The sequence below is a fragment of the Squalius cephalus genome, assembly GCF_949319135.1.
Source record: "Squalius cephalus genome assembly, chromosome: 2".
NCBI lineage: Eukaryota > Metazoa > Chordata > Actinopteri > Cypriniformes > Leuciscidae > Squalius > Squalius cephalus.
In genome coordinates, this window is record NC_137123.1 from 31,190,614 (window position 1) to 31,262,702 (window position 72,089).

Below are 72,089 nucleotides of genomic sequence, written 5' to 3' on the forward strand. Positions count from 1 at the left end.
ATCTGTGCTGCGACGGATCACAGGTGATGAATAGTTTTAAAGGCGCAATTTTTTAAGCTATATAAAAAAAAGGACACTGTAAATTTTAGTTATTTTTAATTGCTTTTACTTTGTACACATTGTAACGTTAGCCTAATCTGATTATGCTGGGATAGCCGATTCCAAGGGTGACGTTTACCTCCTGACATCTGTCCTGTAGTTTTATTCATTTTAGACGTATTGTTTATTATTGTCATGGACGAAGTCGATAACTGGAAGCCATGTTAATCTTGGAATAATACGGCCACCGTAGGAGTGAAAACGCCCTCGGAATTGAGAGGAACAGAAACTAATATTCACTGGGTAGTCATATACAATTTCACCGCTAGATGGGGGTAAAAATCACACAGTGTAGCTTTAAAAATACACTTATTTTGATGTTATATAACATACATGTAAAGTACTGTACTTACAATAAATGTAGTTATTCGAAATCACATACATTTTTTGTTATTGTATATTGCATTACAATATAATAAATTATTTTATTATATTATAAATATACCAAATTGTAACTTTATTATTACAAAAATATAAATATAAACATGTTTGCATACATAATATTCAAGTTTAAAATTACATTACAATTTAGTTTACCATAAGTGCTTGTCAGTACATTCAAAAAATTCATAAAAAGTAATTATGAAATTACAAATAAACATGTACTTAAATCCTACTAAAGTTTGTAGAAAAAGCACTCTTAATTTCAACTAATTGCATTTAATATAAATTTAAACTATACATATGTTCATTAAATTGCAATTAACATGCAATTTGTTTGCACTTAAGTATCATTTAAAGTATGTTATTTCCATAATAATTATGCTATACTTCTTTTTCACAAGGGCATACCATAACGATTGGGAAATTGCTGTGTAAGGATTAACTTTTCACAATTTTTCTGTGACACCAAAGTAATTAGTGACATATAATTTATGGCTCAGGTAATTAATAAAAAAAGCATTAGCAGAGATGCGCCAACCTTCCAACTGCCTTTGAGATGCTCAGGAATGCTAATGTTAATACTGAATGCATACTCATTTTTGATGACAACCAGAAATGTCACACCGATAAAAGCTCAGTACACTCCATATTGTGAATCACAGAATAAAATATTTATAAATCTGCAAAAACGTACTGTTCGAGCAATCCAATTATCAGTGGTGAATTGAAGTGAAGGGCTTGCCGCTTGGATGTTGTGATGCTGTGTGCATCAACAAAACAAAATAAATGAACAAAGCTCTGTGACTGCTGTTGATTAGAAGTCATGCCCAAAGGGAAAAGTCACAGATGGCATTCTGTATGTTTTATAGGCGCTCACTCTGTCAGCCAACGCTAGGAATACCGAGAGAGAGAGAGAGAGAGAGAGAGAGAGAGAGAGAGAGAGAGAGAGAGAGAGAGAGAGAGAGAGAGAGAGAGAGAGAGAGAGAGAGAGAGAGAGAGAGAGAGAGAGAGAGAGAGAGAGAGAGAGAGAGAGAGAGAAATTAAAGACATCTCTAGCAGGCATGATTCGAAATAACCCCCCTTTCATCACTGATAGTGAGCAGGATTTATGAGTGTACAGATTGTTTCCCTCTGTTGTTGATGGAGTGGAGGCAATCAGGGACAGAGGCCGTTGTTAGAAACACACTAAAGACATAAAGTGCAAGGCAGTGCTGCCCATTCTGCGGAGATAACATTGACCATTTTATTGTCTGTATGAAAGTTGCCATTTTTCCCTCCAATTGAACACCTCTATATGAAAGCCTCACTTTACTTTACTGTGTGTGTCCTTCTCTCTCTCCCTGTTTCGTTCGCTCTAATTCATACTGCCTGTGTGTGGGAAGGCACTTCTGCTCCTTGTATTACACTACTGATAAGAACAGGACAACTGGATTCAGCCCTGTTTTGACTGTCTCACTGCTGGGAGAAACTCAATTATCAGAACGTTACAGCAGTTTGCCCTTTGGGCCTTCTGCTTACGCAGTCTCATTCACATGTACACACACATAAACCTTACTTTCTTGCAGACACAGACTGCAGTAAGGGGTGTGATGGACACTAATGGTGAAACAGCATGTCAAGTAAAGTGTTTGACTGGTTAAAGACAGATTGTCAGACAGAGAGAGAGAACAAAAATCGTGGGTTCTTTTCAGCAACTGTGAAGCATTTGAAACTGTTTTTGTCCAAGCAAAAACAGATTTAGAATTTTGTCCCCGCAGTTTTCTTCCTGCCTTCTTGAGGGGCTTATTTTGTTAATAATGAATATTGGTCTGTTTTTTTTTTTACCACAATAACAATGTACTGTACATACTGGAAGAGTATACTGTACACACTGTACATGATTGGCCACAAGAAAAAAAAATACAGTGTATCATCAAAGATTTTAAGGAATATCACTGTTAGCATAATATCCCCAACTTTGTTAACACTCATGTTCTGTTGGGTGTTGAAGACCATTAATAATCTATTTTAATAGCTTGAAAAAAAAGTACTAAACATTCTTTTCTATAATATTTCCTAATCTTATGAGAACTACACTGCTTATGAGTACTAATACACTTCAACTTCCCCATTAAGTCAAAGTCTTTTAAACATAAGACAACATAAATCATAAGACATTTTTACAGTAAGTGATTTGAAACTTTCTTGAAAATGGTTTTAAAACCATATGCAAACAGCATAAAAGCAAAGAGTGGAGAAATTGGCACATGTGCTTTAAAGTAATGATAAATATTTTTCCATTTTTTTATCGTGGACACTCTCATTTAATCATTACCATGATCAATCCCCTCCCCAAACTTCAACCATCTTTCAATGTCAGTTATTACTCTACAGAAACAACAGTTCAACATGTTTTCCCCCTTAGGAAGTAGACTCCTTTGAAAACTTCCCAAACACCAGCAGGATTATTCAATTTAATAAAGAAAAGCCTCCAGTTCAGCCACATCAACAGTCTCCAAAGAGAATCTCCCCCATGACTGGCTTGGTGTTGGTCCTCAGAACGCAGAATTGCAGGCCATCACTCCAGGCTGGTAGTGCCGATAAGCATTGTGACCTGATGGGAAACGCAGTTCTCCAGGCTTTATCAATTTCAAACAGAGGACTTCATGCTCCATAACTTTTCAGCCCTACAGATAAGCGGTAGCTTTCTCACAACATTATGAAAGAACATTGAGGCTCTTAGTTACATAGATAGTTACATGGTACACATCTATCTAACATAACCTGTCACGAATGGGTAGTGGTAATGATTGCATGAAGATGAGCAATAACACAAACAGTCTTTAATAAATCCAATTAGGAAACACACAGGACAATTATAAGGATAAATAATTTAACACAACGACATTCAAACTAAGACACAGAATATATATATATATATATATATATACATATATATATATATATATAGGCTTGCAACATGAGGTATGGCATTTTGACAGGCATTAAGAAAACCTGAAAATTCTCTAAGTCAATAGCATCCTTTGATTGAATTTTTGGCCAATTTGCAAGCTTCTGGCAAAAAGCATGTTGAATCACAAGTGGTTGACCATACCTTTAATCTAATTTACTCCAGGCATCCTTATTAGCTCGTCATCACTCCTGTAGAAGGTACTATCCAAGGTTTTGCGTGCTGATCCACCCACATACCTTTTTAAATAAAGTTTGTCAGCAGCAGATATACTCTTTCGATCAATCAATAACATGAAGGAAGCCTTCCACTCAACATACTGAATGGGATCACCATTAAACACAAAGGGCTCTGGAGCTGGCAATCTGTTCAAATGTATGCTGTCTTGTAGGGCTTGAACAAGAAAAGGCAGTTCATTTTGAGATGGAGATATATCATTAGCAGGTTGGCTAGAAAAGCTTGGAGGCAAGCAATGTTGTTCTCTGTTAACATGGTTTGTTGAAGGATTGTCAACATCCTGCAGTGCTATCCGATTATAGGCCTCGAACCTTGCCTGTGCTACTTTTAAATCCTTTTCCGCCTGTAACTGCTCTAGTTCACGTTTTTGAGCATCTAGGTCTCTTTCTTGTTTTTCTTGCAAGTCTTGAACTTTCTGTTTATTTTCTTCCATTAGCATTTTGTACTCCACTTCCTTTGCTGCCAATTCTGCAGCTGCTTTAGCATGTTTTGATGCTACACATGAAGATGCACTTGACTGAGCACTAGACTTATAGCCAATTTAAGAAATAGTGGAGCCATAGAACGAGCATTGCTAGATTCAAGTAAATCCTTTAAGCAATTTTTACTTGTTCTACATCAGTTTTATCAATGCCTGATATTCTTTCATAAGCAACTCATTATATCTGTTGTCACTGCCTCACAAGCATCAATACGACGTCTCAGTTCAGTAGATGGCGTGACATAATTTCTAACTTCAACATAGATACGCATAACTTTCTCCTTTTCCTCTTCCAGGGTGTCAAGAGTTGCTAGCTGACTCTCAGTAGTATCAGACTTGAGTTGATCTCTAGCCTTGCGTGCCAACATTTTCCATTGTTCGTACATGGAAACAAGCTTTCTTTCTTCTGAATTTCATCTTTTTGAAATGCAAGCATTTTTTTTCTGTAGGATTTTGTGGACGAACAGAACGTCGAGGACCTTGAGATTCTGCTAAATCTTCTCGAAGTTTACTTTAAAGGCACAATATGTTACTTTTTTGCTTTAAAAATAGCAAAAATCACTATATATATGTTATATATTTTTTTTAGTTGTGTACTTACATTATCCCGACTGTTTCCAACAACTTTCAAACCAGGAGAAATTTGTAATTTAATTCGAAGGCACGTCCCGTTTCTTTATTTCCGTTTTGTCGCCGTCAATGGCGTCATATCCGCGTTCTCCCTGGTTTCCGCTCGTTCTGCCATAGCAACCAGAGCTATGAACCAGAGCCCTCTTATAGTAACCAAAGCGACAGACGCAGACAACTGTGTAGTTCGCAATGTCTATTTGCACGCTGTTGTTGTTTCGTTCAAACATTATGGACCATGGCAAGCAGACTTTGGATAAAAAAGGAGAACTAAAACGAGAATCAATATCAGCGCGGTGTTTTCGAGATGCCTAGAGCTCCCATAGACAGTATGTAAACGAGAGCTCCACGTCCGAGACTTCGACTGCTTCTACATGTACTTTATTAAACAGGTGAGCACATTTACATAAAACTAATCAATGTTATATATAGTTCAACAATGATAAAATGTTAGAATATGATCTGTATGTTATTCTAATGTTGATCTAGCTTTCTGCTAGTCTCATACAGACAAACTAACACATAGGCCTATATTTCAACACATTTAAATGCAGTTTAGTGTGGTAGTGTAATGTTAGACCAAGTGAAAGAGCACTGCGTTACCTCACAAGTTTAATTTGTCTAATAAAATGACCTGTGAGTTGTAATTCTGCACTTGTAGTTCTGCACGTGTAGTTCAGTAGAATGAAATGTCCATATTCCTTTTATATCCGCGGGACTCGCGTCGCATGTGGAGCTGATAGCTGCCTCTTAGCAATCCCGAACTGCTTCATATCACAGTCATGATAAAAACATCGATGTATTCAGTCATCCATAAACATTATTAGATCGGTCGGCTTGACGTTGACGACAAGATCCATAATTCTTAGCAAATGTTGCGTCAAACTACGCCTTTGTTATTGTAAAGAGGTTAGCGACCCCTAGCGGTGAAAAATTCCATACTGTACGTTTAAGTTCACTCAAAGTTTGTTCTTTAGCCTCAATTGTCTCTATCTTCTGTTGTCTCTTTAAACTCTCTGTTGATGTTTGATACTCTTTATTAAGGGTTTCAATATCATGTTGGAGACTATTAATCAGCCCTACTGTTACGGGGCGAACAAGACATGAGGCGTGCGGATCCATGTGCAAGCTTTTATTTATGAACATAGTAAACAGGCAGGGTCAGACAACGGCAAACAGGTATAGTTCGGGCAAGACACAAGAGAGATCCTAGGGCATGCGTGGGTCTACGATTAGCGAACAATATCCAACAGGGCCAGGCAGAGAGATAATCTAGGTACACAAGCAAAGATCCAAATGAGGGGCAAACAGAGTCCGAAGGGCAAGGCAGAGGGTTAATCCTGGAAACACGGGCAGATGTCAAAACACAAGAAAACAGGCAAGGCAAGGCATAATCAACTCGGCTCCGTAGAGTAGCTATCGCTAGGATAAGCGCTAAACAATACTCGGCGATCACAGAGAGGAAGTCCAAGGCTTATAAAGAGTGTGTGATAGTGATTGTGATTGTGAGATAGTTCACAGCTGTGAGCGTGATTAATGTAATCAGCTGTGTGTCGTCCGTGCAATGGATGATAGGAAGTGTAGTCCAGTGTGCTGTGTGGTGTGAGAGTCAATATGGAGCAGGGACCTCTGGTGGCTATCGGGCAGAAGGCCACAGACCGGATTCGTGACAGAGCCCCCCCACAAGGAGCGGCTTCCAGACGCTCCAATACAATCCAGGAGGGTGGTGGAGCGGAGGCGGACCCGGGGGCGGGCTGGAGGGCCAGGCCCGTGGAGCGGAAGAGGGCCTGGAGATTGCGACAGGACGGCAGGCCATTACGGATCAGGCTGTGCAGGCGACCAGGGCGGATCAGGCTGTGCAGGCGACCAGGGCGGATCAGGCTGTGCAGGCGACCAGGGCGGGTCAGGCTGTGCAGGCGACCAGGGCGGGTCAGGCTGTGCAGGCGACCAGGGCGGATCAGGCTGTGCAGGAGGCCAGGAAGGAGACAACCCTTCGGGGGCGGCCAAGGAGGAGACGACCCTTCGGGCGGCCATGTAGGAGACGACCCTTCAGGCGGCCACGGCGGAGATGACCCCTCGGGCGGCCACGGCACAGGAACAGACACCGGCTCAGGAACTGGAACAGACACCGGCTCAGGAACTGGAACAGACACCGGCTCAGAAACTGGAACTGGAAAAGACACCGGCTCAGGAACTGGAAAAGACACCGGCTCAGGAACTGGAAAAGACACCGGCTCAGGAACTGGAACAGACACCGGCTCAGGAACTGGAACAGACACCGGCTCAGGAACTGGAACAGACACCGGCTCAGGAACTGGAACTGGAAAAGACACCGGCTCAGGAACTGGAAAAGACACCGGCTCAGGAACTGGAAAAGACACCGGCTCAGGAACTGGAACAGACACCGGCTCAGGAACTGGAACAGACACCGGCTCAGGAACTGGAACAGACACCGGCTCAGGAACTGGAACTGGAAAAGACACCGGCTCAGGAACTGGAAAAGACACCGGCTCAGGAACTGGAAAAGACACCGGCTCAGGAACTGGAACAGACACCGGCTCAGGAACTCGAACAGACACCACCGGCTCAGGAACTCGAACAGACACCACCGGCTCAGGAACTGGAACAGACACCACCGGCTCGGCAGCGGCCATCTTGTCCGAAGACACAGGCTCGACAGACGTGACGTGAACAGGCTCGGCGGTGGCCATCTTGTCGGGAGACACTGGCTCGGCGGCGGCCATCTTGTCGGGAGACACTAGGTGTTTCTCAATGTCAAGGATACTTCCTTGGCAGGGGACTGGTCCTTCCAAGTCACTTCCTTCAGAGGCTAGGCGAGGCTCCTCTTCAGCATTCTACTGTCTATGGTTTTTCAACGGCTCTGGAACAGGCTAGCAAGTGCACGTCAGTGCGTCATTACGTCAGTGAAAATGAAAAACAGAGCGTTGCTATGGACGCAGTTCTGTTCACTCAGGCAAAATATAATCGTTTTTAAATCAATAAACTCCTTTTTAATCATATTGATTATTTGACTGTCAAATGTGTTTAAACAGTGCAGGTCAATTTGATCCATAACATAATGGATGTAATTATTTTTTTAAAACAAATGTTTGGTAACGTAAATATATTTACATTTGAAAGCATATTGACCCGTTAACGCTCCGACTCCGTTAGTCCGTTAACGTCCAACATTTAGAATTTTTTGAACAAGATAGCAAAGCTGCGCGCATAGGATTGTGGGTGATTTGAGAGCGTGAAGAGCGCGAAGGCTACACATATGCATCCTTTCCTGTATATGGGATATTTTTGGAACGAAGGACTCAGTCCTTGGTGAAAATTCCGAGGATCCTCGACATTGGAACAGTCCTTCGACGGATGTCGATGACGTAGCATCCTCGAAATTCTGGCTTCCGAGGATCCTTCCTTGACATTGAGAAACGCCTACTGGCTCGGCGGGCATGACGCTCTCAGTCTCAGGCTCAGGCTCGGCGGGCATGACGCTCTCAGACCCAGGCTCGACTGGACTGCCGTGAAGTGCAGGCTCGGCTGGACTGGCGTGAAGTGCAGGCTCGGCTGGACTGGCGTGAAGCTCTGGCTCGGCTGGACTGGCGTGAAGCTCTGGATCGGCAAACGTGACGTGAACAGTCTCTGGATCGGCAGACGTGACGTGAACAGTCTCTGGATCGGCAGACGTGACGTGAACAGTCTCTGGATCGGCAGAAGCGACGTGAACGGTCTCTGGATCGGCAGGACTGACGTGAAGCTCTGGCTCGGCAAACACGGGCAGATGTCAAAACACAAGAAAACAGGCAAGGCATAAACAACTCGGCTCCGTAGAGTAGCTATCGCTAGGATAAGCGCTAAACAATACTCGGCAATCACAGAGAGGAAGTCCAAGGCTTATAAAGAGTGTGTGATAGTGATTGTGATTGTGAGATAGTTCACAGCTGTGAGCGTGATTAATGTAATAAGCTGTGTGTCGTCCGTGCAATGGATGATAGGAAGTGTAGTCCAGTGTGCTGTGTGGTGTGAGAGTCAATATGATGGAGCAGGAACCTCTGGTGGCTATCGGGCAGAAGGCCACAGACCGGATTCGTGACACCTACATTCCAACATTATCAAAAGAACAATTTAACTTTTTTATTAATTACCAGTCATTTTAAAATGACCAGATTAACACACACTAAGATATAAAATGTCCAGCACAGTTAAAAAGTCATTTAAATTCCCAAACAGTAATCATATAGCCTCAAACATTAATATCAAGTGTTTTTAGGACCAAATGGTTGAGCACATTTTGAGTCACAATATTTTATTGTACCTAACTTAACTCAAGCTGATTGAGACATCTCTACCATCTGGCTGAGGTATGTTATGCCAAAAAAATCCACTAGATGTCACAGTGTCAATCAAATTTATTTGTATAGCGCTTTTCACAATACACATTGTTTCAAAGCAGCTTTACAGAAAGTGCATTTCATAAATGTACATAGAAAAATAAAGCTAGCGTCCCGAGATAACAACAGAACAACAGAAAAGCACTTGTCACAACACTTCCTCTAATATGGATTTCAGAAACAAAAAAATGACTCCTGCCATGTGAACTGTATTTGGTGAAATTTTGCAAGGTGAGCATATATTTATTTATTTATTTAAACTGTAAGAGCCCTAACTTTACAAAATTGTTACTTGGTGCCATGAGAGAACGTCTCGGGTTATGACTCTAACCCTTGTTCCCTGAGAAGGGAACGAGACACTGCGTCGTTGAAAACGACTCTTTGGGGACGCTCCCTTAGCGTGCGCCTCTGAAGTATGAATGAAACTATTCCAATCCTGATTGGTGTTGCGTCATGACGTAACATGTGACGGCATAACCGGATGCATAAAAGTGACGCTGGCACAAACACACATTAGCCTAGCAATGAAGCAAGCCGCTCTCAGGCATTGAGGGGCGTGGCAGGACGACGCAGTGTCTCGTTCCCTTCTCAGGGAACAAGGGTTATAGTCATAACCCGAGACGTTCCCTTTCGAGGGAACTCGCAGGCCCGTCGCGACAAGGCAAGCAAACCAAGCAATTGCTTGGGGCCCCGAGCTGGCCTGGGGCCCCAAGACAACGACTGGTTAAGAATAAAATGCAACGACAAACTGTGTGAGCGCCCCTTTGATAGTCAATGCAGTAAAGTGCAACGACACTGTTATCGGGATCCCCCTCAAGGGGGCCCCTCTCAGTAGTCGCTGACGGCAGCCAGCCAACCACGTGATCTCTGCTGCCGGCAAAATACAAAACCTCCTCGGCAGTCATCATGAAGCGGAATTATGCAAGTAAAACAAGATAGTGGTAATTGATAAATTACACTGGATAAAATAGCTCTACTTGTCTTGTACAAATGGTGTAATTTTGCAGCACGTAGGCTAGCAAAAATATCTTTATGTTAGCTACCTGCCTGACGGCAAATGCTGCTTGTAACGAACAGTTAGTGCAACTTTTTTTTCGAACGGACGGAATATGGTTACATACTATAATATGTTTTTTTTTAACGGGATAAGGAAGACGCAGATCTGTTCCAGAATCACTGTTTATCGTATTTAATGGCATGACATTGCTATAGCTTTGTAATAGGTTTTGATGAATGTGGCATAGCATGCTATACTAACTATTCCACCGTGATAATCTATTTACCAAATGGGGGTTAGGAAAACCACACAATAAATTCTGTGCATCAAACATTAGCTTGGGATGTTTTTAAGCATTGGTAGTTGTGAAAGCAGCTGCATCCCTTCCCTTCTAATATCAAAATATGGAAATGTTAACAGATCTTTTCGTTAACACTTTATAATAACCATCATTAAAAGATGGTAAATTGTTAGTAATTTAATCTTTAGTTAATTGTCATTTAACTGTTAGCAAACAGTCTTTTTACTTAATAAATACTTTGCAACCCATCTATAAACATTATTTAACCAGAAAGAGGCAGAGGAACATGATTTTTTCATAGCTTATCTTAATGTGCTAGTGTCGGGATATACGGTAGTGACAGTTTATGCAAATATGACATTATTTTTTATAAGTTACCAATGGATCTTGAACAGTTACTTAAAGGTTACTGCAAATGTTCAGTTGTTGAAAATGTTCAAATTTTATGCACAGTATATGCAACAGCAGTATTTGCACTGTAAACATTTTTTATTTATATAAAGTGTGGGTGAACTATATGGCTATGCTGTGGTTCCTGTAGGCTTTGCGTGCGGGCGTGCGGGGTGTGTGTGTGTGTGTGTGTGTGTGTGTGTGTGTGTTTGGGGGGGCCTCCATGTCCATTTTGCTTGGGGCCCCCAAATTCCTTCAAACGGCCCTGGGAACTCGCACTGCGTCGTTGAAAATGACTCTTTGGGGAACGAATGCCCACTAGGCCACGCACCGAGAAAAGGCCTGCCCTAGAGTGAAACTGATCTCAGGCACCCAGCTAGGACGAGAGTGCATGTGCGCCAGGCGTACTAGGGAGGTGCAGACTATAAAACCTGATAAAAGTGTGTGGGGTAGCCCAACCGGCTGCCTCACAGATCTCCTGGAGGGGCACTCCCGACAGGAGGGCTGTAGAGGACACCATGCCTCTAGTAGAATGAGCCCTTACGGCCAAAGGTGAAGGCAAATTGCGCACCTTGTAGGCCTACTTATGGTTTGTTTAGCCGGGAGCCCCTCATTAGGTGACCCGAAACACACTACAGTAAGTCCGACCTCCTCCAAGAAGAGGACCTCTCAAGGTAATACTCGGAACTCTGACTGGCAGAGCAAGGAACCTCTTCTCTTCTGCCGACACATGTGGTGGAGGATGAAATGCTTGCAGGACCATGGACCTAGCCATGTTAAATTGCACTTAAGGCACAAAGCTGGGTCTCGGATGCAGGATGGCCTTAACTCCGCCGGGGGCAAACGCCAAGCAAGCTGGTACTAATGCCAGGGCTTGGAGATCTCCCAGTCTCTTTATAAGAAGTAGCTAAGAGAAAGGCTATCTTGAACGTGAGGTCCTAGGCAAAGCCGACTGAAGGGATTCGAAGGGAGCCAGGGATAGGCCTTCGAGAACCACCGCCAGATACCAGGAAGGAACCCTGGACCTGACTGTCAGTCTCATCCTCTATGTACCAAGGAGAAATAGAATGACCAGTTGGTGCCTCCCCAAAAGGCCCAATATTCAGTGGTGCATGGAACGCCGCAATGGCATCCATGTGCACCATACATGTGGACGGGGAGAGATTCGCAGAGAACGATCTTGAAGAAACTCAGAACTGAAGCCACTGGGCAGTTAACTGAGCCTAACTCATGTTCTCTATACCAAGCGGAAAAACATTTCCACTTAAGGTCATATAATCTCCTAGTAGACGGAACCCTAGAGATAAGTATGGTTCCGTGCACCCCAATTGACAGAACAGCATCTAGGTACTGAGCCCCCTCAGAGGCCAGACCCATAATTTCCACAGCTCTGGGCGAGGATGGAATATACTGCCCTCCGCCTAAGACAACAGATCCCTCCTCAGAGGAATCTGCCATGGCGGAGCTATCAGGAGTGAAAATAAGTCCGAAAACCATACTCGGGCCGGCCAAAACGGGGCTACCAGAAGAAGACTGATGCCCTCCTGACGGACCCTCTCCAGGACTCCCGGGAGCAGAGTGATCGGGGGGAAAGCGTACAGGCGAAGCCTCGGCCAGGCCTGTACCATGGCATCCAACCCCAGCGGGGCTGGATGAGTGAGGGAGAACCAAAGTGGACAGTGGGACGTCCCTCGAGACGCAAACAGCTCCACTTCCACTGGTCCAAACCTCTGCCATATCAGCTCCACCACCTCTGGATGGAGTCTCCATTCCCCGGGCCTCAGCCCCTGCCTCGACAGGATGTCTGCTCCCTGATTCTGAACCCCCGGGACATATATTGCTCTTATAGATAATATTTTCCCTTGGGACCATAACATAATCTGATGCGCCAATCTGGATAGAGGGCGCGATCTGAGTCCCCCTTGTCGGTTCAGATACGCTACCACTGATGTATTGTCCGAACGTATCAAGACGTGGTAACCTTTGATGTCTGGGAGGAAACTCCTCAGAGCCCTGAACACAGCCAACATTTCTAGGCAATTTATATGCCAAGAATGATGATGGTGCTGCCACAGACCCCTGGCAAAGCGGCCGATAACCGCGCCCCAGCCAGTGAGGGAAGCGTCTGTTGAAATGGTTTTCCAGCGACATGACGCCCCTAATACTGGCCCTTGGGACAAGAACCAAGATTTCTTCCATATTAATAAGGAACGAAGGCATCTGCGCGTAACCTTTATTATACGGAACGGATTCCCCTTGGGGGAAAAACCCCTTGGCTTTGAGCCACCACTGAAGAGGCCTCATGTGAAGAAGGCCCAAAGGAATTATGTTGGATGCCGCTGCCATGAGGCCCAGCAGTCTTTGAAATTGCTTTACAGTGATGGCCTGGCCTAGCTTTATCCCTGACACCATGGTCAGGATGGATTTCGATACGTGCCTACGTGCCTGCATCGTAACCGAATTCCATACTATGCCCAGAAAATTAGTTTTCTGAGCTGGCTCTAACACACTTTTCCTAGTGTTGAGTCTCAACCCCAATTCCTGAATGTGGCCAAGAACGACATCTCGATGCCGAATTGCCATTTCTCGAGACTGGGCCAATATGAGCCAGTCATCGATATAATTCAGAATACGGATGCCCTGAAGCCTCAGTGGAGCCAGAGCTGCATCCATACACTTAGTGAATGTGCGGGGAGAGAGTGCTAGGCCGAACGGAAGAACCCGATATTGGTACGCTTTGCCCCCCGAAAGCGAACCTCAGGAACCTCCTGTGACATGGAAGGATGGAGACATGAAAATAGGCGTCTTTTAGATCTATCGTGACAAACCAATCCTCGGATCTGATTTGATTCACGATGATGGGAATAGTGAGCATCTTGAACCTGAATCTCCTCAGAGAACGATTCAACTGCCTCAAATCTAAAATCGGCCTCAACCCGCCATCCTTCTTTGGAACTATAAAGTACCGGCTGTAAAAACCCGGACTCCCTGTCTGGTAGGGGGACAATTTCTATGGCCCCTATGACCAGTAGAGTCTGTACCTCTTGTTCCATAACCCGAGCCTGTTCTGGAACCACTGCAGTCGGTACCACCCCAGCAAACTTGGGAGGTCGGTGACCGAACTGCAGTCTGTACCCATATTTTATAATATTCAGGACCCATATAGATATATTCGGAAGGCGTTGCTATTCTTCTACAAAATCTACTAAGGGAACCAGCCCCTCGAGACTGACCTCGGGTGATTTCCGAGCACTATTCTCGACCTCCTGAAGCGGAGGACCGACAGGAAAAAGTCGAGAAAGATTTTGTGACCATAGTCGGTGCCATGTTGCAAGCTTTTGGGGCGAACGCCACGGTGTGCGTTCGCTGGAAAGCGATGTGGCCTGAAACGCACTTTATGGCAGGATACAGACATCGATTTCCTGAGGGCTCCCCCAGAGGGGAGGCTCTTTCGATTTCGTTCTCGACACCCTGAAGCAGAGGACCGGCAGGGAATAATCGAAAACAGTTTCCAATATGCGGACAGGAACACTGCCTGGCCGCAAGCCTTTTTGGGCGGGCACTACAGCGTGCATTCGCTGAAAACCGATGCGTCCCGAAGCGCAATTGACGCTGGATACAAACATCGATTTCCTGAGGGCTCCGCGGAGGAGCGATTCTCGCTCATCCCTCCATGGGGGGGACAGCCATCTTCGTCTCGTTTTCGATACCCTGATGCGGAGGACCGGCAGAAAAAAAAAAAAACGAAAACGCTTTTCGACGTTCGCTGCTCATCATTTTAATTCCTCAGAATTAAATGCAGCCAAAAACACTGGATAAGTGAAACACGGTCTAGATGGTAGGCTGAATTAAAATATCTAACTTCTTAAAGTCAGATAATATATTCCATCATTTTAATTCATAGAATTAAATGCAGCCATAATCACCAGACAATACTGTTTTAATATTTATTTATACGGTCTCGTAATCTACACGCTGCCTCGGCAAACGCGAGATTCGAGCCGTTATAATATTTGGCTTTCATCCCTCGAGAAGAAAGTCATCAGGTGCGAGGTTGAAACATCCAAAAGCGCACGGAATTTAGCACACGCGCCCGAGATATTTCTCAATGAACACTGCCAGCACCCTCAGGAGCTGATTGTGAATGCCTCGCACCCAAACAGTATTATTTCACAGATCGCGTGTGTCCCTTTTATTGCAGACTCGTAATCTACGCGCTGCCTCGGCAAACGCGAGATTCGAGTCGTTCACAATATATTTGGCTTTCATCTCTTCGAAAAGAAAGTCAACGGGCGCGAGGCTGAAACACCCGAAATGCACGGCTGTGTGCGTCGAGATATTTCTTAAAAACCACAGCCAGCACCCTCAGGAGCTGACAGTGCATGCCTCGCACCCACACAGAATCTTTATTGCAGAGTAGCCGTCATCTACGCGCTGCCTCGACAAACGCGAGATCCGAGCTACTATAGATTCTGTATTGCAATGTAGTGGGACAACTTTTTATTTTTGGGTTACAACAACACCGGCGAGTGTGACTCATGTTCCTCGTTCCCGATGCTGAGCACATCCACTTCCTCAGAAGCAGATAGCTCGAGCATCGGGCACTCGTCACGGGCAGAAGAAGCCACATCGCGGGCTTCTGCGTCGTGAGCGAGCGTTATAGAATCTGCGGATGATGAACATGAAAGTGCCTCGGCAGTCTCGTTCTCATCCGCGAGATCCTTCTGCGATCCCCACGATCTAAGCCGCCGCGCCGCCTCAACGGACGCGGGACCCGAACCGCGGGGATCGCGAGTCAAGTGGGAGCACAGCACTCTACTTTCAGTGTTCACAGGCAGCCCCCTCGAGAACTGCCTGTGCGTGCTGCGCTCCTAACAGTGTACACACAACTGATGCGTGTCCCCACCTGTGAGAAATATAGGGCAGGGGTGCACACACTCAGTGTATCTTTCACTCGCCATAATATAGAGGATTTCACTGACAAACAACATCAAATAAGACAGACAGTTTCACAGAGAGCGCTTGCTGAAGAGCGAAAGCTAATGTGTGTTTGTGCCAGCGTCACTTTTATGCATCCCGTTATGCCGTCACATGTTACGTCATGACGCAACACCAATCAGGATTGGAATAGTTTCATTCATACTTCAGAGGCGCACGCTAAGGGAGCGTCCCCAAAGAGTCGTTTTCAACGACGCAGTGCGAGTTCCCTCGAAAGGGAACTTTAGTATGTTTTTAATTTGTCAAAAACATTCTCAACCAAACGGTTGATTTGGCACTTTATGGTAAAAGTAGAAAAGCTAAGCTAATGTTTTCAGATCATCCATTTCTGCAGTCAGAATGGGCTATTTGCTGAGAAACATAAACTTCTGATCATTCATAGCTATGAATGTGACACAGCTATTGTTATTTCTTCATGAATCTAATGAGAGTATTTCTTAAGTATTTTTTGTTTTGCCACTTTTGGAGATATATATATATATATATATATATATATATATATATATATATATACATACTTAAGAAATACTCTCAGTAGATTCATGAAGAAATAACAATAGCTGTGTCACACACACACACACACACACACATATATATATATTTTTTTTAATATAATGAATTTATAGAATTAATGTGTGGAAATCCTAATTATCAGAGGCAATTACTAATTAAATGACAAATGCTGGTTTACTAACATTATTAAAATTGTAAGAGATTGTATTTTTATTTTTTATTTTTTTATTGTTTTACAATTACTAGATGGAAGTCAACCGTTTCTATGGTAGCCTACAAGAATGCACACTCCTCAGGCCCTTGTACCAGAAAACGTCTCGGTTACGTATGCAACCCTCGTTCCCTGAAGGAGGGAACGGAGACATAAGCTGTGTCCCAATGTGAAGGCTGCATCCTTCGAAGGACGCACCATGTAGCCTTCGTTGGATTTCCTAATTGTGCAACCAGGTGTTCCCGATCACCACTCCTAGTTCCAAGCAACGGTGCGAGAGGACAGCTGCCATCCTGATAATTCATTTTATATAATTGATTGAACAGCTATGGAGCCAGAATTGGCTATTGTCATTTTTATGTTTTATATTTTACTGGAGGACATGGTGAGGATGTTTCAGCCCCAGCGCTGCCAGGTCATGTATTTTCGGTTTAGCCCTGTTTGAATATAAAACCCAATTGAATATAAAGTCCAGTATTTCTCCCGCTCATCATCGGCAGCTGTCATTGTTGCCAGGCGACAAGAACAATCCTCCGTAGGCTAGACCAGTCCGAGCACTTCAGATGCGCTCTATGATATGGGACGCAGCTGTAGTTAGCAACAATTTGTCAATAATAGCCGCTTTCCGACCAAGTAGTTACAGGAACTTAGTTCTAGGAACTGTCCACTTCTAAACAGTTCTAAGAACTACTCTCCCCCAAACTCGGGTTTGCTGTTTGCGTTCGCACTGGCCAAGTGGCCATAGGAACTGGTAGGAGGGGTAAGGGAGTGACGCAAGCACGGTGACTTTTATTTTGACGGCGCGACGGACCTTTATTTTGGCGGCACTGAGAACGCCAGAGCAAACAATGCTCGCATTCTCTGTGTTTATTAGTTAGCGATCTGTCTAACAGTACTGTTTAATATCTTATTAGATAGAACTGTTATAGAAAGTAGACAGTATATGAAAAAAAAGGTTATTAGCCTATGCCGTGTGGTTGATGTTGCTAGCTGGGCAGATAAACACGTTACGTTAATCATGTTTGACTTGGTCCCCTCAGAGTTGCGTTGGATTTTCTCTTCATTATAAAGGTTTAGAGACCCATCTATCACTGTTTTCCATGTTTGTATAGTTAGTTTATGGAGTAAATATATAGGCTATAATCTGTGTGTTTACATTCTAACTTTTAAAAATGGCGGGTGCTGGTGTTCCGCGTGCATTCGGTCATCAGCGTACACTAACGTCACGGGTAGTTCCTATAGTGCTGGTTTAGACCCTACTCTGAAGTAGGACCTAAATTAGTTCCTCCAAATGGAGTTCCTAGAACTAAAATCGTAGTTCCTGCAGTGCGAACACGCCGACATCCGGGTACTTTAGCCAATAGTTCTAGGAACTGTGAAAAGGTTCCTCCGGTCGGAAAGCCGCTATAGATAGGTTTCCGATGACGTCACATTTCTCCCGCAACTCCTTACGACGCCATCTTGTGTGTCAAGTGTTTGTGTTACGGACTACAGTCTATGGTTACGGAGCATGATAATATACTGAAGCAATGGGTCACACCTGTGTTGTGTGGGGCTGTACGAATCGTGCTGATCCCGACACGACGAAGAGACAATATTTCGATATTCCAAAAGTGATTTATCACCAAGGAACAGAGACGGAAAGGCTTTCGTACAAGAGACGTAACGTATGGCTGGCGAGAATCAACAGAGAGGGCTTCGATCCTGACCCAAAAAAAAGACACTATAAAGTCTGCTCCGATCATTTTATCTCAGGTAAATTGATAAACAGCTGAGTTCCTTTAATTCTACGTTGTTTTATTTTCATGATTATCATGCACATGACGATGATTGTGTTAGCCTAGCCTGTACATTTCATTTGATTTGCTTTTTTTTTTTTGCATTCTTTGCAAAACCATTTCCCTTTTGGTATTTTCTTAATATTTGCACATGCAAAATGTAACCACTTGTATGGACAATTCTCTGAGTCACAACCAATAACATCATCATCACCCTCCCTGTAAAGAGACTGACAAACACATATAATTATGCCATTTGAAGTTTGAGTCTCATTTGAATTTGATTTTGACACTTTTGGTTTGGAATACATTTTTCCTATCAGTTCACCCAAAATGGCATATTTGAAAAGCAGTGAAGCACGTGCCACCATTTCAGCACAAAAGTTTTCTTCGAAACATATTCTCTCTGTGAAAAAGTCCTTTTCAGTCCAAACCACAAAGTCACAGCATTCTGTATTTGTTACCAACAACTGACACTGCACTTGATAATAGTATTCGTGGCATCTTTTTAGACGAAGTTGCCCATCTATTTTTTCTAGACAGTCTATTTCATCACTTATGGATTTGTCCCTCCGGCAGTATGGGCATTTAATTTCAACCACAATTTCACCACAACAATGACAGGAAGCTACTGCATCTGGAGATGCACCAAGAAACAGATACTTGGGATTTATAACCAAGCCACTGTCTCTGATCTCAAAGTTTTCATGTAATTCCTCCATCTCTTTCTTGTATTGTTCTCTGGCAGTTTTCTCGTGTTGGCAGCCCCATTGCGTAGCAGAATTTGAAAAACTCTTCGTCATTGGGTAGCATATGTCTTTTACTAGACTTAACGATGGTTTGTCAAGTGAAGTCCTACAAGCTGCTTTGATTTTTGAAGCTGTAATTCTACCTGCTCTGAGACGGAACCATTGTTTACAATTTGCTTTTGTTCTTGTATCTAATTCACAGTTTTTCACTTCCTCCTCCGTTACACTCAACTCATCAAATACAGTTTCACACTTGGCTTTCAGCTCTTCTTCCTCAGCGTTGATGTAATTTTCATCAAACAGTTCTGAAAGTACCAAGGGGTACTTCTTGTCCAGTGATGCTGGCCGATATTCTTGTGCATAATTTGGCAGTAAGGACAAAATCACAGGTTTCTTTCCTTTTGATCTAAGTTTTTGCAAATCCCTATAAAAAATACTTAGTTCCTCTGAAGTCGGAGCTGTCACATCCGGGAGTTTTCTCTGCTTTAATGGGGCAGGGGTGTCTCCAGTTATCAATGCAGAGTCCAGCTTCCTTTTCTGTGTCTTTGCCGAGGTAAAATCGATTGCCTGAATAGTTTTATATCCAACCTGAAAAATATGAAATGAAGCAGAAATTAATTAATTATTACAAACGTTAACCTTAATTATACATGCACATTGATAATGATATTAATATCTTAGCTTATATTTTCTAGTCTAGTATATGTAGCTACCATTATCAGCAGTTTTAAAGGGATGGAAATAAAAAATAAATAAAAAACTGCTTAAACTTTCTATTTTCATTTTGATGCTTACATTGAACAGTAAAAATTTAAAGCACTGACTGGGAGCCTGATTTTATCAATTTAGTTTGATTTGTTTTTGCCAAAAGGAAGAGGCTACACCTTGTTGTTGTTTTTTTACCCAGATGGTGTTGTCTTGACACTGAGTCTAAAATGTACCGTATAATAAGGGCTGTGCAGATATCCGCCTGGCTACAGCGATGTGAACCGTCAATGCAGGGCTCCAGACTAACTTTGGGGAGTCAAAAACACGACGCTGGTGTGCACATCCCAAACACCCAGATTAGGGTTCAGGTGCAGGACAACTAAGTGATATAAACAAAAATAAAGAAGTGTGAAGTCCGCACACTGATGTTAACTGCTTCCAAATGGATTTTATTAGACAAGGCAACGTTTCGACCCTCAGGTCTTCATCAGGCACAATATTAATGTGAAGTAAAAACAACCTTAAATAGACACAGGTGATCACCCTAATTGGGTACACACACACAGAAACATGTAACAAGTACAGATCATGTGACAAGTACAGATCAAGTGACAAGTACAAATCATATAAAAAAAATAAATAAAAAAATAAAAAATTATATATATATATATATATATAATAATAATAATAATAATAATAATAAATGATTAAGTCTATTCACTAAAGGGATAGTATCAAAAAATAAATAAATAAAATCATTAAATCTATTCACAAAGGGAATAGTAAAAAAAAAAAAAAAAAAAAAAACCCTAAGTGATTAAGTCTATTCACTAAAGGGATAGTGTCAAAAAATTAAATAAATAAATGATTAAGTCTAATCACTAAAGGAATTGTGGAAAGAAAAAAAAAAAAAAAAAAAAAAAGGGAAATTAATATCAACAGATAAGATAAGTCACTATAAAAAAGGCTTAATATCAAAATCCTCATTCAACCCTGAAGGTGACAAAGTATTTAAGGTGTAGATCCAAAAACATTCCCTTTGTAATAATTTCCTCTCATAATCTCCTCCTCTTGAGGGTTTTATGACCTTTTCTATACCAATATATTGCAAAACGCTGACGTTATGACCTACTTGTCTAAAATGAGACGCTATAGGACTACGCATATCTCCAGTCCTAATATTGCTACGATGTTCACTAATGCGGGTACGCAATTGTCTGGACGTTTTACCCACGTATGCAAGACCACAAGGACAACGGATTAAATAGATCACATGAGTAGAAGCACAGGTAATAGTACCCCGTATCGGAATATTACGACCAGTGCGTGGATGACTAAAAGATTTACATTTATGAGTAAAAGCACACTGGGCGCAATTACCACACCTGTAATTACCTGGAGGAAGAGTAGGAATGCATTGTTTTATACGTGAAGGATATTCAGATTTTACAAGCAAATCACGAAGATTGTTTTGACGTTTAAAAACTAGTTTCGGACCATTTTTAAAGACACCTGATAATTTAGGATCACTTGAAATAATATGCCAATGATTATTTAAGACTCTGCGAAACTCTGCACCTAATGCGGAATACTTCGTAGTACAAATGGGAGCATTAAAAAATTGCGTTTTATTATCATGCTTTGTTCGTAAACACTGCATTTGAGATGTCTCGTCGAATTTCTTTTTGGCATTTTCAATCCATTCTTTTCGGTAACCACGATTCAAAAATCTTTTTGTTAAATCAGTAGATTGTTGAGTGTAAGATTCATCTGTGCTGCAAACTCTACGCACACGCTTAAATTGACTGATAGGTAAACTCCTAATTAAAGGTCTAGGATGGAAACTATCACCTCTTAAAATAGTATTACAATCCGTTGGTTTTCGATACAGATCGGTATGGAGTTTCCCGTCACATATGTACACACGAACATCAAGAAAACTAATGCTTACTGGATCGCATTCCATAGTGAAATTCACATGCTCAGTCCTTGAGTTAAGATAATTCAAAAACATCAACATCTCTGCAGGTGTAGCCTTCGTGATCATAAAAATGTCATCAATATACCGCTTGTAAAGCAAAATCTTAGGCAAAAAAGAATTTGACTCGTTTAAAATGAAGTCATTTTCAAAAACTCCCATATACAAGCAAGCATAATTAGGTGCCATTTTACTACCCATCGCAGTACCTTTCACTTGTAAATAAAAATCATCTTGAAAACGAAAAAAATTGTTAGTCAAGACAATATTAGTTAAATCCAATAAACATGCTGTGCTGGGTTTTTCATCCACAGATCTTTGTGTTAAGAATTGTTCTAGAGCAAGTAAACCATCAGTGTGAGGAATGTTGGTATATAAAATCTGAACATCAAAAGTAGCAAGAAGCACATCATCAACAGAAAAGTCAACACCATATAATGATTCAATAAAATCCATAGAATCTCTTACATAAGATGACAACCTAGGTACAAATGATTTGATATAAAAATCCACATAAGAAGAAATGTTCTCAGTGAGACTACCAATACCACTCACAATAGGACGACCTTTCAAGGGGGTATCTAGTCCTTTGTGAACCTTAGGCAAGGTATATAAAATGGGTGATCCATTCGCTGACTGTTGGGCTGAGTACGGCCTAAAAAAGTAGATCAATTTCGCCGTCGTCCAACAGGATCAGAGTCAGAATCACATGAGGTTGAAGAGGCCCAAGTTCTGTTATCACCAGGTAGTTGGCGCCTACGAAATCCCACAGTAGCAGCTACTCTGATCCTGTTGGACGACGGCGAAATGGATCTACTTTTTTAGGCCGTACTCAGCCCAACAGTCAGCGAATGGATCGAAGGTTAAACAGATCAAGAAGAGATGCAGAAGGGGCAAGCGAAAAAGGCTTTTCTCTACCTCCACGGATGACAAGGAGCAACCAGGGGATACGTTAATGAACTTCTCAGATAAGTTACTTTCAAAACCTTGTATTACTGCTCTGAGTAAGGGGCTTTCCTTTATTCCTACTACTGAAACCAATGATTTTGATACTATGATTGACTTTCACAAATTCTTCAGAACCCTGAGACTTCGGGAGTTCTTTGGTACAAATGAACAATCGTTCCCATCTAATGATGTTCCGCCTGTTACCACACAGGGCAGTGTTACTCTTGAACAGTCCATGGCTCGTTTTCCTTTCAAAAGAAAATCTACCTTTATTCCATCTAAGAATAGAAATTCGTCCTTGGATACCTATTGTAGGCTTGTGGAATTTGATGTAAAAAACTTACTTAAGAACAAAAGGCAATATAAAGTCTACAATAACTTGTCGAAAATGGAGAGGGATGCTTTATTTGATCTTAGCAAAGACAATACTGTGATAGTGCGTCCTGCAGATAAGGGTGGAGCGATTGTACTTCAACGAGCTTCAGATTATGAAAAAGAAATTCGCAGACAATTGAATGATCATGTTTTTTATGAAGCCTTACCTGCTGACCCTACTAATAAAATGAAAGCATGTATTCATTCCAAGTTATTGTCACATTTTGAAAACGGTGAGTTCAGTAAAAATGAATATGATTTTCTCAAAGTAGATTTTCCAATTACACCCATTTTATATACCTTGCCTAAGGTTCACAAAGGACTAGATACCCCCTTGAAAGGTCGTCCTATTGTGAGTGGTATTGGTAGTCTCACTGAGAACATTTCTTCTTATGTGGATTTTTATATCAAATCATTTGTACCTAGGTTGTCATCTTATGTAAGAGATTCTATGGATTTTATTGAATCATTATATGGTGTTGACTTTTCTGTTGATGATGTGCTTCTTGCTACTTTTGATGTTCAGAGTTTATATACCAACATTCCTCACACTGATGGTTTACTTGCTCTAGAACAATTCTTAACACAAAGATCTGTGGATGAAAAACCCAGCACAGCATGTTTATTGGATTTAACTAATATTGTCTTGACTAACAATTTTTTTTCGTTTTCAAGATGATTTTTATTTACAAGTGAAAGGTACTGCGATGGGTAGTAAAATGGCACCTAATTATGCTTGCTTGTATATGGGAGTTTTTGAAAATGACTTCATTTTAAATGAGTCAAATTCTTTTTTGCCTAAGATTTTGCTTTACAAGCGGTATATTGATGACATTTTTATGATCACGAAGGCTACACCTGCAGAGATGTTGATGTTTTTGAATTATCTTAACTCAAGGACTGAGCATGTGAATTTCACTATGGAATGCGATCCAGTAAGCATTAGTTTTCTTGATGTTCGTGTGTACATATGTGACGGGAAACTCCATACCGATCTGTATCGAAAACCAACGGATCGTAATACTATTTTAAGAGGTGATAGTTTCCATCCTAGACCTTTAATTAGGAGTTTACCTATCAGTCAATTTAAGCGTGTGCGTAGAGTTTGCAGCACAGATGAATCTTACACTCAACAATCTACTGATTTAACAAAAAGATTTTTGAATCGTGGTTACCGAAAAGAATGGATTGAAAATGCCAAAAAGAAATTCGACGAGACATCTCAAATGCAGTGTTTACGAACAAAGCATGATAATAAAACGCAATTTTTTAATGCTCCCATTTGTACTACGAAGTATTCCGCATTAGGTGCAGAGTTTCGCAGAGTCTTAAATAATCATTGGCATATTATTTCAAGTGATCCTAAATTATCAGGTGTCTTTAAAAATGGTCCGAAACTAGTTTTTAAACGTCAAAACAATCTTCGTGATTTGCTTGTAAAATCTGAATATCCTTCACGTATAAAACAATGCATTCCTACTCTTCCTCCAGGTAATTACAGGTGTGGTAATTGCGCCCAGTGTGCTTTTACTCATAAATGTAAATCTTTTAGTCATCCACGCACTGGTCGTAATATTCCGATACGGGGTACTATTACCTGTGCTTCTACTCATGTGATCTATTTAATCCGTTGTCCTTGTGGTCTTGCATACGTGGGTAAAACGTCCAGACAATTGCGTACCCGCATTAGTGAACATCGTAGCAATATTAGGACTGGAGATATGCGTAGTCCTATAGCGTCTCATTTTAGACAAGTAGGTCATAACGTCAGCGTTTTGCAATATATTGGTATAGAAAAGGTCATAAAACCCTCAAGAGGAGGAGATTATGAGAGGAAATTATTACAAAGGGAATGTTTTTGGATCTACACCTTAAATACTTTGTCACCTTCAGGGTTGAATGAGGATTTTGATATTAAGCCTTTTTTATAGTGACTTATCTTATCTGTTGATATTAATTTCCCTTTTTTTTTTTTTTTTTTTTTTCTTTCCACAATTCCTTTAGTGATTAGACTTAATCATTTATTTATTTAATTTTTTGACACTATCCCTTTAGTGAATAGACTTAATCACTTAGGGTTTTTTTTTTTTTTTTTTTTTTTTTTTTTTACTATTCCCTTTGTGAATAGATTTAATGATTTTATTTATTTATTTTTTGATACTATCCCTTTAGTGAATAGACTTAATCATTTATTATTATTATATATATATATATATATATATATATATATATATATATAATTTTTTTTTTTATGATTTGTACTTGTCACATGATCTGTACTTGTCACATGATCTGTACTTGTTACATGTTTCTGTGTGTGTGTACCCAATTAGGGTGATCACCTGTGTCTATTTAAGGTTGTTTTTACTTCACATTAATATTGTGCCTGATGAAGACCTGAGGGTCGAAACGTTGCCTTGTCTAATAAAATCCATTTGGAAGCAGTTAACATCAGTGTGCGGACTTCACACTTCTTTACTCCAGACTAACTTTTCCACGAGGGAGAGAGAGCAAGACAGCGCTTAGTTTGGAGAGGGTGAAGTCTTGTTTAAGTTACACTTTCGCCTGGCTCCGAAGAGAGATCGAGTGCGCGCGCGCGACCGGCTTCTCTCTCTCTCTCGCTCTGCTCGTTCTTTCAGTTAAACATTTTGTTTGTTTAGAAATTGTAATTTGATTGAACGAATAACACGGATTTAAAACACATACAAAATAAAATTACCTTTTTGATAGCTGATGGAAGTAGCCAATAGGATTTCTCCTGTGTAACTGTTTTGCTGTTTCTCAGCTTCACTGTTGCTTCAATGGCAAATAAAAGGGCCGAAACATGGGAACACACCTCACCCAATCCAGCCATGCATGTACAATGTCCACAAATCACGCTGCCACTCTTCTCCGCTATCAACCAGGGCACCAGAAAAGGGTCTGTGGTACGTTGAGAATGGCGCACTCGGGCGGTCAAAACACACCTTTCTCCGATGGCAGCATGCTTTATATCTTGTACCCATCCACTTATAAAATAATTGTATGCTTCCAGAGACTTTCTTCCTCTTAACTCGTCAAAAGTGTACGCACTAACGGTGTGGATGAGATACTTCGCAATGTCCATTTCCTGAATATCGGGGTACGCCGCAGGATTACATGACCAGTCCTCTTTCGACATTGTGTAAGGATCCTTTCCATCGATAAAACTCAATTTGTCATCATATCTTGCCTTGCAAACATCGTCTAATGTGTCCCTGTAAATAACCTTCACCTTGTCGCCAGGTTTGGAGGAATTTGTCATTGTTGTCTCAATACAAAAGAGTCAAAAATACTTCGGTAAATGAAAAGGCGGTAAACATGAACATGACAGCTTTGACACACAACATGGCGGCGCGCCGCAGAGGATAATGGGTAATTCGCGAAACGGAAACCCATCTATTGTGACAATAGGCCTACATTTTGTTACTTTAATTTTTGGAAATGCATACTTCGTTAAGTATTCACGTACAAATGTGAAGTAACCTACTGAAGTACTTTTTTCCCTGACATCACAATATGATTTTACATTAAACTACACAAAAGTATATAATGCAACAACCTTGAAAATATACAGAAGTAAAATGCAACATACGCAGTAATGCAGTAGTAGCCTATAAATGCAAAACCATCATTAAAAACCCTGACAAGGAGTTTTTTCCCCCTGCAGAATACATACCTTTAGTTTTACTCTTGATACTTTAAGTAGCCTACATGTAGAGTAGAGTATGCAAGATAATTTTGCTTAACTAAGGTTTTAGTAGTTTTTCCCCAATGCAGTATCAGTAGTTATTAAAAGTACTTTTTTCAGAAAGCCGTCGATTGAATCAGCCCTGCAAACCTGTTGGTAGACAACTTAGTGGATAGTGGAAATATGCACTTAAGGCGAGACACTACAGGTGAATAGGGTAAAATGTTAAAATAATAGATCACCATGAAGATAACGTCAGTGAACTATGGAGTGCCGCAAGGATCTGTGTTAGGCCCTCTGCTATTCTCAATATATATGCTGCCACTTGGTAATATTATAAGAAAACATGGAATTAGTTTCCACTGTTATGCTGATGACACTCAATTATTTCATCACGACCAGATGAAAACGCTAAATTATCTAAATTGACAGAGTGTGTTAAAGATATAAAATACTGGATGATGTGTAATTTTCTGCTATTAAATTCAGATAAAACGGAGGTATTACTTATTGGTCCAAAAAACTGCCCACAAAACCTCTTACAATACAACTTTAATTTAGAAGGATGTCTTGTTACTTTATCCACTACAGTAAAATACCTGGGTGTTATACTAGACCACAACTTGTCTTTCGAAAATCATATTTCATATGTTACAAGAACAGCCTTTTTCCACCTTAGAAACATTGCTAAGCTACGTAACATGCTATCTGTTTCTGATGCAGAAAAGTTAGTTCATGCATTCATGACCTCAAGACTAGATTACTGTAATGTTTTATTAGCTGGTTGTCCTGCTTCCTCAATAAACAAGCTACAGTTAGTCCAAAATGCAGCTGCTAGAGTTCTTACTAGGTCAAGAAAATATGATCATATAACACCAATTCTATCGTCTCTACACTGGTTACCTATTAAGTTCCGTATCAATTACAAAGTATTGCTACTGACCTATAAAGTCCTAAATGGTTTAGCTCCTGTGTATTTAATGGATCTTCTATCGCCCTACAATCCATCGCGCTCTTTAAGATCACTAAATTCGAGGCTTCTGGTCATTCCTAGGATATCTAAGTCCACTAAAGGAGGGAGGGTGTTTTCACATTTAGCTCCTAAACTCTGGAATGGCCTTCCTGATATTGTTCGAGGCGCAGACTCGCTGTCCCAGTTTAAAACTAGATTAAAGACACATCTCTTTAGCCAAGCATTCACATAATGATTACCTTTTATACTACAGTTAAATCGGATCAAATGCATTAATATTATGAACAGCAGCTATGCTAATTATTTCCCATCTGCTTTTCTGTTGTTATCTCGGGACGTTAGTCCCGAGGTAAATAGAGTTCGTCAGCTCCAGTTTGTATCCAGCCTCTCATGGAGACTTCAGATGCCCAAACACCCGTGAAGAGACGACTCGACACCTGTGAAGAGACGACTCGACGCCAGCAATGTTATGCCCTAAATTAATACATGATTAACTAACTTTATTTTTCTATGTACATTTCTGAAATGCACTTTCTGTAAAGCTGCTTTGAAACAATGTGTATTGTGAAAAGCGCTATACAAATAAATTTGAATTGAATTGAATTGAATGAAACTTCCTCAGTTGATTACTTACACAAGTATATAAAAAAGTATTACAAGTTTTAGAAATTTGTATGTGTAATTATGCAAATTAGGCATTATCTCATTAAATATGCACGATTTTGCATATATTTTTGGTAGATAGATCTGAACATCTGAACTCAGAGGGATTTCACACTCTAAAAACTCCTGGGTTATTTCTTCAACCCATTTTCTGGGTTATTTGTGTTGGGTTAAAATTATGGGTTATTTTTTCAGAGAGTAACCATTTTCTGGGTTATAGGGCTAATATGTTGACCCAATTCATGGGTTGTTTGGGTTTCTGGGTTATTTTTCAAAGAGTAACCCATGTTCTGGGTTGGCTTTCTCTCTCTCTCTCGCCCGCCCGCCCGCAGTTGTTCTGGAATTTTCTCACAACAGTCGTTTGAAATAACCATTGCTTCGCCCTCGATCCGTTTTGGCCTGTGCTTCATCGGTGCAACTTCATCTATATTCAAGGTAAGAGAGTATTTTCAGTGTTGATGTAATGTAAACTTTTCTGTGTCCATGTCCCTGTTGCTAATAGCACCATTTGCTAAAAAAATAAATAAAAATAAAAATACGTTGCTACGTTGAGACTAGCGTTAGCCGTGGTAATTCTGTGGTTGGCATGTAGCCGCGGCTATCACGACAACATCTAGGACAACTCGAGGTAACGTTATCGCACACCGGACGCGATTTTGAACACGGTCCTGAGCCGTTGCTGGGTGCCACGGACAGACGCCGGATGGCGCCGCCGGTGTGTAACGTTATGTGTTCGAATTTTAAAGACGCGGCGCTGCGCTGCGCTTCTCGTCCGGTGTGCGAGCCCCTTGAGAGAGTGCACGTCCGGTGAGCGATACCTCGAGTTGTCCTAGACGTGACGCGCCGCTTCTCGTCCGGTGTGCGAGCCCCATAGCAGCGGCTACAGAGCGACGAGGCAACACAATAGTTGAGTTATGTTTACCAACTGCGCCGTGCTTATCATATTATACACTGCTCTACTGACTGAAGTAACGTTAGTGAGAGTTAAATTTAAGCGGGTCAAGTCTTCAAATTGTTGCCAACCTCTTTATTGCTATGTTTTCTCCAGGTCATTTTGAAATGGACAGTTTTGTCGCTGATAAGCTAACTGAGTGGCAGCTGTCTGAGCTGACAGAGAATTTTAGAGGTGAGCATTTTACTCTAATTGTCCTTATATCATCTCTCTATACCTACATTTTTTTAATAAGACTTAAATCTGTCAGTGCAAGATTTTGTGAAAGCCACTGCATTCCCTTAAAAGTGATTATTTTTTAGCTTGATAATGAAAGAGTGTCTGGTGAGTGGTTCACAATAGAGATCGCTAAGACATGTGACCAAAATGGGCGGCAACCTCTTCAGAACGCAAAGAATTATGGGTATGTTTGGCCCGGCTGGCATAGCAGGCTATGAAAATAATGAAAAATTAACGTGAAAAACAGAATAATCCTACAAAATGCAGCGGGCTAAAGAAAACATTGTCGGACCATACCGCCTAAAACTAAATCCTAATGCAAAAACGAGATATGACGAGAAAATAAAGGGAATCAAAGGACTGGATCCTTACGAGCAGAGCGACTGGTCAACGGACGTCAAACTGTTGCCCAACTTCCAGCACCCATATATATACAACTATATGATATTAAGTGTTAGTGCATACACACACGAAGTTTTCAGTAACTTCAAGTCGCTGCAGCAAGCCCAGGTCTTTTTTACAGATGGATGGGTCCAGGACCTGGAGATCGTAAAAGTGGGACAGAAAACTGTCGTCCGTTCAAAGGTATGCTAATGTTTTAAGCACCACACTCCTCGCTCTCTCTCATCTATCTGCATGCAGTCAGAATTCAACAAACCAACGTGTCTATGTGTGTGTGTGTGTGTGTGTGTGTGTGTGTGTGTGTGTGGGAGAGGCACGGGCGCGATCGAACAGTGGAAACATAAAAACATACTCTGTCATTTTGTTCAATTGTGCAAAGTGTTTACTTATATCTGTGTACACTCGCAATAAAACACAACATTGTGCTTTTGTGAAACTGTAAACTCTTGTCAAACTGTAACCTACAACTGTCACCCAAGACCCAAAATCTCTCTCTCTCTCTCTCTCACACACACACACACACACACACACACACACACACACACACACACAGTTTAAAAGCAAGTTTAAAAGCAAAACATATTATCCACCCTCATTTAAAAACAGTCTGTCAATGCCATCTTTTGGACATTCATCATATTGCATTGGTTTTAATTTCTTGTCCTCAAACAGAGCTCTAATCGGTTTATTATTAAGTTACACTTAGATTAAAAAAGAAAATCAAATGTATTTTAATGGTAGTATTATTTTATACAGAAATACATTATTTATAATTAAGATGAGAACAAAGTTACTGTTAGTTAAAATTTTAAGGAAAACAAATATATTGATCTGAAATATAGCAAACTAATTTTAAATTCATTCAGGTACAATTACCAAACAAATCTCAAAGTCTTTATTAATTTAATTAATAAACTAATTATATAAAACTATTGTCAGTATTGTTTTGTATTTCTCTACAAGCTATTAATAATGCTTTTTTTTGTCTTAGGTGAATCACTCCATGCGACTCAGCCAGAAGCCCCTACAGCCATGGGTCATACTTACAGCATGTGGGGAAGTGGAGAGCGCTCACTGCACTTGTATGGCTGGCGTGGCAGAGAAGTGCGCACATGTGGCAGCCCTCCTCTACAAGATCGATACAGCTGTGCGTCTGCGGGGAAATGTGACTCCAACAGATGTTGAAGCATACTGGGTGATGCCCTCCAATATAACCAAAGTGCAGGGAGTGCCTGGCCATACTATTGATTTTACAACAAGCTCAGCCCGAAAAAAGACACTTGATCGGTCAGTCTGTGGAGACACCAGCACAGCACCCAAGATCCGGACCCGCTCAGGTGGCACATGTTTACCGCAGAAGACACTTGCTGATTTAAAACCACTCACAGACCTCATGCATGCACACAGGTCCGGACTGTGCTCTGTGATGGAGGAATTCTGCCACCTCTATGCTGACCCCATTCAGCCATGTGTCCTGCCCAAGTCACTGCTGCGTCTTCGTGAACCAAGAATGGATGGCTGTGACTTGTCAGTCCTGCTTCAACACTGTGAGGGCCTGACACACCTTGTGGCAGTGACAGCCACAGAGGCAGCTGCACTGGAAAAGAACACTAGACAGCAGCACAAGTCTGACATATGGCACAGCACACGGGCTGGAAGGATAACCGCCTCCATCATGCACGCTGTTGTCTCCACCTCCATAACCAGACCAGCAAAGTCAACTGTGGAGAAGGTGTGCTATCCACAGAAACCTTCATTGAGACAGACTGACAATGGCCCAGAGGCCATTAAATGGGGGAGAGAAAAAGAGGATACGGCAAGGGTCTCCTACATCACACAGACGGAGCTGCGGCACAGGGACATGAAAGTGGAACACTGTGGATTCATAATCAACCCTTCTTTCCCTGAAATAGGTGCGACTCCTGATGCACTTGTGCATTGTGCATGTTGCGGGAAAGGATGTGTGGAGATTAAATGCCCTTTTAAGCACCAGGACCATACCATTCTGCAGGCATGTACTGACAAGGAGTTTTGTCTGCAGTTCACAGAAGGAAGGATGGAGTTGAAGCAGACCCACAAGTACTACAAACAGGTACAAACACAAATCTTCTTCAGGATCATGTGACACTGAAGACTGGAGTAATGATGCTGAACATTCAGCTTTGATCACAGGAATAAATTACACTTTACTGTATATTCACATAGAAAACAGCCGTTTTAAATTGGAATAATATTTCACAATATTACTGTTTTTGTTTGCATTTTTAATCAAATAAATGTAGCCTTGGTGAGCAGAAGATACTTCTTTTAAAACATTAAAAATCTTATTGATCCCAAACTTATGAACGGTAGTGTATATTGTATTCTTTTACTATTTACCTGGGTATAAAGGTGCTGCATTATCCAACTCAGCCTCAGGACAAGGGTTGTCAGTGCCTAGCGATGAGGGTTGCTGTTGTTGTGGCCTCGTCGTCGCTCTTCTCCTAAACCGCTTGAACCGGTCTGTGTTCGTAGCTTTGACCTCAGTATGGCCGAGGTACAGAGAAGGGGCCCAGTCAGGATCACACTCCAACATTTCATAGGCAGGTTTGCCTGCAAACACATTCACCAAATAAATTGCTAGTATGTAGCCTAGATGTACATCATTTAAAACTGATTAACTGATTTATTAACTTAAGCTAATTTTCTAGCCATTACATGCTAGTTAACATTGGCCTAACGTCAAATCTAATTGGTCTGGTTACTGCTAAGTCAAACAAAACACGCTGGTTATTTGCCCACAACATAATATTTACAGAGAATAATTGTAACTTACCTTTGTGAAAATGCTTTGAACACACCATCATGTGTGGTGGAGTGTTATCGAAGGTAATCTTGGGTCTCCTTACTGCTGCTATCCATGCCATTTGTCGCCTTTTTGTCACCTCTGAAACATGGCTTGTACTATTATTTTTCCACGCTGGAAAACGATAAAAGGATATTCCGTTCTTAAGCTTTAAGCCACTTCTATCGTGAGAACGACTATTGCAGTATATAACACAGCAGGTAGACGGCAGATTGAACTCTTCCCTCTAGTCTATGCAATCAAGTCTGGCGCCAAATGTTTGTGCCGCGGATTCCCAAAATGCTTTGCGTTCCCCACTGAGAATACGTCATGATGACGACACATTAGCGATCCCTATTGTCTCAACTTATTAACAATACTCATGTTGTCTTGTTTTCTGTCTTTCAGATGAAGACATAGATGAGGAGGCATTTCTTCTCTTTGATGAGGACACTATCAAAAATAAAAAATCTTGTCCCCAAAGTTGACCCCAGGCTTAAATTCCTGAGGCTCTTCTGAGAATTGTTGTTTATTTTTCTATTTTTTATTTCTAATATTGTTATTACAGTGTGACCTAAAATAAATAGGAAAATAAACATGTCCAAGTGTGTGTTTTTTTATATAGATTTTAATTTAATGCAATAAAAATGTAAAAGTGCTTTAAGTGTGTAATATAATGTAAAACAAAGTTTTATTTTCTGAAATAAGGCATACTGGGATAGTGACCCAAGTTAGGTTATTTATGACCCAACTCCTGGGTTAAAAAAGGATCAACTAATTTTTGGGTTATTTCTACCCAGATGTTGGGTTTTTTAAACCCATCATTTCGGTCAGGTATTTAACCCAGAATTTGGGTCAAAAAGCATAACCCAATTTTCTGAGTTGAAATAACCCATAAATTAGTTGGTCCCTTTTTAACCCAGGAGTTGGGTCAAAAATAACCCATTATGGGTTATTTTTGACCCAGGAGTTTTTAGAGTGCAGCATATATGCTTTCATTACCTAGGGAATCAAAATATACTGTCCATAGCCATAAAAAATATATTTTCGCCATATTTGTTTTTTATTAAAATGTCACATAAATCAGGCCAGGAATGATTTATTAACAAATCCCTCTGAAAATATCTTCAGAATAAAAAAAAGAAAAAAAAAAAAGGTATAGAATAATTTGTTTCATGTAGAAATTATGACTGTCATTACAAAAATAAACAATGTCCAGAACAATTCATTCTCTTTTATTTACACATTTAAAGTTGCATTAAATAATGTACAGAATGTTTCTTTCCTTTTAAAAAATAAAAGTGAAAAAAGTTAAACAAGAATATGTAGAAAATATATATATATTTTTCAATCGTTCTCTCAAGAGAAAACAGCCTGTCCATCCACTCCCTACTCTCCTGTGCTCTCCTCGCCTCTGCCTCCCTCTCTAGTTGCATGTCTTCTCTGTTCAAGTCCAAAAACTCATCCTCTGTCTGGCCGCCTTCGTGCTCGTGCTGGTGTTGCTGCTAGTGCTGGTGCTCCTGCTGCTACTGCTGCTGGTGCTGCTGCCCCTGGCTCTTCCTCACCATGGGCACCCACTACTAAACTCGGCCCTGGTGTGTCCTCAGGGATTGAGGTAATGAGGACAGGGGGTTGGTGCAATGCCTCTGTCCCAACACCTCATCCATGAGGACAAACCAGGGCAAGTTTCAGCAGTGGATTTCCCACTCACACCCTCACCTGTCCCAGGACACTTGCAATCCTAAGGGCAGAGCAAATGAACCATGGCTTGTTAACAACAACAGCACAATACATTTCAGGAAAGATGCGTGTATTCATTTTCATATATATATATATATATATAATTTATTTTTTATTTATTTTTTTGCCTGTATGGGAGTTACCTTCCCCAGACCCATTTTCTCCTGAATTGCTCTAAAAAAGCAGAAAGGGGTACTTAACACAGGGGTGCAATCTTAAGTGCATTGTTAAGACTGCAAAATATGACACATCAAGACATGCATACAAAAAGGGGGGGTGAATTGCTGTCTCATGCATACTGAGTTTTTTACACTGTTAAAGAGTTGGATTCCCATGCTAAACATGGACAAAGTTTCAAAAGTTAAGTTGTACGTTTGAAGGAGTATTTTTGTTCCAAAAATTGTCCTTCCGGTTTGTCACAAGTTTCGGGAAGTTTTTTTTCGAGTATGGCTCTCTCTCACGTAAGAGAGGGCGGAATTTCCTTATATGGGTCCAAAGGGCACTTCCCTCGGAAAGACGCACGCGCGCACGCACTCATAGACTAGAGCAAGAGAGTGAAAGCAGTTCGCCATCAAAGCGCCCTGCCCGGCTTTTGGGAAGTCAATGTCACCAAAGAAGTGTGTTTTTGGTTGCCAGGGCAAGACAACCCTGCACAGATTCCCAAAGAACCCAGCGTTAAGGAACCCGTGGATGGAGTTTGTTTTTCCTGAGCATAAACGGAGGTGTAGACTGTTTGTTCCCTGCATTTCGACGATGATTGTTTTATAAACAAAGCCCAGATCGTCTAATGCTTAAGGATCGAGCAGTCGCAATAAAGGTTCGCGGTCGTGCGTTGGAACCGGACGGTGAGTAACTGTTGAACAAATAATGTCTCTGTGTGTTGTCACTAGCTCGGCGCGTTAGCACAGCTAAGCTTCGCCCACACGGCCCGCCCCCAGCCGCTCGGTTTTTTCCGGAAAGACTCGGTACACCCTATCTTTCTTTGATTAATATAATAAAACAAAAGACTTTTTGGAGATATGAAGGATGCAATATTACTCTATAGGTACTCAAGATTAACAGGAGATTGAGTGAAAATGAGCATTTCACCCCCCCTTTAAGAAATCATATTTCTGTATACTCAAATTTGGTTAAAACCACATAGCTTGCATGACATCACTACAGCACATAAAAGTGAAACCCCATTGCCTTATCTATGCTTTTCTTCTTGTTTTGGGCTTCATTGGGTGAGTGATGTTTCTTGTAATACACAAGTGAGATAGACTAGTACAAATATTACAAATACGTCATTAAACTAATAACGTTATTACCACAAGTTTTGCCTCAAACTACCTGATAAATGAAGCCACGCAATGGTGACGAAGGAGTTAAGATGAAGTTTATAAGAAACTTTAACTCTGGTTTCACTAGCTATTTGAGTAAATGAAAACATAATACTTACATTTAAATGTGAATTTGCTGTCCACCACCGAACTCTAGTCTCGGCCGCCTTTAAAAAAATAAAAATAAAAATGCTGTCGTCACCGGCGCACAATGACTTATGGGGTAAAATAGGCCGCTAAGGATCCTTTTATGTATCCTTCCTTTCACGGGGAAACGAAGGGTGCATTTGGCGTCGCTTTTGAATCAGGGTAGCCTTCGTCGCGGCGCAATCGGCCTTCAAATACAACCTTCCAAGGATGCAGCCTTTGAATTGGGATGTCCTTTGTCGCGCCACTGTGATGCAATCGGCCTTCAAATACGGCCTTTGGAGGATGCAGCCTTCACATTGGGACACAGCTTATATTCGATCATTTCGGGGAACCAGATCCTGTTGGGCCAATAAAGGGCAACTAGCAAGACCTGCTCCTCTTTCTCCCTGACTTCGTACAGTGTCTGTGCGAGAAGGCTCACTGGGGGAAACGCATACTTGCGGAGTCCCCGGGGCCAGCTGTGTGCCTGTGCATCCTTGCCGAGGGTGCCCTTGGTCAGGGAGTAAAACAACTGGCAATGAGACGAGTCCGGAGAGGCAAACAGATCTATCTGTGCAGCCCCGAAGTGGTCCCAGAGTCTCCACTCTCCCGGCGCCACAGGCTGTCATGAGAGTTCATCGGCGGCACGATTGAGCAGGCTGGGGATAAGTGGCACGAAGCGACCTCAGATGCTTCTGACTCCATAGGAGGAGATGGCCGGGCGAGTTGCGACATGCGATTGGAGCGTAGACCACCTTGATGGGCAAAAAAATAAAAAAATAAATCCTGTTGCTCTACCACACTTGACGCCATGTTTCTAGTAACAAAACCAAAAATAAAAAAATAAATAAAAAAAAAGTACAAGAATTCATACACATACTGTGAAATTATGTGTATGAATTCTTGTAATTTTTTTTTTTTTTTTTTTTTTATCTTTAAAGGTGCTGTATGTAACTTTTCTACTAAAATTAATCCTTTTTTTATTGTGTGAAGGGGTTGTAATCTCAAATTAAAATAATCCACTTTGCGGGTTTTGCTATTACCTCGTAAAGCAAGTATTCTTATTTTTATGTGAAGGTGCCAGTGACGTGACCTGCACGCGTGCTCCCGAGCCTCTCGCCTCGTCTAGCCTACTGACTTTGCACTCAACAGCGACGACACTGCAACTTATGACATGGACTTATGACTTATGCAACTTATGACATGTCTGATAAAAACGACCTGCTCCCAGCACAACACAGACTCCAACACAAACTCCACATATTAATAAAAAACAACAAAAAAAGTTTTTTCTGCTGAAGCTCGTAAAGTGAATCGGATGAACTTCGGGTGAAAAAACACGGCTCAACATCGGCAGGGCATTTGAATCATGGAGAAACCTTATCTACAAACCTAGAATGTACATTTCCTGAAGAAAATGTGAAGTGGTGCTTGCAGTGGCAAAATTCGGCATGGTTGCTAGGGTTCCATACTTATCATGGTACGAGCATGGAGCATTAGTTCAACGTCAAGCTGATAAAAGTAGCCTATTATTGTAACGTTGCAGTGGGAGTTTACCTTAGTTTCCAGCATGTTGTGTGATGCTTTCTCCCAGGGCCGGAGTGGGGCCACTTTTCAGCCCAGGAGTTTCAGGCCCAAGACCGGTCCACTTTTTCCATGGTGGAATTCCAAATTAGCACTTTTTCCAAATTGGATAAATGAAGCAACAGTTCAGCTCTTAGGCTACTATTGTGTAGTTTGTATTAATACCATGGTTCATCAAATAATGTAAAGGTTAAATAATATTTCACTTAGACTTTATAAGAAGCAATTGCGACTTTATTTCACACAATTCTGACTTTATATCTTGCGATTCTGACTTTATAACACGCAATTGCGACTTTATTTCACGCAATTGCAACTTTATATCTCGCAATTCTGAGAAATAAAGTCAGAATTGCGAGATGTAAAATCGCAATTGTGAGATAAAAAGTCGTAATTATCTTTTAAAATGTTTTATTCTGTGGCGGAAACAAGCTTCCAACACCTTCTGGCCTCTTCCTCCCATCCATCCTCCCTGACGCGTACCGTAAGAGATGAGTCCGAGCTGCGTCAATGGCAGAGGAGAAAGACAGCGTATTTTAAAAATACGACTGTTATTGTGTCACGAAATGTAGTTTTAAGAGTTTCTCATTCGAGAATGTAGTTGTTTGAAGCTCAAATATGTTGTTTATTTATTATAAAAAACACAAACAACGATAAATGTTTAATTTCACAATCTATAGCTTCGGTTAAATACTAGTATATTAAACATATAAGTTAAAATACATTAATGACTCGTTATAACGTAGTACAAACTTCTTCTATAATAAAGTGATTTTGTATTATTTGTAACCAGGCACTAAGCGATTACCCATAAAACGTGCTTTGAACCAATCGGATTGCTTGCGTCCTAAGCTCGGACTCATCTCTTCAACCTGACTCGATTGTTCACCACACCGGCCCAGCTCTCGGTAGGCGGTGCCGCGGTAGCCTACCTGAGAAAACGTTTTGGAAAAGACGGGCTATGGACCCAACCAACTCTATAGCAGGGGAGGGAAGAACTCCCTCACATGGTACAACCCAGAGGCTGCGCGCTGCGGTGTCAGAATGCGGAACGTGTGTAAACCATAGACTGTAAAAAAATATGGACGTAGTGTCCGTGACGTCACCCGTAGGTTTCTGAAGAGCATTTTTGAAGCCTAAAGTGGGCGGAGTCAGTCGTCGCCATCTTGGCCTCACGTCACCTTGCGTCACTCTCGGATAACAGAAAATGGGCAAAGAGGCGGGGCGTGCGTGGAGCTGATGAGCCTGGCTATCTGAAACCACGCTCGCTGATCGAGTTAGCTCAGGCTTGGGAGGTAATGCTATATACTACTGACAGTACCAAGTCTGCGACTGCACAGGGCCTCGCGCTAAAGTGACAGTTGATGATGTAAAGCCAATTAAAAGTTCCTGTTTTTGCCCTTCGAAATATTATTAAAAGACATGGCTACAAGTGAGACTGTGTATCGTGATTCTGTACTATTCTGCTAGTTGAAAATGTATTATGCAGTAACTATTACTCTGAGAGAGTGTGTGTGACAGTGATTTATGTGCATAACGTTACATGTCAGTCACTCTTTTTTTATAGTCTGGTCCGTCAGCGGCATCGCTCGTCAAGTTCGTAGAGAGCTTATTCAGTCCATTTTAAATTCTGATTTTGGCCGCCTCTCAAACGAGTTAAACCATAGATATATTGCCTATGAAGTTCAAGTAAATGCGCTAGAAATCCGCGCTCATTCAAGGATGTGCATTTATAGCATGGACGGAGAAAGCGCCGACACCTGCAGGATTTCACCTGACGGTACATAAACATATTATAATCAATCTGTTCCGTGAGAGCAGAACGAACGAGCCTTTATATCTATAGACGTTTTTAAATCTGAAAACTCCAAAAACCAACGAAATAGTCAGACATCCATTAGTGCACGTTCACAGAGGAAAACAACTGAAATACAGCGCTGGTTGTTCTCTCGAACGATACTCGACGACAACGACGGAATCCTAAGCCGTGGGCTAAGTAATGGGTGTATTAAATTGTATGAAATAATCCCGAAAAAAGCACAAACACTGCAGAAATGGCAAGTTCAGCAGCTAACATTTGCTGCGGTGAAGTGAGTAAGTTAGTGACGCGGCTAACAGCAGCAGACAACCGGCTAGCATTGACATCAGCGGGAATCCACCTGTCACTCAAAAGTGGACACACCCTTAATTATGCAGAACTTTAAATATTAATCAACTAAACGGATGAGTTATAAAAAAATTCACCCCCCTGTAGCGACAATGAGAAGGAACCAACCACCAACTAATCTTCTTCCAGAAAATTAATTCAAACTTTCCACTTCCTGCCGAACAAAGAGGAAGATTTGGTCAGGACTTCGTATCCTCATCAATCTTGTCATGGGGTCCAGGCGTCAACCAGTCGGGCTATTTAAAACTGACCCCCAGCACTAACGAAATAACTGGTCAATGCTAGCTTTGTTGCCGAAATACTGACTGGTTAAGAGAAAGACAGAGACCAAGGTCCCACACAGAGTCCTCACATACCAGGGTCAAATCACCAAACCCAGAGCCATAAGTCACCCATCCCGGCGCCAGAGAGTCTGCAAAAGACCCTTCTAATGGCCAAAACTAACGTAATAACTTGTCAATGTGAGGTTTTTTTTAAAAGACGGATCGGTTCAGAGATGTTGCTGAACCCCACAAACATTCCTGACCCCTCCCCCGTTAAGACCTCTGAATGACAAACCAGAGTTCTCTTCTCTTAAAACCACGAGAACTGAGATTTTTACATATCAAAATCCATAAAACTCATCCCAGAACAATTCTTGACTGACCTAGGATCAAACATCATTGCAATTACAGAATTCTATGGTTTTTTTTTTACGTGTGCTGTTTCACCTGTGTGTTTTAATATGCTTTGATCCCATATAATTCATGTAATTGTTAGAACTATTAGGTGTGTGAATGAAAGTGTGTCGTGCATCCTGTCAGCATGATTGTATGCTCGTGATTCAAAAGATGGCTTGAATGAAATCTGTGTAAAATGTTTCGTATTCTTATAATAGTAATAATGTCTAAACTGTGGCCTCTGTCCTCTCTGCTAGAGCTTGGAGAGTAAGGAGATCCCAGATAACGCATGATTTACGATGAGACAAATAAAGCCAGTGTCTAATTGGTCCGATCTCTTCAGGAGGTGGGACAAACTTTTGAGTTTAAAATCTTAGACCCGAAACAAAGCTCTCTCTCTATCTCTGTGCTCTCGCTCTCTGGGTTCACCCTCAAGAAACGCTCTGCTATCACTCTCAAGAGAGATGGGCAAAAAAAGATGAAGATCTCTCTCAAGACTAGCAACCTTGTAAATGCGCAGACGAAAGAACCCAAATCAAGATCAGAAGAACATGGGTTACGCAGCTTTATTCAAGCCATCATCTACTCTCGTCTCAATTTCTTTCTTTTCTAAGTTTTTCCTTTCTTTTCCGTTGTGAGTCTCGGTTTTAAGTTAAATTTTGCTGCAAAGTTTCGGTCCCGATTCGACGGCAAAACCAGCTTCAGACAAAGACTTGCATCCATCCGCTAGCAGCGCCAGCACACCACGTGACTGGCCGCCGCAGACCTAGGCACAAGGAGACCAGCCAACGAACCCGGGGAAACACCCTTTTACGCAACAAAGGGAATTCCCAAAAAGGAACGCAAAAGACAAGCAAGTACCTCCAGACTAAAAGCTGAACTGGTGTATTGATATAAATTTAATAACCTGTCTAAGAAACGATAGAAGGGTTAATTAATGTTTGATGGTTCGTTCCAGGTCATGTCTTATAAGTGCATATAGAATCTTGAGATTTCATCATCTCACTCATCATCTCACTCTTTCCTCACTCTATCCCTTTCTGCAACGCGTATGAATGTGTGTGTGTGTGTGTGTGCGTGTGTTTGTGTTAGATATTAGTTTTATGTGTTAGTATATAATCAATAAAGTATTGTTTGTATTTGAAAAGAGGAGTATTACTTGTGTTATGTGCTTAGGAATTTATTATCTTGAACTTCGATCTAAGTTACCTATGCTTTTACCCTTGATTATTTCTTAATTTATTGTTAGCTGGGGATTATTCTTTCTTGGCCAGGAAGATATTATATTTCCTAGAGTTAATAATTGTTTATGCTTTCTGTTCATTGGATGAACTCATAAAATGATCATACTATTGATTCTGCTACAGTAAATTCTGAAAATAATTAAAATATTAATTATTGATCATAATCCGTTATGAATAATAATTAATTATTCTTATACGGGCGTATAAACGCTACACCCCTCACAGTTGTTATGAAGGGCAAAATTAGCTGTATAGACCAAAGCCACAGAGAGAACCAGGCTGTAAACATGTTTTTTTCTGCCGTAAAGTTGGTAATTTTAACATGGGGGAGATACAGATTTGACTCACTTCTGCAGCCAGCCTCAAGCGGCCAGCCAATGAATTGCAGTTTAACTCACTTCCGTGTTGGTTTTATGAGAGAGACGGGGAGGTTGCCGCTTGGTGTAAACCTAAAGCCCTGTTCACACTACAAGCGACTTTGTCGCTGCATGTCGCCAGTGGCTGGCGGTGAGGTCGTTAGTGGGCGTTCCCACTACTGGTTGCCTAGTAATGTTGTGAGTGACATTCACGGATGTTACTCCATGTTGTAGACAACAAATCTGTTATCTTGCCTCTACAAGCTAACATTTTGGAAGGAAAAGTCTAAATATAAATGGTACATTAAATGCATAATATTAAAGATGAATGAGAAACAGCGAGTGCCATGTGCTATCGCGGCTATTGAACTGCAGCAAATGGGCAAATACTGGTCTTTCTGAGTTCACGAAACAAAACCATTCAGGCTCGGAGTTAGCACGGCGAGTACCACTGTATGTACACGGAGACATATCATACATTATTGGACAGTTTCTGACTGCTAAAATAAACTTCTCATTCATCTTGCCTCGGTCGGACGCAGCACTGAAGAGTGACGGATCACGTGTGCTTCACTGACTTTACTCCTATTGGTTGTCGCTCCCGAAAGTCGCTCTTTATTTGCATAAAGTTAAAAATTTCTCAACTTTGTCGCGTCGCCAGACACGCCCCATCCAGTCGCCAACGGTCGCGACCGCGCATGTCACCGGAAGTCACCCGCTCCCCATTGAAAATGAATGGTATGGCGTCGCTTGGTCGCGTGTAGTGTGAACGCAGCTTAATATAACTAACGTGACAAATGTGAAAAAAAAAAAAAATCCTCGACCGGCCCAAAAGTGAAGCGGCCAACCGGGAATTCTCCCGATTCTCCCGATTACCCACCCCGGGCCTGCTTTCTCCGGTGTGTTGCGTCTCGGTCTGGCCGGTACCCACAGTGCTCGCTCATAAATTCGAGCACGCGCAAGAGCACGCGCTTGTAAACTTATTGGTTGCAATCTGAAACACCACCGCTAGAGGTCGCTGAAAACTACATACAGCATTAGCATCATGCTTTTACTTATTTTCACAATACAACTTTTAACACACTTTAAAATAATTGTACTTTAGTATATTTTCTAAAAATATATTTGAGAAAAATAAACTTGAAGTGAAAATTCAGTTTATTTTTTTGAAGTGTATTTATTTGCACTTTATTAATAATTAAAAACAAGCAAACTATTTAATAGAAAACGTAGTGTTGTTTTTAATTTTACCCAGTTTCAAGTTTGCATGGCGTGTGACATTTGGAACCTCATTATATTGTTATTCTAGGTAAGATTTGTATTACATTTACGTTGTTTGTCTGTGCCAGTCGTATTTTTGACAGTGTAACAGCACGTCTTTTTCAGTTCAGCTACATTCAATTTGACCAATCAGAGTCAAGCTTTTGAAGTCAAAGTCAAAGCAGACTCGAAGAGTTGAAGATACTGCCCTCAGAAGTTACTGGTAAGTTTTAGTTGCTGTTTGCATAAATAAATAGCTCACTGTTTAGTTTTTTCCTAGTTGGATAGGTCTGCTATGCATTTGCTAATGACTTACACGTGGAATACTGACGTTAACCACTGTAACATGATGCTGACACTGATTTCTAGCAACTTCCGCACTGAAAAGTTTGGAAAAAAAAACAAAACAACATGTTATAAAGTTACTTTGTCTTGAGATGACTAGCCAATTATGGTAGTGTGTGTTGATTGGTGTTTATATTTGTTCAAGCTTAACAACCTTCTTGCCTTTTTTATTACTTTCTAATATATCTATCTATAAATTACAGAAACGTCTGTATGTCTGTGTGTCTGTCTGTCTGTCTGTGTGTGTGTGTTTGTTATTCGCATATCTCTCCAACCGTTAGTCCGATGGATTTCAAACTTGACGTGTCTCACTACGGGCACGAGTAAGTGCAGTGCCAAGTTTGACGTTGTTTGGATTAGAAATGCAAAATATATTATTAAATATATATTGGTAAAAGTGGCACACACTTGCTTTTGCTGCTCTAGCCGCTGGCCACTCCCCCTCTCACACTGCACACTGAGTGAGCACAGCCCAGGACCAGAGACAGAGAGGGTCGAAGAAAGCAGCCGAGCTTAAGTAGTGTTTTCTCGGAGTTCACTGTGTAGCCTGCTCCCTGAATTGTGTAGTTCAATTTTCCAAATTTATTGTACAGTATGTCATTATGTCAGTATCAGTATTTACTTTCTACCATGCACAAATAAAAATGTCACTGAACTTCTGCTGTGTAATGAGCACTCAAACACACTGAACCAACAATTACTAAATCACTGCTCCCTGAATTGACACACTTATTCATTTGTGGATGTTAACTGAATCTGTAAGACAGCTACACTGTTTACTTCTGAATATTATATTTTATTCTGGTGCGCTTAACGTTATCGCTACTGTGTAATAGTAGCCTATGCTATTCACCAACTAAACATATCCTATTCAATGCGTTCACAGTCTCTTTCATGGACATCATTTGTAGTAGCCTATTCACAAACTGTTTGCTCAAGCATAGCGTTTTCTCGGAGTTCACTGTGTGCTTTCTACCATGCACAAATAAAAATGTCACTGAACTTTTGCTGTGTATTTGTAACAATGAGCACTCAAATACACCAAACAAACAATTACTAAAAACACACACAAAAAAATTATTTTGCACGGGCATTTTGCACTAGTATTTCTAATTACAAAGTACAAAGATTACATTAAAAGGGATGCTTATAAGAGAGCATTCATCTGAAACTGCTGAGTCTGTGAAGGGTTTTGATTATATTATCCACTAAGTACATTGTACTCAGTGTACTGTCATTCTTAAAAAGAATACAAATCATTCATCATAATTTGCCTGCTTATGTGTGTATATATAATCTCTTGTTGTGTGTGTGTGTGTGTGTGTGTGTGTGTGTATATATATATATATACAGTGAGGAAAATAAGTATTTGAACACCCTGCTATTTTGCAAGTTCTCCCACTTAGAAATCATGGAGGGGTCTGAAATTGTCATCGTAGGTGCATGTTCACTGTGGGAGACATAATCTAAAAAAAAAAAATCCAGAAATCACAATGTATGATTTTTTAACTATTTATTTGTATGATACAGCTGCAAATAAGTATTTGAACACCTGAGAAAATCAATGTTAATATTTGGTACAGTAGCCTTTGTTTGCAATTACAGAGGTCAAATGTTTCCTGTAGTTTTTCACCAGGTTTGCACACACTGCAGGAGGGATTTTGGCCCACTCCTCCACACAGATCTTCTCTAGATCAGTCAGGTTTCTGGGCTGTTGCTGAGAAACACGGAGTTTGAGCTCCCTCCAAAGATTCTGTATTGGGTTTAGGTCTGGAGACTGGCTAGGCCACGCCAGAACCTTGATATGCTTCTTACAGAGCCACTCCTTGGTTATCCTGGCTGTGTGCTTCGGGTCATTGTCATGTTGGAAGACCCAGCCTCGACCCATCTTCAATGCTCTAACTGAGGGAAGGAGGTTGTTCCCCAAAATCTCGCAATACATGGCCCCGGTCATCCTCTCCTTAATACAGTGCAGTCGCCCTGTCCCATGTGCAGAAAAACACCCCCAAAGCATGATGCTACCACCCCCAGGCTTCACAGTAGGGATGGTGTTCTTGGGATGGTACTCATCATTCTTCTTCCTCCAAACACGTTTAGTGGAATTATGACCAAAAAGTTCTATTTTGGTCTCATCTGACCACATGACTTTCTCCCATGACTCCTCTGGATCATCCAAATGGTCATTGGCAAACTTAAGACGGGCCTTGACATGTGCTGGTTTAAGCAGGGGAACCTTCCGTGCCATGCATGATTTCAAACCATGACGTCTTAGTGTATTACCAACAGTAACCTTGGAAACGGTGGTCACAGCTCTTTTCAGGTCATTGACCAGCTCCTCCCGTGTAGTTCTGGGCTGATTTCTCACCTTTCTTAGGATCATTGAGACCCCACGAGGTGAGATCTTGCATGGAGTCCCAGTCCGAGGGAGATTGACAGTCATGTTTAGCTTCTTCCATTTTCTAATGATTGCTCCAACAGTGGACCTTTTTTCACCAAGCTGCTTGGCAATTTCCCCGTAGCCCTTTCCAGCCTTGTGGAGGTGTACAATTTTGTCTCTAGTGTCTTTGGACAGCTCTTTGGTCTTGGCCATGTTAGTAGTTGGATTCTTACTGATTGTATGGGGTGGACAGGTGTCTTTATGCAGCTAACGACCTCAAACAGGTGCATCTAATTTAGGATAATAAATGGAGTGGAGGTGGACAATTTAAAGGCAGACTAACAGGTCTTTGAGGGTCAGAATTCTAGCTGATAGACAGGTGTTCAAATACTTATTTGCAGCTGTATCATACAAATAAATAGTTAAAAAATCATATATTGTGATTTCTGGATTTTATTTTTTTAGATTATGTCTCTCACAGTGGACATGCACCTACGATGACAATTTCAGACCCCTCCATGATTTCCAAGTGGGAGAACTTGCAAAATAGCAGGGTGTTCAAATACTTATTTTCCTCACTATATACAGGTGCTGGTCATAAAATTAGAATATCATCAAAAAGTTGATTTATTTCAGTAATTCCGTTAAAAAAGTGAAACTTGTATATTATATAGACTCATTACATGCAAAGTGAGATATCTCAAGCCTTTATTTGTTATAATTTTGATTATTATGGCTTACAGCTTGTGAAAACCACAAAATCAAAATCTCAGAAAATTAGAATATTACATGAAATCACACAGTAATTACACAGTAATCCCATGGTCACTGAACCAGGTTTTGGTTAATTTGGCAGTGTGGGCCGGTGCAAATCCTGCTGGAAAATGAAGGAAGACGTGTGTGTCGCAGTCTTTAATGGTCTATAACTGCAACTCTTTATGAACGGGTCGAATCATTATCACAGGGAGAATTTGGTTGTATTGTTCCCTTTTACTCATTTACTCATTTGCTAACCTCTTTTGTTTGTGTGTTGTTGTATTTGGTGTTGCACGTAGCTCCAGTTTATCATTGGCTGTGTACTTTTATGTTGTGTTCTGTGTAGCATGTCGCGTGCTTTCATGTCATGGTGTGGACACTCAGTCGATGAGAGCACTCATTGGTTGCGTGTCCATGTGCTCTGCTGTCTATTGTCTTAACCCTGACCTTTGTTACCTGATTATTGGTTAATTTGCCCCACCTGCTCTCCCTCGTAACCCTCCTCATTTCCTTGGGTGCTTCTCAGTACTCAAATTGATGCTTCCTCGCTCCTCCGTCCTCCAGCCTGTGACCCAGAAACCGATCAAAGTTAGCCATCTTTTAAGACATTTCAATTCTTTAATTGCACTGCGAGGAGGCTTCCAGAGGAGCTATGAGTGAGGATGTGCAGGTGAATCCTATACGGAAGTCTTTCTTGTTGAGAAGCCTGACACACGTATAAATTCTCCTCCCTCTTCACATCTGTCACAATAATTTTAATTTATGTTTTACCTTTGCAGTTTATATAAACCATATATCACATATATTTCAACAGGGCATCTTGTTTTATTATTATTGTTGTAGGATTGAAAATAATCCAAGATATTTGAAATGAACCAAGACATTTGCTTTACTGTTTTCCACCACCTTTTTCTACCACAAGGACCATTTTGGAGTTCCTAAAGGCACAGATGGGCTGATAGTGATCTAGGCCTGTAGGCCAAGATGTGTGTACTTCGGGGGTCGATGAATTGTCACACCTTTAGTACAATGTCTTTAGTAGTGTGTTTAGTAGTAATTATCTGATTGGTCAGTTTGAATGTCTCACATTTGGGTTTTAGTCACATGGTCAGGAAAGGATAAAAGCATATTGAAACTGTTGCTCTGTCTCTTTGGTGCTCTGGCTCTCTTATTCTCTTATATTACTCTCTTATATGGGGTGGTGTGGCGCAATGGATAAGACACATGCCTTTGGTGTGAGAGACCCGGGTTCGAATCCACTGTGAGACACCAATGTGTCCCTGAGCAAGACACTTAACCCCTAGTTGCTCCAGAGGCGTGCGACCTCTGACATATATAGCAATTGTAAGTCGCTTTGGATAAAAGCGTCAGCTAAATGAATAAATGTAAAAATGTAAATGTTATTCTCTGGGTCCCTTTTTTGGGGCTCTCTCTCTTTGGCTCCTCTTTCCTCTTACTCTCTCCTCTCTCCCTCTCCCATCCTCAATCTCCAATTTTACTATAAAATTACTATAAAATCAAAGTCATACTGTATATCTAACCAAGTTGTGTTCCAAATGATAAGTTGATATCACTAAAATTTTACTTCCAATGAGATTTTAAACGTTGTACCAAAAATAGCCACCGGTTGTCACCCATATTCCATTGATTTTTTGACGCATTTTCCTGTAACAAATTATTACATTTCTCTCCAAATATCACTTCCAAGCATGGAAACTTCTACCAAATGTGTCTCAGTGGGTCCTGCACACTGTAGAAAGAGGCAACAGAATCCAATTTGGTTCTCGCCGCCTTGATTCAACAGAGTCCTTCCCACTATGGTAGGCGCCAAGCAGACTTACAGATAATGGAACAAGAAGTAGTAACTCTCTTGGAAAAAGGAGCCATAGAACATGTTCCCCCACCAGAGAGAGAGAGTTCAGGTTCTACAGCCAATACTTTTTCATTCCAAAGAAGGATGGGGGGGTTGCGTCCAATATTGGATCTACGCCATCTAAATCGGTCAGTCAAAGTTCAAGATATTGACATTGAAACAAATCGTGACTCATATCAGATCCAAGGACTGGCTTGTCATGATAGACCTCAAGGACGCATATTTCCATGTATCCATTCTTCCACAACACAGGAGATTCCTGAGGTTTGCTTTCGGGGGTGAAGCTTACCATTATCGGGTTCTTCTGTTCGGCCAAGCTCTATCACCTGCACTTTCATGCGTGGATGCAACTCTGGCTCCAATGTGACTCCATTTGCGTATTAAATTATATTGACGATTGGTTTATATTAGCTCAATCAGAGCAGATGGAGGTTCGGCATCGAGATGTTGTCCTCGCCCATTTAAGTGTTGGGGTTGAGGCTGAATGCAAAGAAGAGTGTGTTTCTCCAGCACAGATGACCACTTTTCTGTGAGTTGTGTGGGATTCAATGACAATGCAGACACATCTGTCTCCAGCTCATATCATTTCAGTCCTTGCAACCATAAACAAGCTAAAGCTAGAACAGTCACTCACTGTCAGTCAGTTTTAGAGACTGTTGGCAGATACCTTTTGGCCTGCTGTACATGAGACCCTTGCAGTGGTGGCTCAAGACCAAGGGGTTTTCCCTGAGGGGCAGCCCGTTCTGCATGATCAAGGTTAGATGCAGGTGTCTTCGTAACTTCGTGATGTGAAAAGAACCTTGGTTCTTGTCCCAAGGCCCTGTGTTGTGAGCTCCTTGTCGCCGTGTGATGCTTACAACAGATGCATCTCTCACGGGCTGGGGAGCGATCATGAGTGGTCACTCAGCATAGGGTCTGTGGAGGGACTATCATCTGTTGTGGCTCGCAAACTGCATGGAGATGATGGCTGTCTTTCTAGCTCTGAAACACTTCCTCCCAGACCTACGTCATCACGTGCTTGTCTGCACAGACAACAAATCAGTAGTCTCATGTCTAAATCATTAAAGGGGTCTGCGGATGCACACCAGATCCTCCAGTGGGCTCAGGGAAAGCTGCTTTCCCTGAGATCAGTCTACATCCCTGAGCACCAAAACCTAGGGGCAGACATCCTGTAGAGACAGGGGCTGAGGCCCAGGGGATGAAGGCTCCATCCCGAGGTGGTTGAGCAGATATGGAGGGAGTATGGCCAGGCAGAGGTGGACCTATTTGCGTCTCAAGAAATGACACGTTGTTCGCTATGGTTCTCCCTCACGCCATGGTGCAGACGTGGCCGAGGCTACATCTATGTGCTTTTCCCCTGATCACTATGCTCTAAGGAGCTCTGGAGAGTGTATGCTGGGACGAGGCCCATCTGTTGCTAGTAGCCCCGTTTTGGCCTGGTTTGGTTCTCGGAACTTATGTCCCTCCTCGACGGCTCCCCTAAGGAGATTCCAATCAGAATCCCCCTGCCCAGATTCCCCCTTCTATGTAAGAAAAGTGCAGAGAAAAGCACTATATAAAAATGTAATGAATTATTATTATTGTTATTATTTAAGTGGTGAGTTTTTGGGGAAGAATCCATTGTTGACACGTTTCCTGTGTAACGATATTAGCTCAAAGGGGAAATATTAATAATAATCGATAATTACTAATTATGATTAATTATTAATATTTGGGTCAGTTAATTAGATTAACTTTGAGGTAAGCCAATTAATATTACAATCAATTAATCAGTTGTAATATTACAACTGATTAATATTAATATTCCAACAAACTCTTTGATTATTCATTTATTCTAAGAAAAGTGTATCTTTCATGGTCACTGAAAAATAATTATTCCCTTAGCATGTACAGCAATTAGAGCATACAGTAACAAGATCAAGATCGTAAAAGGGACTTTGTATGCAAACAGAGGATCATAAATCAAACTCATATTTGTGCACAAGTTTTATTAACTAAATCACAAACATAACTAACACTAAACAAGCATACATACATTCATACATACATACATACATACATGCAGGTAAAGGGGTGAGTGATGTGGAACCGGAAACAGGAAATAGAACTATGGAGCAAGATCTATTTCAGTATGAAAATAACCATCAGATAATCATTTTCAGAGCACCTCATTAAATTGATTTACTTGCATGGTCAGTTGCAATCGTGGACAATTCTTGAAGTGGTTGAAAAATTAGTCTGTTGGGGGGTCCGTGGAGGTAAAAAATCATGGTGCAAGTTGCAATCGTTTCTTCTCCGTTAGATGAAGAAGATAGGATGAACTTGTATTGTCGCTGTTCTCATGGCTGGAGTGCAGATTGTGGCCTACACGCTCTGGGCCGGCAGGACACAAAGAGCACATGGTGAGAGTTGCGAGGGACTTTGCGAGGGACTCAGTCCGTGTTGAATGACGGCACTGAACTCCTAAAGTTGTCCTTGATGCTGGAGTGAGCTCATGTCCTGGATGCTTCGAAGCCTCCTGCCCTGGGCCTGTTGAGGCCACGCTGGACCGCACAGCATCCTTAAGGCAAGAGTTGTCCGTTTCCTTCTTGGTTGGATTTAAGAAAGGCAGTCTGACTCGGCCTGCAGAGGCCTGCAGGGCCCAGTGGGGGGGGGGGGGGGAAAGGGGGTCCCCCCCCCACAGGATTCACTTGGAGCTGCAGTTTAGGTCCGAGGACAAGAGCTAAGAGGGCCGGATCTTGTGGTCAGTGACTTTTAAAGCGTGAAGATGGCAGACCCATTTGGAGGTATAAGAGCCAATAAGAAGTGTCTTCCTTTGGAGGGAAAATGTATTTTTTATGACCTTTGTTTTTTATGACCTTTGTGTCTTTTTTAATGTCTTTTTTATGACCTTTCATTGGGTGCTTAAGCACCCAATGAAAGACCAATGTGTACTTTCATTGGGTGCTTAAGAAAATAATCTTCAAGATTCTTATAGTTCTAATGCGTCACAAAGTTAGCAAAATGTAATGTAAATTAACAAATTGGGGACGCAGATTGGAGTTTATAGAGACCAAATATGCCACACATCTGATTTTGGTAAACCATAGTATGCAACAAAGTCTGAAAATCATGAGGTGGGAAAATTAGATACATGTCTACACATTTCTCAAGAGGTTATACATAGAATACATATGATTAATAGGGTTATCTCTCGGTGTTCGGTGAGAGTCCCGTTTTGGTTGTATAATCAAATATATATCAAAGTATATACATAATAGTACACAAAACATCACAGTCATTCACACAGTTTCTGGGATGCACGTTCATTTCTAGCTCAGTTCGTCTCTGATTAATGCAGCGAAGTCTGCATGGAAGATTGTTTCTTCCCATTGTCTCTCTCTTGCACATGCGGCCACATTCCTTTCGATCGTAAAAACTCTCTGTGTTCCCTGTAACAAGACACCGTCCTGCCAGTGTGTTAGCTTCATTTGGGATGTTAGTTTTTGGGGAAAGTTTCACAGTGAGTTTGCTGGATTATTCATTAAATAAATGAATAATTTGTGTGTGTCCGATTGGTCCAGACGCTACACCTGCATGGTGCTTTGAGGTTGAGGCCTGCAATCCGCACAAGGGTAACACTAGCCTGGTATCTGCCCATTGTATTGGAAGGTCTCTCTTTGGCTCCCTTTGAACCCTTGGAAACTGTTACAGTTAAGTTTCTGACTCTAAAAACTGTGTTTATTTTAGTAGGAGTAGGAGACCTCCAGGCCCTTTCGGTTGCACCAGGTTTGGTGAAAGCAATCCTTCAACCGAGACCTGGTTATGTGCCTAAAGTGCCTACTAAGGTGTCAGCCCATAGTTCGGCAGGCTTTCTGTCCTCCTCCCTTTTCAAACTCGGACTAGGAAAAGATGAATTTGGTGTGTCCAGTTAGAGTACTTGACACTTACGTCCACAGAGCAGCCCTGTGGAGAAAGTCAGATCAGTTTTTTGTATGCTTTGGTTCACCCAAGAAAGGTTTTCCCACGACCAAGCAGGTGATGAGCAAGTGGATAGTCGAGGCCCAGGTGCTTACAGTAAAGACAGGCACTTGTCAGTACGGTGAAGTGGGTATTATAATTCCCACAGCGTCGCTACTATAACGCAGCACGTCTCAGGTTACGACTGTAACCATTGTTCCCTGAGAAGGGAACGAGATGCTGCATATTGGACATACTCCCTGCATGCCTGTGATTGACTTGCTTTGGCCTGTCAGAAGCTGACATTGTTTGGTTCGGGCACTCTAGTTTCCTGGGCTTTACGTCACCCCGCCAGTGACATCCCACCCTTCCATTGGACTGATTTCACATGTGCTTCAAGACACAATCACGCAGAGGCATTCCCACAGCATCGCTACTATGACGCAGTGTTATCATTCCCTTCTCAGGAAACAATGGTTACAGTCATAACCTGAGACGTTTTCCTGTTTGTTCTTGTGACGTTCGACATAAAGCCTACTTGGAGACACACAGCTGTATTACATATTTTTTCATTATGTGTTTTTTCTGCAAGTAAAAGCAAACCAAATCCCAACTCTAACCAGTCTTAAATTGGTTTAAAACAACAAAAATCCATTACTCCATTAATGAAAATAACTAGCAATTTATCTTACATGGCAGCCTGGAGACTGACTGTCAGGTATCCAATTATGAATTACAGAGAATGAAGGGAAGACAAATAACAAGTTGCTGAAAAATGAAGAATTATGTCAGTAAGCAACAACTTCAATCACGATTGCATAGAATAAGAATAATACTCAAGAAATGGCACCAAAGGCATTCAGTGAATAAATGTAAATACTAAGCAAGAGCGAAAAAAGTTGCATATTTCTTACATCATGCCTTCCATTCTTCAGATATGAAAATGTTTTATCTTATACAAAACAGTTTACAAAACTGCTTATCAAATGTGTATGTTGAATATCATTGTATCTTATATTTTTCAGTGTTTCTTGGCCAAAACAAACTACAATCTGCACAAGACTGTATGTTGATAGTCAAATATCTGACTTGTTTCATACCTTAACACATATTTCCCTTCATTAGGTGTTAGTAGTTGTACCAAATTCACCAGCTGACCATGCATAATTGCTTAAGCATATGGGTTAATTCAATAAATAATACTCATAACAGGACTAAAACGCATGTCTGTGACCATGGTTTTATACTTGTGTGCACAGGTGCAGAAACATTTGTGATTACTGAACCAAAATGCATTGTGCTTATGAGTATTAGTTAGACAATATAGTGACAAATATTACATAATGTAACCATATAATATGCAATTATTGTGCAGTAAATAATCAGCCAACATTTGCTTCCAGGAAAAAGAAGATATAGGCCATATACCTATTTGGATTTTTCGTTCATCTATGACAGTATCAATCAGTGTTATATGAATACCGAGTCTAAAATAATAATAATTGAATAATAATTGAATACCGAGAACAAAAAGTCAATTTACCACAGTTAATTGGTAAAAGCTCGTTATCTGAACAAAAAGCTTTCACAAGAGCTGCATTTTTGTGTGAAAACAACCTTGATTCCCTTCAAAGTAATGATCCATCCATTTAGCAGAGAGTACCATCAGTGCTAAGATCTCTCCAGCTATAAGTTTTCCCTATCCTGTGCGTTGCGTTTTCTAAAAGCACAAAATGACACCATCGATTGCTCTTCAGAGAGAATGCTTTAGCGTAATGATATATTTGATATATGAGTATTTAACTTGTGCCATCCCCCTGTTTTGTTTGCTTATTTGTTTTCACTGGTAAACTGATCCAAGCCAAGCAAGAAACCATCTGATGTCATCGAGCAGATAGAAATATCTAAGCTTTCTAAGAACAACACTAATCCATGATTGCTCAGTGTTGGAAGTTGTCAAAGAGCAAAGGTAGGTTGAGGGAGAAATACAACGAACCGGTGAGATACTTCATTCTTCCAAACACGTGCTCCTACTGTTACAATAAAGACAAAAACAACTTGATAAATGTCTCACTGGCCATGCTAACACTACTGTAGGATGTAAAATAAAACATGTAAAGAACCTGCTCTCACTTACTGTTGATGGAGCCTCTGAGCTGCTTTCTAAGAGGGCAAATGAAGGTAAGCATTTAGCTGTGTTTTCTCAGCTGTCAGTTGCTGACATTTTAAGAATTTCTGCATTTGTGTTTGTGGGGACGCTATCAGCATGACTGGTGTCTGAAGCACGTGTATCAACACAACAATTTCCTTAGCCGATGACAGTCCATGACATAACTTACTTAGCCGGAGTCTGATGCGTCAGTCATTAAGGGCGTGTCCTAAGAGTCATAGTTGTCAAATGGTTATATTCCCTCGGACATCACCCAAGCTCCTATGCCATGTGACAAGGAAAGTCCCAGCCTTTACAGCCTTCCTGTGTTCCATGGAGTCAGGCATTAGCCACATGCATCCCAAGTGCAGAACTCTAGGTTTAGCTTTGTCAACTTCTCTTGCATGACACATCTATAGGGAATACTGGCCCAGAGAGAACACTTTAAACTGCAACCTTGGCCTACCACTACCTCTAGGGGGAGCAGATACGGGGTCACATCTAGAATAATTATTCACCATCCTCATAACCAAGAACTCAACCCCTAGAGGGCCGCAGGGGAGCTTCAGCTCTACCACCACATCGGGGGAAAGCATGCTCTCCCTCTGGCCCTGCCTCCATTCCTCAGACTGTGATGGGCCAGGAGAGGTCTTAGGTGAAGGTTTAGATTGGCGCAGGATGTACTTCCTGAAACTCACCTCTCTAAACTTCCTGACTACTGTCTCTACAGACGTGCCAAAAAGCTCAGAGGCGAGACTGGTGCATCAAGGAGAACTTGCGTGCTCCTCACCCAAACACTGGTCCTGTGTTTCCTCAGGTGTCAAAAACCTTGCACACGGAGGCACTTCCTAAAACTCTTGTTGAAGTGCTTATCCATGATTGCTTAAACACATGGTTAATGAAGACAAAAATGCTGATGACGTACATTGCAGGCACCCTCTTATACTCATGAACGCTGCAGTAGTGACGTCATGGATTGTTGTCAGCCAATGAAATTGTTGTGTTGGCACACATGCTTCAGACACTGGTCACGCTGATGCCGTCCCCATAGCTTTGATCTAAGACGCAGTGTTGAGCTTCACTTTGAAAGGGAACCATATTATTTCCTGGTGTAATGCATTAAAGTAAATTGCAGTTATCACTAAAACCCAGCAATAATGTTTTCCTTTTTGAATACATAATAATAGTGATACATAAATGTCATAGTCAGACATTCCTTTCTGGCAGCTGTAATGCCTGATTACTGGGTTAAAATGATACAGGATTACTGGGTCAGCACACATTTATAGCTTTACTGACTTATTGCCATTTAGAAATGGTTTATACATAACTCTAGCATTACCATGCTGAAAAACTTAATTAAACCTCTTCAGCTCTTTAGCTGGACACCTAATTGGTGTTTAGCTGGTTGAGCTATGTGGTCAGATTGTCTTAGCCCAAAAATCCTTCTAAAATGAACCAACAGACCTGCCTGACCAGATTTTCTTAGACTATGTAGCCATCTTAAAATCATCAATGTACAAAATTTTCAAATTTGTAAACAAAAGAAAGATTATTGGAGTACATTGGAGTACACACTATTTCAAAATGTATTGTTTAATTCAATGTGTTACTTGACATTTCTTCATAATTATTTGTGAAATTTAGTAATTTAGATATTTAGTTTCAAAGTAAACCCTACACCATTTGTTTAGTGCAGATTGATTTAAGATGTTTCATCATATACATATTCATATGTTTGGTTTTACTTTATTTTGAGGGTCCCTTTAACACATTATGTTGACTGTAAGTAATGTTGAAATCATAAAAATACTTGAAATCATTTATTTCAGTTAGTTGCCAAGGCAACATTTCTAAATAATTGTTTGAAGTTGAAGTTGAAGTATAAAATTACTAAAACTAAAACTCAAATACAAAATAAATGAAAGCTAAATAGAAATATACAAACTAGTAAAATAAAAAAAAATCACATAAAATTATAATTTAAACTAAAATGAAAATGAATAATAATTTAATAATAATACTAAAATAACACTGTCTATTATTAATGCAGTGTCTTTACAAATCAAGCATTAATGCTTACTTTGCCCAAAACTCTGCTTTGTCTAGAACATTTTCAAACTTTTGGAGAGCACTATATGTTGCGTTGAATGCTGGTGTCCATGATGGATCTTTAAAACAAAACCAACCACTTTCTTGGTTTACTAGCTTCGACAGCTAAGTTTTGTTGCTGAGCACCAGCAAGACCAGCATCAAACCAGCATAAACCTTTTCTTATCTGTCCCTCTCACCAGGATACACTTTGCTGAAATCTCCTCCCCATTATGGTGTATTTTTGTCTCTGTCTCAGACAGTATTCTCTATTATTACTTTCTCGCCTGTAATGCTATCACATGGTGTCTTTGGCTTTCTTGCTCCCAGCTTTCACTTCCTCTCTCTCTATCTCTCAAGTCTCTTGCTCCTCACAGCTGTTTCTGACAGTATGTGCTCATGCTGGCTTTATGAGAGGGGCAGCCGTGTAAGGGGTTGGCCACGCATAATTAGGCCTCTCATAACCACCACAGTATTGCAGCTAAACATAGAAATCCCTCAGGCCATGAGGGGAGCCATTGTGAGGTGACAAAACATTTACTATTATGGCCAGATGGGGGCGATGTGGCTCTGCTCTGATTGTACAAACCACTGGCTTGCCATTTATGTCCTTTTGGTTTTCTCTGCAGTGATCAGTTAAACGTAGAGGAGAAATATGAAAGAGATGAGAAGGGCAGAAGAGAAAGAAGGGGAGAAATCTGACGGTAATCTCACATCTGTACTGAAAAAAAATAATAATTTGAAAAACAAGGAAAGTACTCCAGTTTGGAAGCCCTTTACTACTCAACTTCAGGCCAAACTGGTCAGATGCAAAATCATCAACAACCACATTTCTGTTTTCTTTTGTGTCTTGTAGGAAGCTCCGAAATTGTTCTACATCATAATTCTCCTCCTTTGCACTTGTCATGATCTGAGTGGAGATTTCTCTTTCACTATCAGATTCTGATGTATACTCCATCTCACTGCAAGTATCAGTCTAATTCACTTCTTTTGTCCCTACTTTTTTTTTTTCATATGACCTCTTTTTGAGTTCTGTTCACCTGCAGTGTTTGTTGCTTTATGCTTCACAACTGGTATTTTGAAATCTGTTTCAATAACTTCCATCAAATCTGGCAACTCTTCAACTCTTCACACCCTTGTTTCAGCATCATAAACACTTGTCGTCTAAATGAAAATACGTGTTTCAAATGCGGTGATTTACATCCTACCAGTATTTTTCTTAATGCCTAAACACATTGACCATATCGTGACAACTCACGTACCAAAACGTCATCCTTAACAAATGGTGGGACATTTGACAAAGTAATTTTATTTGCTGGATTGACAAGTGGAAAAACTGGAGTGTGTTTTTCACTTCAATTCCTTGTTCAATAATCTTGTTCACCTTCTCTACTGAGTCTAAGAAAGGAACCATCACACTATTCATTCTAGATGCCGATCTTATGCTTTCATGCCCAATCACCTGTCCACCATGCCGCCGGGTGAGCTGTTCAAACCCCATTCCCTCCTTCACGCTGGCCATAATGGCCAGCAAAAAACAACAACAAAAAAAACAACAACCCACCCTCCTAATTTCCAAAAAACAAAAACCAACTAACCTTGAAAATTGGAAAAAACACAGCCGCTCTCACAGACACGCTTCACTCGCTCCACCACACTCACGCATGCGCAGAGAGAGAGGGTAGTGCATGACATTCTTTAAACCTCTGACAACAGATGTTTGTATTGTAATAGCTCTTATGTAAAAACTATAAAGCACACAGAATAAGGTTTTTTTATTAATCCCACAGGTTTTTGTAATTAATTACAAGTAACATTAAATCATCAATCATATTTACAAACTAAATCCCCAAATGTACAATCTACATAAAATGAGGTATATTTTACTGTATACATGTAGATATAGATGCTATTAAATATTATTATATTTTATTATTAAATATTATTACTTATTATTAGCGATTCTTTATGGCATCATATTACCTTCATAGGTCCAGCTGATGACCACTGCACCAAGAAGTGAACACTCTCCACTTCAAGGCATACAATTATCTCGTGGAGGGAGTTGTGGAGTGAAGGATGGTAGCAACAACCTCAATTAGCCCCTCAGAGGCCAAGCCCTCAGCTTCCACAGTTCTGGGTGGGGGCAAAGTATTGAGTCCCCTGCCTGGGACAGAAGGTCCCTCCTGATTGGAATCTCCCAAGAAGAGGCGTCGAGGAGAGACACAAGATCCGAGAACCACACTCTGCCCAGCCATCGTGGGGGGATCAAGGTGAGACGGACCTTATCCCGGCGAACTCTCTCCAGAACTCCCGGGAGCAGGGCGATCGGGGGAAAAGCGTACAGACGTTGCCTCAGCCATGTCTGAATCATAGAATCAAATCCCAATGGAGCTGGATGCATGAGGGAGAAACAGAGAGGACAGTGAGACGATGTCTCAAAGTTAACATTTTGAAATTGAGCTGCATGACTGACTGGTTCAGATGATGCAGATCTAAAATTGGATGCAACCCCCCATCCTTCTTTGGAACAATAAAATACTGGCTGTAGAAACCGGCTTCTCTGTCGGGGGGAGGTACACATTCTATGGAGCCTTTTTACCTCCTGTTCCATGACTAGAGTCTGCTTGGTGCCTACCACTGTGGGAAGGACCCCAATAAACCTGGGTGGGCGAGACCCGAACTGAATAGTGTAACCCTTTTCTACTGTGCGCAGGACCCAATGAGATATATTTGCCAATAGCTTCCCTGCTGCCAGAAAATCTACTAAGGGAACCAGCCTCTCGAGACTGGCCTCTGATGTTTTACGAGCAACCACTTCGGACACCGCTGCGCCCTGAAGCACGAGAGGTGGCAAGGTTGGAAGAACCGCCCCCTGAGGTCACCTAGGGGAAATGGGCACCGTATTATGAGGTGTTGACCACTCCCACTGGAGTGGACTACCCTCAGTGGTTTAGCGCCACTGGCATTAAGACCTCTTCCCCGCAGCCTTCTTGGTGATAAGGATGTCCTCAGATCTGTCTTACCCACCAAAGCCAAAGTTTTTCTGACCAGCTTGGTGGGCAATGTCGGGGATGATGCAGACTGAGGGGAGAGACAGCTGGACAGCTGGCCCATAACCGTGGTCTTTATGGCCAACTAACGAAGAATAGTGGGATGTTTGTGCACTATAAGCTCGATAGGAGATCGGTTTCTTCCACAATCTCCACAATGAGATTAAAAAAATGGTAGGCCCCGACGAGGAAGCTATGCTCATCCAGTTTGCTTTTGGGATGAACGTCCTGCTTCTCAGCTGGCCAGCTGGCAACACCGCAAGTCACAACCTCCACCAGCTCCTCATGCTGGTCTCCTGCCTCGATACTTACAACATCCAACTCCTCAGAGCTGGTTAGTTGCAGCAGCAGTGCCTCAGCCAGGGTGGAAGAAACCAGTGCGCATGCTTCCGAACCCTGATATAAGGCACTGGATCTAGTAGGTGAGGGCAGAGATAAGGCCAGGCCCAACTCTAACCCCTCTGTTAGATCCATCTGCTATCCCCATGACCTAGCTCGCCTCAGTGCCTCGGCAGCAGCAGGACCTGAGGCCTGAGGACTGCGAGCCCGAGCGCTCTACTCGAAGAGCACCAGGCGTGAGTGGAGCGTCCGTAATGGAAGCTGTTCATAATATACACAGCCAGCACCCTGGACTGTTCATGCTCCACTCCCAAACAAACAACATAAAGATCATGTGTACAGGGCCGTTTGAAGGAATTTGGGGGCCCCAAGCAAAATGGACATGGAGGCCCCCCCAAACACACACACACACACACACACACACACACACCCCGCACGCCCGCACGCAAAGCCTACAGGAACCACAGCATAGCCATATAGTTCACCCACACTTTATATAAATAAAAAATGTTTACAGTGCAAATACTGCTGTTGCATATACTGTGCATAAAATTTGAACATTTTCAACAACTGAACATTTGCAGTAACCTTTAAGTAACTGTTCAAGATCCATTGGTAACTTATAAAAAATAATGTCATATTTGCATAAACTGTCACTACCGTATATCCCGACACTAGCACATTAAGATAAGCTATGAAAAAATCATGTTCCTCTGCCTCTTTCTGGTTAAATAATGTTTATAGATGGGTTGCAAAGTATTTATTAAGTAAAAAGACTGTTTGCTAACAGTTAAATGACAATTAACTAAAGATTAAATTACTAACAATTTACCATCTTTTAATGATGGTTATTATAAAGTGTTACCGAAAAGATCTGTTAACATTTCCATATTTTGATATTAGAAGGGAAGGGATGCAGCTGCTTTCACAACTACCAATGCTTAAAAACATCCCAAGCTAATGTTTGATGCACATAATTTATTGTGTGGTTTTCCTAACCCCCATTTGGTAAATAGATTATCATGGTGGAATAGTTAGTATAGCATGCTATGCCACATTCATCAAAACCTATTACAAAGCTATAGCAATGTCATGCCATTAAATACGATAAACAGTGATTCTGGAACAGATCTGCGTCTTCCTTATCCCGTTAAAAAAATCATATTATAGTATGTAACCATATTCCGTCCGTTCGAAAAAAAAGTTGCACTAACTGTTCGTTACAAGCAGCATTTGCCGTCAGGCAGGTAGCTAACATAAAGATATTTTTGCTAGCCTACCTGCTGCAAAATTACACCATTTGTACAAGACAAGTAGAGCTATTTTATCCAGTGTAATTTATCAATTACCACTATCTTGTTTTACTTGCATAATTCCGCTTCATGATGACTGCCGAGGAGGTTTTGTATTTTGCCGGCAGCAGAGATCACGTGGTTGGCTGGCTGCCGTCAGCGACTACTGAGAGGGGCCCCCTTGAGGGGGATCCCGATAACAGTGTCGTTGCACTTTACTGCATTGACTATCAAAGGGGCGCTCACACAGTTTGTCGTTGCATTTTATTCTTAACCAGTCGTTGTCTTGGGGCCCCAGGCCAGCTCGGGGCCCCAAGCAATTGCTTGGTTTGCTTGCCTTGTCGTGACGGGCCTGCATGTGTATCCCCACCCGTGATGTAGCGTGGGTAGGGATGAATCTTAACTGCTGTTTGCTCACCATTATATATGTGCTTGATACCGAGACAGACAATACCAAATTAGACAAATGATTTCTTGCAGAGCGCTTACTGAAGACACAGAAGCTAGCGTTTTACAGTTTGGGCATGCTTTATCATTTCTTGGTACATGATGTCACCCACCTTTGTTGTCTCTTCAAACCACTGGACTGATTTCACACGTGCTTCACGATGCAATTACACAGAGTGTTCCCACAGTGTCAATTGACGCTGCTCGAGTTCCCTTGAAAGGGAACTAATGTTAACAAATGGAACCTGGAATGAGAGATGTCTGTCTGATTTTGTTTTTCACTTCAATACTTATTTAGAATTTCCATGTAAAATAATTAATAAAATTAGTTAAAAACTCTAGTATCAATATTTTTATGTGATGACTGAGACAACATAAGTATCGGAAGTATTGTTACTGCAGGGTGAAAACTGTGCAAAAAACAGGCATTGGAGTATTCTCAGGAACTGAAAAAAATAATGCTGCATTAATTGTTTTTTTTAGAAAAAAAAAAAAACGACATTCGGTTACTAACGTAACCTCGGTTCTCTCTAGAGAGAGAACGAGTGTTGCGTAAGTTTAGCTTACGCTACGGGAAAAACTCCTTTTTCTCGAGAATACTGAAGCAGAAAATGATCCTTAATTTTTAATAATTTAAAACGCATTTGCCACAGCAGCAGACCTAGGCGAGGCAGCTCGCGCGCCCATAGGCTGCTCTGCGGCAACTGCTGCAACCTATCAGTGTGTCTGCCATGACAGCAGCGCCAATGGGAAGCTTTCCCTGCGCTACGTCATGGCCCGCCAATATGGGTGTGGCCCAAGCCTATAAATACCCATCGCTCAGGTTGCACTATGATTTCAGTTGACTGGAAGCAAAACTATAACGCAGCACAAGCACGGCAGGTTACGCAACACTCGTTCCCTCTCTAGAGAGAACCGAGGTTACGTTAGTAACCGAGTGTCGTTCTCTTACGAGAGTACTCTCGTGTTGCGTAAGTTTAGCTTACGCTATGGGAACCCAATGTAAAACGCGTGCGTGCTAATATTCCAACACCAATCTCCCAAGGGCAGATTGCCCGGGGCTATGTATAAGTGGAATAGACGCATAGCGGCTACATGGGGCGGGACGACTCGGTATTATGAAGATAGGTGCTTACACATATATACAGTTAAGACAATATAACAGCCTTGAAACTGCATAGGCCCATAGGACATTGCAATATATCAACAGTCTAACGAACTAGGTTGGGTAGACATATTTAATATAGCATAATCAGGCTGAGAACAGACAATCAACATGGCACTTTACTTCATTCTACAACACCTGGACAATCGGAACACATACACAAGACTCCTGTTTGTGGATTACAGCTCTGCCTTTAACACCATCATCCCCGACCTCCTCCACAGCAAACTGACCCATCTGAACATTCACCCCTTCCTCTGTTCATGGATTACAGACTTCCTCACCAACAGGACTCAGTATGTCAGGCTGGGCACACATCTCTCACAGCCCCGCACAGTCAACACCGGTGCCCCCCAGGGTTGTGTGCTGTCCCCCCTGTTCTTCTTACTGTACTCCAATGACTGCATCTCTGGAGACCCTTCTGTCAAAACCATCAAATATGCGTACGACACCACCATAATAGGCCTCATCTCCAACAACGACGAGTCAGCCTACCGCAGAGAGGTCAGTCTCCTGGAGTCCTGGTGTGCAGTCAGTAACTTGGAGCTTAATATCAACAAAACAGTGGAGATGATAGTGGACTTCCTTAAGATTTGTGACTTCATTAACAATTCATCCGTGACTGTGGTAGAGCACTTTAAGTTCCTGGGCACAACCATCACCAACACACTCAAATGGGACAATAACATCTCCCAACTAGTGAAGAAAGGCCAGCAGTGCCTGTTCTTCCTCCACCGCCTGAAAGGACTACTGCTCAGTCCCCCCATCATGGTACAATTCTACAGAGCGGTCATTGAGAGTGTGCTAACATCCTCCCTCAAGGTCTGGTTTGCCTCTGCGTCAGCCCGCGCAAAGGCCAGGCTACAAAGAGTCGTCCGGGCAGCAGAGCAGATCATCGGCTGCCCCCTGCCCCCCATCATGGACCTGTACAGCTCCAGGTCCATTAACAGAGCTGTGAAGATTGCGGCCAACCCCTCTCATCCTGCCAATAGTCTGTTTAATCTTCTCCCCTCTGGAAAGCGGTACAGGGCCTTTTTGCCCAAAACATCACGCCACCGCCACAGTTTTTCCCCCCAAGCAATAGCCCTCCTAAATGACTCTTAAACCTGGAATTCATTGCACTTTATTTTTATTTAACATAACACTATCTACATTCATATTAACTTATTGCTCATAATGTCTCTGTTTGTCCTTGTATTGTGTTTTTGTCCTTGTTTTTTTTTTTTTTTATTATTATTTTTTTTTTTACTGTTTTACTGTGTGTTGCCTGCATGGAGAAGACCAAATCAAATTCCTAGTATCTGTATACATGGCGAAATAAAGTTGAATTGAACAGCCTGGCCTGTAGGGCAGGCACTTCTAGGTTGTAAAACCTTATAAATGTAGACAGGGAGGCCCAGCCTGCTGCCATAAAATATCTTGAAGTGAAACCCCGCTTGTCCATGCCCACGACGAGGCCATGCCTCTAGTTGAGTGGGCTCTAACGCCCAAGGGACAATCCAGGCCCTTGGAGGCGTAAGCTGACGCAATAGCATCAGCTATCCATCTGGACAGGGTCTGTTTCGAGGTGGCTAGCCCTTTAACATGGCCACCGAAGGAAGCGAAAAGCTGCTCTGTCTGCCTGAAGGCAGTGGAACGCTCTACATAAATCCTCAAGGCCCTAACTGGGCAAAGGAAATTAACCCCATCCTCACTGTCAGGTGCAGGGAGGGCTAACAGGGAAATGACTTGCGCTCTAAACGGAGTCGCAAGCACCTTCGGGACATAACCATGTCTTGGTTTGAGGATGACCTTAGAGTCATTAGGCCCAAATTCCAGACACGTAGCACTCACTGAGAGCGCGTGCAGGTCGCCCACCTGTTTTACTGAGGCCATTGCCAGCAGAAAAGCGGTTTTGAAGGAAAGGTTTTTTTAGCTCCACCGCATGTAAGGGTTCAAATGGATGACCTTTCATGGCCTCTAGGACCGTAGAAAGGTCCCATACTGGAACTGAGGGGGGTCGAGGAGGGTTCAGCCTCCTAGCACCCCTGAGAAAACGGATTATGAGGTCATTCTTTCCCAGCGACTGGCCATTTACAGGTTTCGTAAATGCCGCTATAGCCGCCACATACACCTTGAGCGTGGATGGGGTTCTCCCGCTGTCCAACAGCTCTTGCAGGAAAGAAAGCACCACCGTTACCTCACAGTGTAGCGGGTCTAATTTGTGAGCTGAACATCATTCAGCGAACACTGACCATTTAGACGCGTAGAGCCGTCTAGTAGACGGAGCTCTAGCCTGTGTGATCGTGTTCATCACTCCCTCTGGGAGGTGAAATGGTAATAATTGATCGCCCACACATGTCGGGCCCACATCTCGGGGTATGGGTGCCAAATTGCGCCCTCGGCCTGGGACAACAGGTCCCTCCTCAGCGGAATCGGCCATGGAGCTGTGCTCCCCAGTTCCATTAACTCTGGGAACCAAACTTGATTCTCCCAGAGCGGGGCTACCAGAATTATTGAGCATTTGCACTCCCTGATTTGCTTGATTACCTATGGTAACAAGGCGACCGGGGGAAATGCATATAGAGGGCGTCTGGGCCAGTCTAGGGCCAGTGCGTCCCTTTCTTTTGAAAAGAACATCGGGCAATGAGCGTTGGCCTGTGACGCGAATAGGTCTACCTCCGCTCTGCTGAAGATGTCCCAGATGCTTTGTACCACCAGGGGATGCAGGGACCATTCCCCTGGGGGAAGCTTGGTCCTCGACAGCATGTCCGGGCTCACGTTCAGGATGCCCGGAACATGCGCTGCTCTCAGCGAGCACAAGTTGTGCTGGGCCCATATAAAGAGGTGTTTTGCTCTTGCAAAAAGGCTCCGAGATCTGAGGCCACCCTGGCGGTTTATATAGACACCACTGACATATTGTCTGTTCTGACTAGAACATGGTGATTCCTCAGCACAGGAAGGAAAAACTGTAGGGCATTCTCGACCGCTTTCATCTCTAGACAGTTTATGTGTAGACGCTTTTCTGCATCTGACCACAGGCCCATTGATGGCCTCCCTTCGTAAAGGGCGCCCCAACCCGTGTTGGAGGCGTCTGTTGAGACTACTTTGACCGCTGGGGGTAAGCCCAGGTTCACGCCGGACTGGTACCAGTCAGGCCTCGCCCACGGTTTCAGTGCTGCCACGCAAGTCTGATTTACCGTGAGACGCAGCAAGCCTGATGTCCACGCTCGCGCCGGAACATGCCGCCTCAGCCATAGCTGAAAGGGGTGCATGTGTAGCAGACCCAGCCGCAGCACCGCCGAGGCTGAGGCCATAAGACCCATCATCCTCTGAAACACTCTGAGGGGAAGAGTCCTCCCCGCTAAGAATGTCGCTGCTAGGCACTGGATTACTGCTGCGCGTTCTCGCGTTAGGTGCGCCAACATCGACCTGGAGTCCAATTCTATTCCCAGAAAAGACCTGGCTGGGTGATAGATTGCTTTTGGCCCAGTTGACTCTGAGACCCAACTGTTTCAGATGGTCCAGCAATAGCGCCCTGTGCAATGCCAATTCCTCCCTCGACTGCGCTAAAATCAGCCAGTCGTCCAAATAGTTCAGAATTCTCACGCCCCTTCGTCTGAGAGGCGCGAGTGCTGTGTCCACGCATTTCGTAAATGTACGAGGTGCTAAAGACAGGCCGAACGGAAGGACGGTGTACTGATAAGCCTGGCCCTCGAAGGCGAATCTCAAGAATGGCCTGTGACGGGCTTCTATTTGAATCTGAAAGTAGGCATCTTTCAGATCCACTGATATAAACCAGTCCCTCGGTCAGATTCGAGCGAGGATTTGACTGGTCGTGAGCATTTTGAACGAGCGTATCATAAGAGCTTTGTTCAAACGCCTGAGATCTAGTATGGGGCGGAGCCCGCCGTCCTTCTTCGGGACTAAGAAGTAACGGCTGTAAAACCCAGACTCGCTCTCTGCCAAGGGAACGGTCTCCACCGCTCCCTTCCTTAGCAAATTCGCTATCTAGGCGCGAAGTAGGTGTGCTACTTCCTGATTTACCGAGGTTTCGACCTGTGCTGTGAAGCGCGGCGGTCTGCAAGCGAAATGGAAACGAATAGCCCCGTTTTACTATCTCTAGTACCCACTTTGAGACCCATGGAATCGATTCCCATGCTTTCGCATGAATAGCCAGGGGTAGAATGAAATCTGGGCCCCGGTCGCTGGTATTCAGGGACTCGGGAACCCGGCCATGATGACGTACTTTGTTTATCAAGTTCATGTTCAGTGGGGTAGACAGCACTTCGTGCAGCGGCTTTGTAGCTAACTTCCCGGCATAACCGGGAAGAAGCTGTATTACAGACGAGGCTGTGTGAGCTCGTGGCACGAGGCACGGGGTGTTTGGTAACACAGATACAGTCGTGTTCATAGGAAGGGGTGAGCGCTGTACAGCGGGTACAATTTTGGTGATAAAATATGAGTTTTAAGGGCTACAATTATTGACAACATGGGGACATTTCTTGGTTATATTTTATTATTTTAGTTTTTTACTACCCTATGAAGCTAAAATAGGATCTTATCCCCCCTTATTTCAATACAAAAAATATTGTCTGCCACAAATGGTAAAAAATAGCTATAATTTCTTTTTTTCAATCTATCTAAAATAGAATCTAACTCTATATAACCTACATTGTTTTTCTTGAAATTTTGTGACTTCTCATTTAGGGTCATGAACATGAATGCAAAGTTTCAACATGCTGAATCATTGAGAAATGTGCATACATAAATTTTACATGATCTTGCTGCTTGTGGGTCAATTTGACCCGGATAGGCATCTATTCAAAAGCAACTGTACAGATTATGTCAGAGCTCTTCAACTCTAGTCCTGAAATGACAGTGTCTTGCTGAGTTTAACAAATTTTTATTTCCAAAGTTTGTGAAAATAAAAAGTTGTTTTATCTGTTAACTGCCTGTCCCACTTTTTGAGCATAGACTTGAAAATGGCTTTTCCATCTTAAATTGTTTAAAATCTTGAATAATTCAGAGCTCAGATTACAGTATTTTTCAACCCTTGTGCGGTCTTCGTATAGAGGTATACACTCATAATCTTGGGTCAAACCCGTCAACAAATTGTAATTTTGTAACAAAATAGTAATCATAATTTGTGCAGTTGTTTGGAGGATTTATGATATATTTTAAATTTATATAAATAAATGTAAAAAATGTTGTTGTTTTTTTTTTTTTTTTTTTTTTAAATAGGTTTTTATACAAAAACAGCTTTTTATGTAGAATCCACTTTATAAAAGACCCACATTTCTAAATTTTAATTTAATTTATGGGGATAACATGGATAATTTGACATGGTTTACTGTAACATTTTGGCCCATATTTTTGGAAAATGCAGTTTTAAAAGTAAACAATTAACATTTTAGCCACTAGATGGCTATAGAGCTCAACTATGCTATTTGCTATTTGACTAACTGAAAGACATCTTTTCACAAGTTTTTTTCCCCAGTTGGATTCATATCTAAATATTATGAAATCACAATTATAACAATAATTACTTTTTGTCAATAAGTTTAGCATTTTTTTGTACTGATTTTTTTTTTCAATAATGTTACATTATGATTAGAATCAAACCTGAAAAGATGTTACAAAGAGAAAAGTTGGAGTTTTTAGAGTTTATCATTTATTTCAATCTTATTTTTTTTCATATAATTGTACAAATTTAATCTACACTTCAGTTACTAACTGTAACAGAACAGATATGAACAGTTATATTACATATTGAGTACAAATACATGATATGAACATCAAAATGCAATGAACTGAACAGCAATAATAAATGAGCAAATAAAGCAGTAACTTTTGTCTCTTTCTCTCTCCCTCTCTCTGTCTATGTGTGTGTGTGTGTGTGTGTGAGAGTGTTCACATTGTTGATGTGTCAGTGTCACCAATTATTTATTTATTTATTTATTTTTGGTGGTGGTTCTGCATTTTGGACTATTTTATTTGACAAATTATAAGAGAGCACTTTTTATAGTCTCACAAATGCATTCCTGTGTGTGTGTGTGTGTGTGTGTGTGTGTGAGAGTGTTCACATTGTTGATGTGTCAGTGTCACCAATTATTTAATTATTTTTTTTTTTGGTGGTGGTTCTGCATTTTGGACTATTTTATTTGACAAATTATAAGAGAGCACTTTTTATAGTCTCACAAATGCATTCCTGTGTGTGTGTGTGTGTGTCTGTGTGCGCGTGAGCATGAACAAAATTGCATTGTGAATGTTTTTAGCATTGTCATTTCTGTCTATGTGTGTTCTGCGTTGTTTCTGATTTTGATGATGAATTTTGTCCATTTCCTATGCAGGGTAAGACAATGAGTGTGACTTTTTTTCACACTAACGTAAAAACAGATATCATTACAATACATTTTAATTTATTTATTTTGATCCAGAAAGTGTTGAGAGCCGTACAAAGTTTCATGGCATTTGGACAAAGATAATTTTTTTTTTTTTAAATTGAGCAATAGTCATTTGCGGGTCAAAAAACCCCCAGAAGAACGCTCAAGGGTACACTTAACAGATTACTTTTAGAAGTAAAAAAAAGTTGTAGAGGTTTAAGTTTAAGAAAATGTAAAATTTATTTAATATATATTTTTATATTACATATAAAACATATGTTTTACAAAACATGGTCAAGTCTAACACTTCAAGAAAATCAAAGCTAAATATCTGAACAAGTTCTGTGACAAATTTTAGGTTGATATCTCAAAAAATAACTTTCAGTAAGATTTTTTTTTTTTTGGGTGTGCAGTACCAAACTTTTCCACTAGATGACATCCAGACCATATAAGGACTCTTTGATTTACATATATTGTTTTAGTGATCTGAACCATATTTCCCATACTTTTCAAAATATTTATGAAGTAGATATTCTACTCAGAGTTGGGCAGTAATGTTAATATTTGGTCTCTAAATCTCTAAAACGCATTTAAAAAACATACGGAAAGAGTCAGAGTTGAACGGAAATAGTCTGTGTTATGGTTTGGCACCACATCACAAATGAAGAATCTATCGCTGTCATTTCTTTTGAAAATCAGTCACCAAATATGAAACTAGAGCTTTCAAATGCTATATAGTTTTTCAAGATTACTTTGGGTTTAGACCAAAATATTATTGTTATAAATATATAATGGAAAGTGTCCCATCCATGTTGGGGAGAGGGAGACTTACAAATAGTGGCTCAAAATATTTGTATTAATCATAAATTCAGTTATGTATTCTTTGTAATGTGTGAAAAGTATTAATATTAAAAGTTAATTGTTTGTACATGATTGTATGTTTTTTTGTTTGTTTTTTTTTTTTCATAGAGTGATTTTTGGGGAATTGTGTTGAATCCAATTAGGGTCAATTTGACCAGGACCATACAGGCTGTTACCAGAAATCAAACAGTGCATGAGGGTTAAGTTTGTTACTCCGTGAGCTTAGAATTATAAGGTTCTATCTCCGTTTAGGGTAGTTCTGAGATATTGAGCATCAAAGTTTTTACATTCCAGCTGGCAAAACTATTATGTAGTATAATCTACTATTATAGCTCAACAAGACCATCACCCTACAGGTACTTTGAGGATAGTATATCAAAATCCTGGCACATTTGGAAATGGGATTTTTTAAGATGGCCCAAATGGAGATAGAACCTTATAATTCTGAGAGCTCTGATTCTGTTTGGAATTATAAGGTTCTATCTCCACTTTTACAAATAAAACCCCACATTTCAAAGAATAAATGTATATAACCATTGATTTTAATCAATTTATATATGTATAATACAAGCACACAGCTTGTAGTATATAATATAATATAATATAATATAATATATAATAGTATAGTATACATCAAAGCCAAGCAAGTTTGTAAGAATTTTTTTTTTTTTCTTACATTTTCATCTTACATACATTAAAAACGGTTCATTTGGTAGATTAAAACATACAAAATATTGTGTAACATCAAGAAAGTTGTTTTCATCCCTTTCCACCCCCACCCCCTCTGTGCTCTGAAACATTTTAAAACAGTATTCATTTATTTCATTAAAACATTTTAAACACACTTCTAATCAATAATGTATTGTTTGTAATAAAATAATGTAATTCATTAGATTCTTTTTTTAAATCCCTTGACATCCCCTCCTCTCCACCCGTATACCCCCTCCTACACTTAAACACTTTTTAAAAACACATTGTTCATTTATTTTATAAGCTAGTGTTAAACTATGAGACACTTTTATTATTTATTATTCTGCATGTCTTTGTTATGTATGATGTACTTCATGTTATATGTAATTTATGTTGTCATGACTCTTTCCAACCCTCCAACCTTCTATCTAGATTATGACTTTCTAAATACTGCCTTGTAGTATGCTTTGTCAACGGCAGGCATGTACTTGAACATGGATAAAAGGTCTGACTTCTTTGCCTCTGCGATTGTGTTTTTGTTGGTGAGCAACTTTGGCTTGGGCAGCAAGAGAGACGTTGGCATGTTAGCCCTGGTTTTGGCATGCGAGCCCCTAATATCCACCTGTATAGGAGGCTGAGCATGGGAGGTACTGTACTGCACACTGAACAGATTTTGAGAAAATGTTATTTGGGCCACTGAAGCGAATGGTACCTGCTTGTACTGGAAAAGTTTTGAACATGACTGAAAGTCTTTGAAATCTGTATCTTTCATCTGGATGACAGTGTAAAGATTAGTTCTGTTCGCTCTCAGAAGGACACGCAAGAACGACAGTGGGCTGTAAAACTCTGAGCTTGCCATTGCCTTTTCGATGTTGCTATGCATGTTGTCTACTTCTTGGACAGCCGAGTGGCCAGGCGTAGAATATTTCATTGTGATCTTTTGGATTTTGGTATTTCTTGACAAGAACTCAACGATTGCAAAAGACATAATGGAATTTCGATTTTGTGGCACACAGCTGTCAC

At 41.3% G+C, this 72,089-nt stretch overlaps 1 protein-coding gene across 1 annotated transcript; it reads right to left on the reverse strand.

Moving 5' to 3' along the window:
* Window positions 1–18,071: 18,071 nt before the first annotated feature.
* Window positions 18,072–26,516, reverse strand: LOC307151644 (uncharacterized protein). The gene is made up of 2 exons (XM_079859758.1): window positions 25,841–26,516; window positions 18,072–19,700 (listed from the first exon to the last, which is right to left on the reverse strand). Exons 1-2 carry the CDS (start codon window positions 26,402–26,404, stop codon window positions 18,426–18,428), a joined length of 1,839 nt encoding a protein of 612 aa, XP_079715884.1. The 5' UTR covers window positions 26,405–26,516; the 3' UTR covers window positions 18,072–18,425.
* Window positions 26,517–72,089: the final 45,573 nt, after the last annotated feature.

Coding starts and splice junctions, on each gene's coding strand:
- LOC307151644 (XM_079859758.1), bottom strand. CDS start 26,404: ATGACAAATTCCTCCAAACCTGGCGACAAGGTGAAGGTTATTTACAGG. Junction 19,701..25,840: donor TTCCATCAGCTATCAAAAAG/GTAATTTTATTT, acceptor CATATTTTTCAG/GTTGGATATAAAACTATTCA.